This window comes from Amblyomma maculatum, unplaced genomic scaffold, assembly GCF_055883805.1.
Source record: "Amblyomma maculatum isolate TAMU_Amacu unplaced genomic scaffold, ASM5588380v1 scaffold_13, whole genome shotgun sequence".
Classification (NCBI taxonomy): domain Eukaryota; kingdom Metazoa; phylum Arthropoda; class Arachnida; order Ixodida; family Ixodidae; genus Amblyomma; species Amblyomma maculatum.
This window is the reverse complement of record NW_028146738.1, coordinates 1,096,090-1,168,178: the sequence shown is the minus strand read 5'-3', so window position 1 is coordinate 1,168,178 and position 72,089 is coordinate 1,096,090. Positions and strand designations below refer to the sequence as shown.

The following is a 72,089-nucleotide window of genomic DNA, read 5'->3' as shown; positions in this document are numbered from 1 at the left end:
TACGTAAGTAGGCATTCTGTACAATGGGAACGAAGTATCGGTAGAAATAACGGAAGGTAAACGGCAACTGCTTTTGTTGGCGAGAAACATTTTTAGAGCATGCAGTTATATTCACAAGGATGCAAACCTGGGCGAGTCGGTAACGGTGCTCCATGGCAGTGTGTAGCACAAAGAGTGTACACAGGCGCTACAGACAGCACCTGTGTTGTGTACCTTTTCTGTGTCCCTCGATTGTCCTTTTGTGCTACACATATGTCATATGGATGCAGTTATATATTAGGCGCATGTTTCACCGTAAGTGCAGCATTACCAACGAGCTTCATCGCGATTAACCGGCCGCGTCTCGTGCATATTGTGTATCTGAGAAAAAAAAAACTTCGTCAGCTTCTTCATTCAAAAGATGGTGACTTCGGCAAAACCTTGTGCAATCGCAGGCCGCGATGTACCTTAATTAGCCGCTGTAAGTAAAGGTTCCTCGTTTGTGTTCTGCTGTTTTTTTATTTATTTTTTTTTTATTCAAATACTTCACGGGCTCCGATTGGAGTATTATGTGAGGGGTGTTACATAACTGGGGTGCGAAACAGAAGCATGTAGAAGATGGTTATTTTAACATCGTTATTTTCAAAACGTTAACATTATACCCTCCACACCTTGTGCCCAAGACGGCACCAAAAAGGAAGGAAAGAAACATATGCGAGCAGCAACCAGCTCGTAAACACCATAAGCGGGACGCAGGGACTGGACCCGGCGATTCGGGCTCGGAAATCAACGAGGGCTCCTGTTTTCTCGAAGCTGGCTTTCAAGACTGCAACGACTCCTCCGGCTCCAGTGAAGCGGGCATTGTGGGTGAACAGAGTGGCAGCCAGGCTACACTGCAGACACCTAACCACCACGGAGGCCGTCATCCGTTTGAGGACATTCTCATTCCGGTTAAATGGATGCGGATACCTTCCGTGGATGACAGCCTAGCTTATGCTTAAGGCCCAATAACTTTGAAAAGATGAAGGTTGACCTTGCATTCCAACTTTTTGGAGATGAGGTTATTAAAGGACTTTTTTTTTTGCACCGGCGGCATGTGGAGACTATATACACTCGGGTGCAACCAACAGAAGACTTCGTCAAGCTAATCAATCGTCTGATACGAGTAATGACCTCCAGGATAACCAAGCGTGCACTTAAGCCTGGTAGCCCAGACATGCGTTTCTTGGAAGGCTTTTTAGGATATCTGGACAAGTGGGAAGAACATGCCAGCATTGCCTTCCACTCGCATTGTCACCTTTGATGAAACATGCTGCCTTCGTTCTATTAAACCGAATCTGTGTTTCGTGACTTGTATTCTTTGAGTTTGAATTCCTCCAAACGCGAAAGCTCTCATGTGCGTTTACCGGGTTAGCGTGTGGCTCACGTACCGATTGAGCTTTCAAGTTCGAGCAATCTGCACAAAGCAATTCGATATCAACATTAGCATGTTAAAACGTTATATCAATCCTAAGCTCCTGAAAGAGCTCTAAAACAAAGTATTAAACGTGAGCCAAAGCAACGCGCAGCTCCCTTTCCAACTCTCAGCAGCGCGGCGCAATGTGCGCGAGAAACCGGCTCGCACCCTCTCGCACCACAGTGCCGGCCGCTATGCGGCCGCCGGCGGCTTTCATTGCTATCCGAGCCATCCCAGCCGGCGCGCTCGACACACTAGTCACTATATTCTAGGCACTATAGTTCAGACACAAATGCACGCCCTTGTTGGAGAGTACTTCAGTGTTGTTGAGGTCAAAAAACTAATAAAAAGTTAGCTAAGACTTCCGCGCACAGGACTCCCCGATTCACTTCGCTCTCTTGCTTCCCATTATTTGGTGTTTTAGTTTTTTGTGTGTGAATGTGACGATAAGGTGTGTATAAGTATGCGCGCCTTTGAGTTCAGTTGAAAGACTGCGCTTTGTGTCTCGTGTCGTGTAATTATTTCATCCCGTTTGTCTGTTTTGTTACTGCCGTTGCTGCTGCTGCTGCTGCCGTTTTGCATGACTCGCGTGTTACTAAAATCAGGAAGGTTGGCTAAGCGGGTGTCCTTCTTGAAGTGAAGGAGGACAGGGGGGTTCTTACCGTCCAGCCCAGAGTCGTCTACTCCCGTAAAACGATGACGCGCTTGAATGTCCAGAGTTTCGAAAGAAGTCACGATGTCCAGCGTATCCGCAATAGCCGAGTCGTGGAGCTCAATCACGTTGTTCATATCTGCGAGTGAAAACAAGCATACGATTAGCACAGTTATCAAGGGAAAAAGAAAAACCGCTCTCAGAACCGAGAGTACCATAATATAATTTGGACCTTAGTTAAAAAGCGTATTTAACGTGACTCCACAGTACGACTGACCGCCGCTCTAAATAATGACGATCAAGCGCTGCCTTTAAGCTGCTGGACTGATGAGACCAGCACTCACGCAATACAGTTTTTAGTGTGAAAGCACTGATACTAACTTCAGACACGGGCAACGATCTTAGTTGCGCCTGGCTGGCGCGAACATTCGTCACGGCGCAAAGCATGTGCCCTGGCATGATAAATTGGTATCATCGATGTAAGACGGTTAGACCGCGAATAGTTAATTTAATGCATTTGATGCAATTCAATATGGCAGTATACAGCAATAGATGTCGCAGTCCGCAATGTGAAAAAAAAGTCACCTCAGTTCGCGCTCTTCGCGATTCTCTGGTGCGGTCATCACCGCCTGTACAGGGTCGTATCGTCGCCCAATAGCACACAATACGGGCCGCCCCTGGGGCCCGAATGGGTAAGTTGGTCTGTAGCAACCGCAATAATACCTATGAGGGCCCGCTTTATGTGTCAAAGGGCAGAACCAATTTGGTGCTGCCCCTTTTCTCATTTGGGCATCATATAGGCTGGCTTTGCAAGGTCTGAGCACACATTCCCGCATCTTGCCCTAAGGGTCTCTCTTCGGGAAGTTTAGGGCCGATGCGTAGCAAATTTGGGGCTTTAGTTAGAAAAAGCCTGGGCTGCCCACTCAAAAAGCCCAAAAGCCCGTTGCGGGGCTAAAAACGGCCATGCCCTCACGTTGCCTAAGTGCGACCCTTGAGGGGAACTCGAGGGAAGATCAGAGGGATCTGTGGGCTTCATGCAGAAAACTCCTGGGCTCCCCAAATGGGGCGGCGCACTTTAGGGCATATGCGATGCATATGTGGCCCTAAGGCAAATAGGAGACGGGCTAGCCCAAATGGGCAGCCCGTTCGAAAATCGAATAAGTCCAACATGGGTTCCGGCCGGGCTGATAAGCGAGCATGCCTCCACGCTGCCCATACGTGCCTTTTTTGTGGTGCTTGAGGGCAAATGCAACATATATTCGTATTCTGGGCTGATAAGCGACCATGCCTCCACGCTGCCCATACGTGCCTTTTTTTGTGGTGCTTGAGGGCAAATGCAACATATATTCGTATTATGTGCGGTAAAAATAAGATCAGCCAAATTGGGGCTGCTCATGGAAGGCCAAATCGGGCTCCAAATAGGCCGTAGGCGAGCTTACCGCTCCTAATCTTCTCCATCCTATAACTTTGGGGGACATTTTATTATGTAATTCATATTTTATGCGCTGCTAATTGCCTCTTCTGGATGTTTCACACAACTGTTTTTAAAGCATATTCATGGTATTACCAAAGACTATACTTTTTACTCTAGAACTATGCTAATTGTCCACAATCAACAGACAGTACGCAGAAGTAACTGTTCCAATTTACCTTAAAATCTTTCCTGCGCCATTATTATTCGGCACACAGCACCGAACTAAGTGTTCAGGCGAACATTTAGGGGAAATGATGGCCAGCCCACATAATTGTAGTGTTGGGAATTGATTTCTTTTATGTTGCAGTGAAGAATCAAGGTAAATAAATAGCGCTCAATGTTTCACATTTAGTAGTGTATGGAACTTGGGCGGCGCCGAATATGCCAGATTCAACCCATGACGGCAACACTGCCCCACTTTGAGCGTGGGGCATCTTCTCGGCTTCTCGTCCGTCGTAGCAGTCCCGAATTTCGCCTGCCCCTTATCGCCACAGCTCGAGTGGAAGGAAAAACCGGGAATGGAAATACGATGTGGTCACTTCAACCTCTGGTATCAAATCAGTTATAAGGTAAGCAGCGCAAAACGACAACACTAGGAGAGCGGGTCGCGGAAGATACAACTGAACTGTAAGCAAAAAACACAAGCCAATATCCTCATGCTCACTCTAAAACAATCTCCTAGATAAATGTCTGTCATTGCTACAGACGCTTACTGCCCTGTCCACGCGTAAGTAAAACATTTGCCTCAAAACAGCTGTCTGAAACATTTGCTCCACGATAGCGTTTACGTAAAGCGCATTTTTCACCATCCTTAAATAGGAACTCGTTAAAAAAAGGAACAACAGAGGCGCATATATCCCACTGGAGTCTTGCTTCAACGCCATGATACCCGTCTCAATCTGAGTCCCTAATTGTATTAAACACCGTTATCATCCATAAACGTTTGACGCCACCATCCTAGTTCTTTAACCTCTATATTGAGACTTCTTGTGAGGTATAGTCGCCCACTGCTATTAGTGCCTTTTACAACGACACCATGCATCTGCGGCACTTGAAGGCAATATTAGTGTTTTCTCTGAAGCACTGCTGAGTAGAGGTTTATTCGGCCTCGAGAAGCGCAGCTCTTAAAATACCTTCCCACCATACATGCATAGCTAGGGGACTACCCCATACCCAACACCACCTTCGCTCTTTTTCCCACTTCAACCCCTCCCATTGATACCTTTCTAATGCTCCGCCCACCACGAACTAAACGACCTTCACTATTCACAATGGCTTCGTCCACTAGATGCCCACAGTGCAGCGCAAGCAGGAAGTGACTGGAAAAGGTTCAAATAGGAAGTGTGAAAACCAGCCACCGAAAAGCGCGAGCCATCCGAGCCACACCCCCAACGAGGGTGACGTGTTCATCCCTTGAAGACCCCTACCATTTACGTCCGGATCACGTTTCCATCCTCGAATAATGTCGTTTAAGTGACGCTTCGGCTAAGAGTAAATGCATTATGCCCATCACCAGGGTTAAATCTAACTACGTAGGCACTTTTCTCACATGAGACTTAATACTGCTATCAAATTATTTTTACTGTGAGTGTAGGCCTACTCTGCTTTGACTCTGTGTCTGCAGGGTGATATAAAGTATTTATAAAAAAAAAATTCCAGGTATTGGCAACTAACAAGGGTAATTAAAATCAGCACGTGCTAGCAGCTCTCGAGGTGCAATACGTTATTATTATTTTGGTAACCATAGACCGCGAGATCATGTACTCATGCATGCTTTGCCCTTTTGTGAATGAGATTTCTATCGACTGCTGCGTCTATGTTCGAAGGGTACTTTCATGCGTTGAAATTGTGCAGTGCGAATGACACTTAGGATAACGAATGGCAAGGTATGAAACCGCTACGCTTTTAAGGAAGTTTATTTTATTAAGCCCGAGTGGACGCGTCCGCCAATTCGGTCGATGTCATGATTGCACCTTTCCTGCTGCCTGCTCCCTATTTTGACGCAGTTTACACGGGTGCAACAAATCGTGTTCCCTTCGTTGCGTACTGAAAGCAAGACTTCAACTGAACATAAGTCAAGTTCTTTCAATGATGGGATTAATGACGTGAGCACTAAACGGCCCTAGCCTTCGTCCTTATCCAACTTTCTTCCAACTCCTCTCTTTTCTGGTTCTCCTTGATGACCCTTGCCAACGTTTCACACAATGACGTGTATAACCAAATCAGGTTAACCGGTTTCAACTTGTTAATTTAAAATAAACAAGGAATTACTTGGTGATATACACAAAAAGAAAAGAGTACGACGATTCAGGGGTCTGAATCACCGTCCTGCCTCTTCTTTCGTATGTAGTGCAGTTGCAGCGCTTGGTTTCTCTAAATTCAAGATGCTGCGTCTACTAACCTGGTAGCATACGTTCCCAAAAGATGGCTACATGCGCATCAAAACCCCCGTGCTTTCCCTAAGAACAGAATTTAATTGCCAGAACCCGAGGCCAGGGCTCAGCGATTTCGTTTTTCACAAACGTGCAACTCTTCAGCTCGATTAAGAAGGAAAAATTAGAAAAAATGGGAGTTTCCAAAAGCTGTCTAGATGGAGGCCAAAGAATAGAAGTCTGTCATTTTTAGGACGTTTCCCAAGTAAAGGCTACCACAGCCATCCCTTTACCCTTTACCATCTTGAACACCACGGCTTCCCGTCCGGGTAACCTACTGATTCAAATATATGCAGCACACCCAGCTAAGCAATTTTGAGAGCAGACTACAACTATTACGATCGCGAGCCTGAGTAAAGATTTCGCTCAACACGAGAGCCACCATTGTCACCATAGCGAACAAAATTGAAAACTGAAAATTTGAAATTGAAATTGAAAATTGAAAAGTAGTATCTATGAGGAGACAGCCTTGGAGCTCACAACCCAGCGTTTAATGCGTGTGATGTAGAATGCGTGAGACGTAGCGTGCGCATACGGTCTACAGTAGCCCCTGAATTCAACAACGTGTTCCTCGCCAAGATAAACAATCCTGTTCCTGATAGCGCTACAGGCGGTACTGTTATAAACCTGCTCGTTCTGTTTTAGCCATTTTTCCTGGCTGAATAATTCCTTCACCTAGCGATTGGTAAAATATTGTACTAGCGATGCCTTAGCATACTCAATGTGGTTCAGGCGATCAAAGCACTACGGAGGAGGGGGGGGGGGAGGGGGGTGGAGGAGGAAGGGGCGGCTCGTTACAAACTTTCTAGACAAAACAAAATGACTGGATCTAGTTACTAAACTTAAAGTGAGGTTTTCCGTGTTTTCTTCTGCTGGCTTTGAGTTCTTAGATCAGTTAATTGTTTAGCAGTTAGTTGCTGAATAAAAGGGGCAATTTACTGATCTAAGAATTAACAGTTAGTTGCTGAACTAGAAGAAGCAATTAACTGATATAAATATTCAAAACCAGTGAACAAAGACTTCAGCAGCCTAATTTGAAATTGAGTAACTGGATCCTGTCATTTTTTTAATGTCTCGAAAGTTAGAAATGAGCGCCCTCTACCTGTAGGGCTTTGATTGCCTTGACCACATTGCGTATGCTAATGCCTCACTACTACAATTTTTTTCTCAATAACGAGGTGAACGCATCAATCAGAACCAGCACGTTTAAGGCCGTATAGCAAGTAGTGTTAACAACAACAGCATCGTTTATCTTAGCGAGGGATCGTTGCTGAATGCAGGAGCTCTTGTAGACTTTATGCGTACGCTAAAGCATCGCACGCCAGCTGTCAATGAATTCTCCGAATGTAGGTTGTAAACAAAAAGTTTCAAGCTTCAAGAAGCTCTCCTCAGAGATACTACTTTGAGTTTTCAATTTTGGTTGCTATGGCGGCAAAGGTTAGAAAGCGGCATTGCTACGTCTTCTATTCGTTCTACGCTAAATAAATTCGGTCAGAGCGCTCGAGAGCCGTGAAAGCGCAATCACTCCACTAGAGACGAGGAAAAATTCTGGAGGATATTGGGTTAGTTTTTATCGTTTAAGAAAAATTTAGTGCCCGTCTGTATCCTTCCGAGAAATAAGGGACATTATGGTGTCCAAACATTGCGCCTCGGCCTTGAATCCTCTGTGCGTCCTTACTTATGGGATGTGTAGCTGTCACGACAAATGTAACAGGAGCTCGGTTGCGCATTAGAACTGTGCTGGCGTCCGGGGTAATTATAGACCTATCGAAAGCAGGAACACTGTGCCGGTGAGTAACAGGACTCAGCACTATTCTTCAGTCTTACAACAACACACTACAGGGCCCTTTTATCTCAGTTCTAATCACTTCAAAAGCAGGGGGGTTCCGGCAGCGGACGAACCGTTCAAGGGGAAGTCACCAAGTGCCATAATTTATCTCCTAAACGACCAGGTACCAATAAGCACAGACTACGTTTGCTCGTCTGATACGCACGCATGTACAAGCGCACGAGAAAATGGCTCGTATTCGCGCACACAACAGACCGGCATGGAAGTCTCACCTCTCTCGTGGCAATGGGTCGTTAGTCCATGGTCAGCCATTCCGGGGACATTCTGCTGGGTCTGGTCTAATGTTACAGGAGGTGATTCAGCGTATGAAGACACAGCAAGGTCTTGAGTCTCTTCATAGCCCTTGTCGCCTGCATATGCAAGGGCCAGTCAATAACTGCAGAGCTATCGTTTGTGGAGAAGCGCGTTTTACAAATGCGTAGTTAGGGAAATGATATTGCGCTATTGTAAACGCGCTGAAAGAATAAAGGCCTGTAGCGTATGGGGCCCTTGTTTCAGCATAGTTAATATTTTCATCGAGCTACTTCATCAATAGACTGATTCAACATCGAATGTCGAGTGACAGAGAATCGCTATCATGGAGAACACGAACAAGTTTGCCGAATCCCCTTATCGGATTCGCAAGATAGTTTTCCTAGAAGAGCTTGTGAACCCCATTTTTTTTTTCGAGGAAGAGAAGGAATGCAGGGAGGAAATAAGACGGCCACCTCCAAGTGTGGCCAAATAACTCTGCCTCCGACGTGTGCTGAACAAATTGAAAGCAGGCTTTTGGAAGCGAAAGGACAGTTCGTGAGGTACTCTCAAGAGAGGTGAGAGTGCTTTACAAAATCACTTTACATCACATAGGCGGCATTATGAGGTCGGTGCAAGGGTTTGGTTTGGTGGGCTTTAATGTCCCAAAGCGACTCAGGCTATGAGAGATGCCGTAGTGGAGGACTCCGGAAATTTCGACCACCTGGGTTCTTTAACGTGCACTCATACCGCACAGCACAGGTCGGTGAACCTGTTATCTTATCACCTTATCTTGTATGCACGAAAGAAAACTACCGGATCGGGTAAAGAAGATGGGTCAGCCTCCTTACGTTTCAGTTAAGATAAATAATTCCTGAAGTAAAGCAACAGCATTCTCTTATGGTGCCTGGACTGAGGGAAGTGATGGCTCCAGAGAAAGTCATCACAAAGAAAACTTTGTATCGGCATCTTTGCTTTTTGTTTTTAATAAATGCGAAACTTTCGCTTGCATTTGTTAGTCTCAGTTCCCTCGTTCACCCTTACAATTAAGTTGCATTACACGGTTCCTCATTAAAAGGAACCATGAGACAAATTGTGAATGATAATTCCTCCGTCTCATTTTTCTATAGCATATGGTATAGATGGTACGCTATTGCGTACGTCATGACATGATATAGTATGGTGTGGTAGGCTGTTCAATGGCCTATCTTATATGGTTTTTACGTGGGATTTAACATTCCAAAGCTGCACATATGCTTTACAGCACTAGGGCTCCGCAATTCTGAACATTTGAAGAGTTTTAACATGCAGTGTCATATCATAGCATACAGACGTTTTTGCAGCTGACTTCCAACGAAATGTGGCTGCCCCCAAAGTGTCTCGACCTCTTCAACGCCACTGAGCTCAGCAGCAGCACCCAAGATAGGCAACAGCCGCGGGATTCATTTTAGTACATTATGAATAATACAAGCGCTACTTGAATTTATCTTTAAAGGGACACAGCAGAGTAAAAAGTGGCATGGGCTACGAACAAGGCTTGCTAGCGCCAGTGTTCGTAGGCTTTTGTCTCAGAGGGGTCGACTCTATGTCAGTGCCTAATTTGTAATGTACCCGCGCAGTTTTCATGGCTGCAGGAGGAAGAATAGTACGTGGACAGCATGCAAATATCGCCTTTTAGATCTCGAAAACTACTCTCAGCTCAGTTTTTAGTCTTGATAACATATGTTATACAAGCCGTTAGCACATTATACTTGGTGCTCTTAAATTTAGCCGCACAAGCGTGCCCCTGTTTCATTATTATACAGGTAATGCTTACCCGACAACTCTCTCAATTGGTGGGGCGCAAGGATCAATGCTGTACGGCAGAAAAAAGGTAATGAAAATGGGGCTCACTTTTTTCCACAGGTTCATCCGGTTGGGTGTTGATTACAGCCGCTTGGCCTTCCTGCACTTGACGTGGCATATCCGCTGGTTCTGTGGGAAGCACCTGGAAAAAATTTCAGAACTTGACACAGTTTCACCGGAAACATGCTCTCATCAGGCAACCCACTTCACCTATTCCAAACAACCAGTGCCTCCTTGGAAGCAGCGCTGCATCTTCAGTGCGCGCAATGTTCAAAAGCAGCTGCCGAGTTTGCGAAATCGATGGACGGCCTTACGGACAAAAGTGTCTTTTCAGATAGCTGCTACGCGCTGTAAGCACGGCTAGTTTAGGCGCGTAATTTAATAAAGAATTCAAAAATTTGGAGCTCCTGTCTAAAAGCATTCATCTTTCATTTGCCGTATTTCTTTAACTTGTCAGTACTGTGGCCTAATGTTCTTTTTTTGAAGGCTCTTGATCTGTGGCTCTCCTGCGCGCACACATATACTGCGGGAACTTGAATATTCGGCTGTAGAACTGTTCGTTGCTCAATGTTTTGTGAGCCTCGTGCGAAATAAATAAAACTGTCGACACCAATGCGCGCACTATACCAGACGTAATCAGCGGAAACAGAAGTCGGCTCCTACAGTACGCATAAGAGGATTAGTTAAGGATAAATTTTGCACAGAGGGGCAGGATTCTAATTTACTTTTTTTTTCTACTACCACCCTGCCAGGAGATAATCGCATCCAAGAAACATTGAATAAATAACTTAGCAAAAGCTCAACTCTTGCCGATAGCACGAACTCAACCGGTGTATTGGGCGTATTCCTCTCAAGCAACCGTCCGATGCATGTTCCCTGTGTTTTACGCGTTCCTAATCGACAAAATCGGTGGAAGATTTTCATGCGTTCGTACATTTTTCGTCCTTGTTACAGGCTCCAAGATTTCTTATCACAATTACAATTGGTTGGCTGCTATGTAGGCGCTAAAACGACTGTTTCAAATTTGACTAAGCGAGTTCCGCATTTTGCCTGAAGCGCCCTGCGGCTTACTCGTCCTGAACGTGCTTTGCAAACATAAGGACGAGTTTCTCCGCGGCCCCTCTCTGAAGCGGCCAGTTCATGGCTCTGAAGCGTAACAACAGAGCCACGAAATAAGTCTAATACTACTCCCAACTAGACGCTTTTATCGCGAAAGCAATACTGCTAACACTTCGATTCTTTGGCGTGTCGTGGCGCCTCCATACATGTCCTTTCACGTGACCGTGTGACGTCATGCCAGACCGAGAGACGGCCCCAGCTCGCGCATCGGATGGTGGCGGCGAGTCAATACACGACGCTGTGTCGCAGCCGAAAGAGGGCGCTTGGTGTTTGTGACGTCACGCTAGGAGGATAAATGGGGCTGTAACTCGGCTCCTCGCAGTAGTCGGGGCGCAGCCTTACGGTATGTCGGATGATGTGTATAAGGCGAGGCTGCCACCGAAGCAGATTGCTTTCGCAATCTCCTAGGCTTAACTACAGCTAAGGCACTGTGACTTTTTGCTGTACGCATTTCCCATGCATGTACACGCAGGCAAGGGCAGTTGAGCAAAAAACGAAAAAAAAAACAATCCTCATAAATATAATCGCTACGGCGTTACCTTAGAGCATGCAGGTCAACCCGTAATGTCCAAAGCTGATTTTTCTACACATGCAAACATCGCGAGCAAAGAATAAATGCCGTCGAAATGGATTCCGTAATCTCAGCTTCTGTGGCCAGCTAGTTTAATAGAGTGCAAAGTTCATACATTTCCGCAACCCTCCACTGGGACGTCTCTAATAGCCTGAGTCGCTTCTGGACGTAAAAACCACAATCCAAACCATACCATCATTCTAAGTTATATTTTGTTTTTTCACCATTAGCGTATCAGCGCGAAGTGCACAGATCATCGTAGCTAAACTACTTGAAAGGCACTAACATTTCCAGGCGTCATGAAAAATATCATACGCACTATATATCACCATGAGCTCAAATGACACTGTTCTTAAGCTACCAGCCCCGTTAAATAAATATTGAAATAAGGTGGACAAATAAGTAAGTAGCTAAGTAGACGTTGAAAATGGGACAGATAGCAGGCGGAAGAATTCATATCAAATTTAATCCGCAGGTGGGGTGCCGTGATCTGCCTCATGACGCGTCTCCGTGCGTTCCTACCTGAAAGGCAAACTAAATAAACAGCTACTGATGGCGTAATAAATGGAAGCGGAAACAATTTCTGTGCAAAAAACACCGGCACATTTGGCGAAGATTGTTATATGCACCCAAAACCACAACGTGCTTTCGTGCAGACATCAGAGGGCGCCTTACGTCAGGACATAAGTCTCGGGTGAGGCGGTGCTGGGGTCTAAATGTATTCTGGCGGCAACCCACAACTGTATTGCATGGACAACCTATGAACCAGTAGGACCACGTCTGCAGTCTTAGCCAACCGATTGGCTCACCAACAGTAACCACGCGCTCAAAACTGGTGCGTTAACACTGGTCAATGTATCACAGCCTGCTGGCATAAATTCGGCAGCTAAAATCAGGGCTAGAATGCTGCCAGCCGTTCGCGCGTGAGAGCAGTTCGTCAATGAGGAAAAATTGTGCTAACTTATGTTATCCTGGTATGAACGGCTTACTGATCGACCGAAAGCAGTCAGGATTACCTGTGCTGCGTACAAAGTACTATGAGCATCAGGCGCCTGATTTGTTAACAAGCGGTTGCAGATCCTGGCCCGGTACCGGCCTAACCGAGTCAAGAGATGCATTTTGCACTGATAGGACTGCGCACATGTCCTAAAACAAGCCCAGTTAGCAGTTGAAGCCGTACAAAAGTAACCTGCGCCCATTTTGCACAGCTGAGTGGACGGTGTGGCCAGCCAGGGATCTCGTGCCCCGAGCTAGTGCACTGCGCCGCAACCATTACAGTGGCTGAGCCAACACGGCGTCTAGACCTAAATGCGAGAAAGCAGGCAGCTGCGAGGAGCAAGGCTCCTATCTGTGCAGTGAATCCCGCTTATTCGACGGGCGGTATACCGCATCCCCTCACGCGTTCCCTCGATCGCGAGCCTTGCCGAGCTGCGAACGGCTGAATGCTAGCTCGCATACCGATGCAGCGAAAACATATCGGGCCATAGGTGCGCTTACAGGTGTCATGGTTGAGGCGTCCTTAATCTCGGCGCCGACGTCAACTTCAACGAGTAGGAATGAGCCACGCCCGCTGTCGCCATCCATGACTGGCGACGATAGGTGCCCAGCCTGTTAGGCGCAGCGAATCTGGAGCGCTCGTGCTGAGAGACTGAGGCGCACCTGCTATCTCGTGAAAAGGCGGTCCTTCTTCTTCTTCAATCTGACACCGACAAAGTTATCGTTTACGACTCAACACACATTGCATCGTAAAGAGCAAACTTTTCAGACAATATTTTGAGGCCAAGTCATTATTCTTTCTCAAAATAACGAGTAAGCAATTGCATATAGAGGAGCATCTAAAATATGTCAACATTCTGCTTCTGGCTGTGCGATTCAAATAGAAATCCACACCAGCATCATCAGTGATGATGTTTTTTTTTTCGAAGAGTTTGCCACAAGGCATAAGTTGAGAAAGGGGGAATGGGATGCAGGAGATAGAAGGTAAAAGGAGTGAAGTCCAGTTGTGCTTATGTATTCGAGAAGGTTGGCAGTATAGCGATTGTGATAGTGACAGTGATGAGAAATGGACAATCAGGGATGATATGATGCAGGGCCACTGCCACCATCAGTAGCTCATTGATAGACAGCCACGCGCAACTTCTATGCTATGCGCTTTCAGGTAATCGCGGCAAACTATATTTGGCGCGACCGACGTATGTGTGAGTTCTTGATCGCCATTTTATGGCTCTATCTCAACGCTGAGGAGCTTTCTCTTAATTGTTATTCCCAAATCTTAGAGGTTCAACCATTTTATGTACAACAAAACGAGAGGCACCTATTTCGACAAGAATCCAGGGCCCGCTTGCACGATAAAGTCCGAGCGAAGTCGAGACTTGAACAGCGTCTTTAGTAAGACCAGACTTCTTCATGACCGGAGTTATTCAGGGCTGTCTTAACATACCCATAGAGACAGTGGATACCTAGTTTGAGGATAGCGGGTACCTATACATGGGAAATCTTGGCCACTGCTTAGGGAACGCGCCGTGGCACCTGACGGCGCTTTCAGTCTGTCGCGGCGTGGTGAGGGTGAAAAACTTTATTGAAGAAAAAAAAAGAAAGAGTGCAGGTCAAGGCCCTTTGCATTAGTGGAATTCCTAGTATGGGAGGCCACTGGACAAAGCTATCACCATTGCACGTTGGCCAGGGCCAGATGGGACTCTAGCGATGAGCAGCTAAGCAAGGCCGCCTCCAAAGTCGAATTTTCATGCATGTCGAATTTCTTAGGGGACATGATGCGAGCGCACGTTAAAGCGTGCTGCAGTCGTTGCGGCCTAAAACAGAGCCCGATTGCGCATGTATATGACGCGACGTTCACGTCTTAAGCAGGAGAAACCGTAGCCGTCGTGCGTGCTTCATTGGCAATCAATGTTCATTCTAGCAATGACAATGAAAATGTTGAGCCGCGTAGTTTTTCTCAAACATTCGCCTCATTTTGTTGAATTACCACGTGTTTGCTGGGGTAAATTTTTTCATCTCATAAAATGCCTACAAGAACGCGCCACGCCCTTCCACCCCGTTTTCGGGATGACTTCAAAAAGCCTCATAGGACTGCGGTTATATGCATTTGGGTAAGCAGCATAAGTACGTGCGCGCGTACTGGTGCTGGTGTGTGAGGTGGGGAGGGGGGGGGGGGGAAGCAGACAGGCCGCGGATATCAGACTTGTACGTAGCAGTGCTGTTAGGGAGCTTTAATTAACTGCAGTCCTCAAAAGCAAGTATTGTGCTGACGCCAGTGCCGGTTGAATCGCTACTGAACCATATTTTAGGAATCGACCAGTTGCATATTTAGACGCTGTCCTAACAGCTATCAAAAGCTGAGAGTTGTCCCCCACAATTTTAGAGCACTCTACGAACTGCAGCTACAATTGAGGTTATGTGCACCGCAAATGTGACCTAAAATCAGGTTGTGACAAAAGATGCCGTATTGGAAGGCTCACAAAATTTCGACCTCTTCTCTAAAGGTCGCTCATTCACGGATCGTGCGTTTAATTTCGACGCAAGATTCACCAATCATGCGTTTTATCATGACGCGAGACTCTCGGGTCGCTCATTCACCAATGTCATCCTAATAGTCAATATTATTACATTTTCAAAAAACGCCTTACTAGCTGCCACGCTGACACATTCCCATTTTTGCAGCCGTCAACACATCCTTTTTTCGACACGGTTTCCTTACCCACTGGCACAGGCCCGTCGCTCGGAATGTTGCCTGTAAACCTATTTACCTGCGGTATACAAATCGTACCACAATAGCACTAAAAGAAAAACTTGCACTTAGCAGCGGCACAGGTTAGAACACATGCCTGCAACACCCCTGAATAGAAAACGGGGACGTATTGACGTACTGCAAGATATGCGGTTTTCGTTTTAGAGGGGCTTCGCGAAAAAATCTATAGGATTGAAATATGCTTGTTAATCTATCCGTCTTCCGAAAAGCTGATTTGAATTTGTGACTGGTGTAAAAATACCAAATATACCGTTAATTTGTCAATCACCTTACTTTGATTGCTCCCACGCTTCACCGTGATCGCGTGCACCATGCAGTGAAGTATTCTCAAAACGCGACGGGGCCGTTTTGTAAGGAGGGCCTTTGCGACGGTGTGCCCAGTAAAGCGCTTTACGAAACCCGATAATAACGTCGTTCTCAATACGCTTTCATTTAAAAACCAGACGAAATCGCGCAAGTGCACGTCAGGTAAAATAGTTTCTGTCAATTTATTCAGGCCCCTTAAACAATGCTTTCTTATATACCGCAGATCTTTTCTGGATCCCTACAGGCTGATATGGGTATATGGAAGTTTACTGCATTCTGCCACGATATGACAGCCCCACTGGTTTCATGCTGGGCCTTATTGGAAAAAAAATTGTATGTCCAAAGCTGTGTAACATTTGTAATGTACTTTTAGTTCTGGTGTATGCTTATGCACAATATCAGTCACGTGCAAATGTTAGGCAGAAATGACATACAAAATTTTATTTTAATTCATTTTTATTATTTTTGCACCAGTTTGTAGAATATTTATTCTGTTAAGCGGGGATCCAGGCACTGGTAGCGGGCACTGGTAGCGAGCAGGACCGGAGCAGGGGTGGCCTAACTTGCAGTCAGCTGGTCCGCAAAATCACTTTCTCTTCCTCCTTCTCTGTGATCCGCCCACTTAATGGGAACCTCTTCTTTACAATCTGGCCCCCGCAGAAAAGAGGAGCCATCCTGGCGACTCAAGGAGACGAAAGGAATGCGGGATCGTAGTAAGGCTTCAAACGGTCGACGTGAACAATCTCACGCTCACGGCGGCGAAGGTCGGTGGATGCGGCGAGCGGTTCAACTAGGTAATTCACGGGAGAAGTCTGTTGGAGCACTAGGTAGGGTCCGTGGTACTTGGAAATAAACTTGCTGGTCAGACCGGGTGGTGTCGATGGAACCCAGAGCCACACGGAAGAACCGGGATAAAATTGGTGGACAGAGTGGATGCTGTCGCTGTGCGCTTGTTTCTGGGCTTGCTCGTCCGAAGTGAGTGAGCGAGCCAGTTTGCGACATTCTTCAGCGTGCCTGGCAGCTGCTGAAAGCGATGTATACTCTGAGATATCAGGACGGTAGGGAAGGATGGTGTCGAGTGGAGACGAAGGTTCACGCCCGTACAGCAGAAAAAATGGCGAGAATCCGGTAGTTGCTTGAACGGCGGTGTTGTAGGCGTAGGTTATAAATGGGAGAATCTTGTCCCAATCGGAGTGATCGGAGGCGATGTACTTGGACATCATGTCACCTAGTGTGCGATTGAAGCGCTCTGTCAGTCTTTGAGAGTGGTACGCGCTGGCTGTCCGGTGGATGGTTTGACATTCGCGTAGGAGCGCTTCGACAACCTCGGATAGGAAAGATTTGCCTCGATCACTTAGAAGTTCTCGGGGGGCACCGTGCCGCAGGATGAAATGATGAAGAAGAAAGGACGCGATAGTGGGTCCCGTGGCATCCTGAAGTGCTGCTGTCTCCGCATAGCGAGTAAGGTGATCGACGGCCACGATTATCCAACGATTTCTGCAGGTGTGTACGGCAGAGGTCGATACAAATCGATGCCAACACGATCGAATGGTCGGTATGGGCACGGAAGGTGCTGTAGTGGAGCCGGCTGATGGAGAGGAGGCGGCTTGCGACGTTGGCAATTGATGCACGAACGCACATACTTACTGACGAAGGTATACATACCGCGGCAGTAGAAGCGCTGTCGCAGCCGTTCATATGTCTTAAATTCACCCACATGGCCACACTGCGGATCGTTATGGTAAGATGCGCAGATATCACTTCGAAGGTGGCGAGATACGACGAGCAGCCACTTACGGCCATCTGGCAAATAGTTGCGTCGATAGAGAAGATAGTCACGAAGGGCGAAATGCTGCGCTTGACGACGAAGGGCGCGAGGAGCCGGTGAAAGTGACCAGTTCGTAAGAAGATCGATTAGTGATGTAAACCACGGATCCTTGCGCTGTTCTGATGGCATGTCGTCGATGGACAAGGAAGACAAGGCGGAGCTGGAGGCAGGGGACAACGGAGCGTCAGGCGACACTGGCGAGCGAGATAAAGCGTCTGCGTCGGAGTGCTTTCGCCCTGTACGACAGATGACTCGGATATCATACTCTTGTAGTCTAAGCGACCAGCGGGCGAGACGGCCGGTGGGGTCTTTTAGTGAAGCAATCAACATAAAGCGTGGTGGTCCGTAACAACATCAAATGGGCGCCCATACAAGTATGGCCGATAGAATAGATGGATTTATTGAAAGGAAAGGGCAGAGAGGTTGGCCCGAATAATTCAAATCTGGCCTGCTACTCTGCACTGGGGAAGGGGAAGGAGAGAAGAAAGAAGGTCATGATGGGTGACGATGTGGGAGAACGCATATGAAATATATATATACAGACACAGCAGCTTGCTTTACAAGCGCGAATCAAGTCCGCTGGCGCTCAAATAACGGCAAAGAGCACGCACTACCTGGACGCCCTTTCCCTTGTCCTGCCAAGCGCCCAGCAGCAGTTCCTCCGAAAGATGCCTCTTGTCCAAACGCTTCAAGGAAGCAGCTAGCACATTTCTTTCGTTCGCATACTCTGGGCACACCAATAATACATGGTCCACAGTCTCTGGGATGCCACAAGTTGAGCATTCTGGTGAGTCCATCTGTCCAATTAAATGTAAGTACTTGCGCGTGAAAGCCGCGTGTAAACGAAGTCTATGTATCAAGCATGCCTGATGACGCGGAATATCACGCGGAACATTAAATTTAAATGTTTGATCGTTCCTTCTTAGACGGATGTGTCGGGCGTCTGGTTGAGCCCAGTAAGCTGCTGTAGCAATATTCATACAACTCTTTAGAAGACACGTCGTATCCGCTCTTGAAAAAGGCACAGCTGTTTGGAAGCCATTGATGAGTGCGCTTTTCGCTTCAACATTGGCCTGCTCATTCCCATGGAGGCCGCAGTGGGCAGGGATCCATTCAAACATTATCATGTGGCCTTGCAGCTGGGCAGATGTGATGAGCTCCATAATGTTTAGTGCCAGGGACTGATAGGCAGTGTGGCGTAAGAAGTTTTCCAAAATTTGAAATGCAGTCTTCGAGTCCGTGAATATACACCCTTTTTGAGGTGGTTCCCCACATATGTAGCGAATAGATTCCCGAATGGCTACAAGTTCGGCAGCGGTTGGTGTAGAGGTATGTCCAAAAAGGGAATGTAGAGTCGTTTTCTGAGCTGCTATGACCCCAGCTGCAGCGGATGCCTGTGCTGACACAGATCCATCGGTGTATACGTGAATATAATTGGGATATTCTGACCAGATGTGTGCCAGAGTAAGTTGTTTGAGTCCACTAATTGGTACCATTGATTTCTTTAGTATTCCGGGAACACGAAGGTGCACCAAAGGTTTATCCATCGTCCATGGTGATTGGGTGGGACGATATGGGAGGGCATGTCCTGTCGGTACTTGCGACTGATGGCAGCGGAGTGCACTTGTAAAACTGCAGTCCGGCCTCTCATCCAGAATCTTGCTGAGTGGGTGAAAATGGTGTCTTGTAAGTGCTCGTAAATATGCACGAAGTGGTTCGTGTGACAAGTATATGGACATTGGGCGAGCATGTGCCTCTTCAATTGCGCCTTTGTTAGAGGTGCATCTGGGCAGTCCAAGGCATATTTTCAGTGCCTGCGCTTGCACGCTCTCTAAAGTCCGCAAGCAGGAAATGCTCATACTAGAGAGTACTGGGAGACTGTACCGGATGTAGCCAACAAACAGAGCCTCGTAAAGCCGTATTAAGGAGCGCTCAGTTGGACCCTATTTGATGCCAGCTATGTAACGAAGTACATGGCAAAACTTAATTAGCCTTTTCTTCACCATAGTAATATGTTTCGACCAAGATAGACGGTGGTCAATAATTGCTCCCAAGAATCTGTGCCTGGAGACGTATGGTATTACGACTCCATGAAGGGTAATCGGGTAGCGGCTGTCACATTTTCCCGTAAACGCGATCACTGCACACTTTTCTGCCGCTAAAAATAAACCTTGACGCTGTAAGTACATCGATGTTGATGACACAGCTCGTTGCAGTCTCGCACGTAGTTGTGGGCGCGTCGAACCAGAGGCCCAGATGCAGATGTCGTCAGCATATGCACTTATGTGGATGTTAGTTGACAGTTCACTCACCAGGCCAATTAGCGCAACGTTAAATAAAGTTGGGCTGAGAACTCCTCCCTGTGGAACTCCACGACCGACCTTAAAGCGGGTATTATCTCCTTCAGGCGCAGTCATGTAAACAGAGCGGCCGCTGAGATAGCTTACAATCCACAAGTACAGCCGGCCACCAACTCCCACGTCGTCAAGTCCATCAAGAATAGCTTCATGGAGGACGTTGTCGTAAGCTCCCTTTATATCTAAAAATGCAGCAGCTACTAGTCGACAGTGAGGCTTTTCGTGTTCTACTGTCGCCACAAGGTCGATGACGCTGTCAATGGAAGAGCGTCCGCGGCAAAATCCAGTCATCATAATCGGATAAAGTTCATTACTCTCTAGATATCACTCAAGTCTTGCCAGCACCATGCGCTCCATAACTTTTCCAACACAGCTTGCTAGGGCAACTGGCCGGTATGAGGTAAGTTCGAGAGGAGGCTTTCCAGGCTTCAAAACAGCAACTAGGCGGCTAATTTTCCAGTGTTCAGGAACAGTACTAGAAGCCCATATATCATTGAAATAATTAAGTAGTGCAGTTCTACCATCCTTGCCTAGGGTTGATAAGGTTGAATAAGTAATCCCGTCAGGACCAGGTGCAGATGAATGCCGACAAGAAGCAAGAGCGGCGTCTAATTCAGCTATTGTAAAGGGCACGTCGTATTGATCATTCGGCGAAGGTGGTGCAAAAACCTCTGAAATTGGTAACTGTGCCTAGTTTGTGCCCACAACCATGTTACAAAAATCTTCAGCTACGTCAACTTCATTGCGGTGTTGGTAAAGGGCCAGGGCACGAAAAGGGTGCCTTTCGCGCGGAGGTGTGCGCAAGCTTCTCGCAACATGCCAGATACGCGACAGGGACTTACGGGGATCCAGTGATGAGCAGAACTGTCTCCAACGTTGTCGTCCTAACCTCTCCAGGTGGCGCAAAACTTGTCGTTTAGCTCGGCGAGAAAGTGCGAGATCTTGCGCGGATTTCGTTCTTCTGTACTTCCTTTCACCCCGCCGACGGATTGCGCGAGGCCGCTCGAATTCCACGTCGATGCTGGACACTGACACCGGCACACTAACATAGCGAGTGTTCTCACTGAGAGAGGAAGTAATGAGTCTCTCTATTTGAGATGGTGACTGGAGGTCCACGCTGGAAGTCTCCACCGCTGCATTAAAGGCCTGTGTAGTATGGCCGAAATTTCTGAAGCGCCCAAACAATTGCCAAGCATTCCTTTTCTGTCACCGAGTAGTTGGTCTCGGCCTTGGTCAGCGTTCGACTTGCGGACGCCACAACGTATTCATCAACACCGGGTTTTCGTTGGGCAAGAACAGCGCCGAGGCCGGCGTCGCTGGCATCGGTGTGCACTTCGGTAGGAGCAGCCGGATCGAAATGGCGCAATACAGGGGGTGAGCTAAGTATCGTGCGCAATTTCGTAAAAGCAGTATCGCAAGCCGGCGACCAGGCAGAAAGATCTTTGTCGGCGCTGAGAAGTCGAGTCAGAGGAGCAATGATGGTCGCAAAGTTCCGGACGAAACGCCTAAAATAGGAGCATAAGCCTATGAAGCTGCGTAGTTGCTTGATAGATGTTGGCTTCGGGAACTCAGCGGCAGCGCGAAGTTTAGATGGATCAGGAAGGATGCCATCCTTGGACACTGAATGCCCTAAAATACTAAGTTGGCGAGCGGCGAAATGGCACTTTTTCAGATTGAGCTGCAAACCAGCGTCGCTAAGACATTGCAAGACAGTTTCAAGGCGAGTTAGGTGGGTCGCGAAGTCGGATGAAAATACGACGATGTCATCCAAGTAGCAGAGGCATGTGTGCCTCTTCAAATCCCGGAGAATATTGTCCATCATGCGTTCAAAGGTGGCGGGAGCGTTACACAGGCCAAACGGCATGACGTTGAACTCATAGAGCCCGTCGGGGGTGACAAAAGCTGTCTTGGGCCAACGTCTTCAGCCATTGGAACTTGTCAGTAGCCAGATCGTAAATCGATTGAAGAGAAAAATACTGCTCCATGCAAAGTATCCAGCGCGTCGTCTATGCGTGGTAGCGGATAGACGTCCTTTAATGTCATCGCATTAAGGCGGTGGTCCACACAGAATAGAATAGACCCGTCTTTCTTCTTGACTAAAACGACCGGGGACGCCCAAGGGCTACTGGAGGGCTGAATAACACCTCTACTGAGCATCTCATCGACTTGCTCATCAATAATGCGGCACTCTGAGGCTGATACACGATACGGACGTTGGCGTAACGGGGCAGGCGTACCAGTATAGATGTGGTGGACAACAGTTGATGTCCGACCCAAGGATGGCTGCTGGATGTCAAAGGAAGTTCGGAATCGGTTCAGCAAGTCGAAGAGCTTGGCGCGTTGATCTGGAGCGAGAGCACTGTCGATGGCTTTGTCAAAGGCAGCAAGAGGCGATGAAGGAGACGAGGAACGAGGTGGACTAAGGGCACTTATGCTATCGGAGAATGTGTCGGCACAGGCGGAGAGAAGCGGCGGGATGGTAACAAAATTTTCTGATCGAACAGGGTCGGCATGTCCAACGCATTCGCCACATTGCAACGTGAGTGGATAGAACGAATCGTTAGTAATGGCTAGTTCGGTGCGGCCGCTTCGTACACTAAGGGCGGCGCAAGGTAGGGGAAGACAGCGTCGCGAGACGAAAACGGAAGATGGTGTGAAGAGCACTATGCAGTCATGAAGAGATGCATCATTTATAGGCACAATAGCGGCAGATAAAGGCGGGATATCAGTAGCATCCGCAACGTGGCATTTGGCTTCCCCAAGAACGTTAACGGCGGTCGGTGCGGGGCTCAGCGGAGAAAGCTCTACCTCGGCACGAGCGCAATGAATTACGGTGCGATTGCGACACAAGAAGTCTCACCCTAAAATAATGTCATGGGAGCAGTCACGGAGAACGATAAAACTGATGACATAGAGAACGTCCTGAATGGTGACTCGATCGCCGTGCAGGTACCGAGCGGTGCGATGTGCTGAGCAGTGGCGGTACGCAAAGAAATCCCAGAATACGGCAAAACAACTTTTCGTAACAAGCAGCATAGTCTAACGTTAATAACCGACACAGCAGCACCAGTATCTACAAGCGCAAGAGTACAAACATTTTCAATGGTAAGTTCGATTAAATTATTAGGTGACGAAGCAGGACTTTCACTTGTCGACGAAAGCGCAGTTCTTGCCTGCGGAACTGCGTCTAGTGGTTTTCCGGCATTGGCGAGGTAGAGCGACGACGCATCGGTGACGGCGAGCGATGACGCGGAGAGGCTGAGCGGTGGTCGTGCAAGAAGTGGTCAAAGTGAGACGAGGGCTGAGGTGGCGCACGGGGTGGGGACGGCGGCTGTGCGTAGGCAGCCGGGCTCTGATCGAAAGCGTACGGTGTCGGGCGACGGCGGCACAGTCGTGCAACATGGCCAGGGAGACCACATTCAAAGCAAATTGGCCGGTTGTCAGATGTGCGCCAAGGGCGTAGAATAGGCTGCGCACGACGCTGAGTGAAAAATGCGCGCTGAGGTGGACCATACGACGGCAAAGGCGTAGGAGGGGGTGGTCTTGCGGCAACCTCAGCATAAGACAGTGGAGTGGGTCCGGACGTCGGAACAGCGTCGGCATGAATGAGCGGAGCTGCCAGTGGTGCGGAATGAAGAGTAGGTTGTCGAGGGGGCGGAAGTGCGTCGGCAACTTGTTCCTGAATAACCTGGCGTATGGTCGGAGCCAGGTGTGAGCTGGTATGCGGAACGTTTGAAAATAGCGATAATTGCCGTGCAACTTCTTCCCGTACGAAGTCTTTAATTTCTTGAATTAGTGTGGAGCTGACAGGGGCGTCAGACATAGCCACGATCGTGGCTTCAGGTTGTCGAGGGACGATGCGTTGCCGACGAAAGTCTTCGTAGCTTTGACACATCGTGACAACCTCACTTACAGTACGGGGCTCTTTTGCCATCAGAATGTTGAATACGCCTTTGTGGATGCCCATCATGATGTGGCGAATCTTCTCGGCTTCAGTCATTGATGGGTTTACACGATGACACAAATCTAAAACGTCTTCGATGCAGCTGGTAAAGGTTTCTCCTGTCTGCTGCATCCGCTCGAACAAACGGTGTTCGGCGCGAAGCTTGCGGACCGCAGGTCGACCGTCATCAACAAATAGGGATTTGAACGAGGCCCAAGTTGGAATGTCAGCCTCGTGATTTGTGAACCATAACTTTGCTACTTGGGTCAGGTAGAAGATCACGTTGTTAAGTTTTAGGATGTCATCCCACTTATTGTGGGTGCTTACGCGTTCATACGAAGAAAGCCAGTCCTCGACGTCCTAATCGTCGGTACCGCTGAAGACCGGCGGGTTCCGCTGGCGAAGCACCCCGGAGCATGGAATAGAAGGGGCGGAGGTAGCGGGGCCGGTGGTGTAAGTGCTGGAGTCTGTCATTGAGGTAGGAATTCGGCGGCTGCGGAGCTCCAGGACGAGGAAATGGAAGAGAAATCCCGCGACCTCCACTAAGTGTTAAGTGGGGATCTAGGCACTGGTAGCGGGCACTGGTAGCGAGCAGGACCGGAGCAGGGGTGGCCTATTGTTGCTGTTGTTGTTGTCCAAATAACTTATGGCACATACCCACAGAGGGTAATCGGCCAAGAATTGGGCAGCAAAGAATTTTTTTTAGTATACTTGCATAAAAAAAATGATTTCAGTGGTAGAGGAAAGGAAACAAAACGGGAAATAAGTGAAATATAAAATGAAAAGTGGTAACACTCACGGGAGATTGACACTGCAATTGTAGAACAAGTGATGTTTAAATATTTAGCAAGGCAAACGATTTGAGTCCAGTAAAAAATTTTGCATGGCGCTAAAAACAGACCTGTGACTGTGCCCAAGGATGGTGGCGCCAAATGATAACAATGTCGAGCTGCTTAAACTAAGGCCAAGCTGTTGCAATGGCTTTTCCATCAACTGTTTTCTCAACGTAGTAAAGCGGCGGCAAAACAATAAAAAGTGATCTAATGTTTCTTGTTCACCGCAAAATGCGCAGACGGGAGACAGTGCCAAACCAGACCTGTAAGGTAGAAATTTAAAGGTGGAATACGGCATCGCAGCCTTGTCAGAGAAATCTCAAGTTGCCGTGAATGACATAATTTTCTATTCCAAGAATAATTTAGATGCAGGTAGTCATCAGATTTTAAAAGATGTCCATTTTTCATATTTAATAGAACGTTTCTTCGAAACCTCGCTGCGGTGATGTACGCCGTCGCCGGAAGGATAGATAATACGGGGCCATTAAGGGACTCTTTTGCCAAATTGTCAGCATATTCATTTAAAGTGACATTGCTGTGACCTGGTACCCATACCATATGTATACAATTTTCAAATGTCTAGGGATCAAGGAGACAAAGGTTTTTAAGGCTTTTAAGACAAAGGGTGGCCTAACTTGCAGTCAGCTGGTTCACAAAATCACTTTCTCTTCCTCCTTCTCTGTGATCTGCCCACTTACATGCATTCTTCCTCACAAATGTACTCGATTTGTATATAAAAATGTCAGTACTCCACATCCCAATTCCTGAAACACAAATGACACAAATATGTTACAGTATTGTTGACAAATACAGCTGTTCATATGACTGCAGCAGTTGCCACCATGACAGTAATGTGGTATACTTGTGCAGCCACAGCATTTGCTCTCACTGTTTTTTCCTGCAGATAAACAAAAACGACCAGTTACTTTTCTTCCAGTCACATAATTCTGGCCTGTTCTTGGTGTTGTATGTGCACAGGTTCCGAGTAGTATTGCAACCAGATACAGATATGCAAGGTCAATAGCCCTTGAGGTGATTTAATGCAAGCATGTGACCAGCACCAGCACGACATTGAGCAAAATCATTTGCACATACTGTTCTCGCAGCATACAATTGAGGAAATGGTGGCCCACATTGGCAAGAAATATTATCATACAAGCAAAACAACATATACTTGAGAAAAGTACAAAATGACAGTTGTAGATGCCTTACACACACACCAGACATGCTGATATTTGTTGTGCAGGTCAAACTACATAGTGAGCAGCAGAGAATAAATAACAAACAGTTTGTAAGGGTTGTAGGTATTAGTCTCAAAGGGTGGAATTAATAATTTTGAAGCACTTGCAAAAGTATAATGCAGAAAAACTTAGTTCACATAAAAACTGGACACAACAAAACATGCACATGATTTGAATCACGGTGGGTGAGGAGTGCTACAAAAGGCTATAAACATTCCAATACAAGGTTAACCAAAATGTGTTGAATATTGTACCTGCAAATAATGAGACAGTTTTTTGTGGCCCTATGTATATTCTTCGGTTGTCGCAACTGTAATTGCAATGTAAGCACTGTCAATAATACAGGTGTGATCATTGAACGGTGATGGCAAAATTACGCATTACACTTTGAGCAGGTAGCTCGCGTTTTATTTTTATGCCATATGGCTCGTCCGAGCATATCTGCCATGGATGCCATACAACGACAATTTATACAAAACCTGGGGCTGTGAACACCTACCACAACATGGTAGCCCGGACTTCTACTTTTGCACACATTCACCAAGTCTCCCAGAGTTTACCATTGCACTGGGATACCATGCAAGTATTTGACAAAATGGCAATCTTTGAGTGATGGAAAAACATATTTCATGTTTAAGAATTTACTGCACAGGCTCTAACAAAATATATATTGTAGGTATTAAAATAACAAATTCACAGCTTAAAAACATGTCTGTATTCTGTTAAGTACCCTACTTTACCACATTGAGCCAACTCTTGGTGTAACCGATATTAAGGTTACGCTTGGTTTCATTGATTGGGCTTAACATCCCACAGTGACTCAAGCTACGAGAGATGCAGTAGTGGAGAGGTAGGGAAATTTCGACCACCTCGGATCTTTTAACATTCACTGACATTGCACAGCAGACAGGCACCTATGTTTTTGCCTCCATCGAAATGTGCCCACCATGGCCAGGATTCAATCCTTGATCTTCAGGTGCAGTAGTCGAGCACCCTAACCACTGTAACTCCACTGCAGGTAGACAATAAGCTTCATGCTCAAATATAATCTCCTATTTACATGTCTCGAATCGGATGTTACAACCAAAATGAAGTAAAAAGGAGATGTTTCTGCTCCATCTGTTATTATGCTCTATATGTACTGCAATGTTAAACAGCTCAACAGCAAATACTTCAATGCACAATCTTGTGTAGGCTTCAGGATGTCAGTACAAGACTGACGTAGCACATAATAAAATAAGCATATTTGCATAGTTATCCGTTCATGAGAAGACACGCAGTGAAAACACTAAACTCAGTGACCAGCACAGACATAATTTATTGCATGTAACTGTACTTAAAGCAGGAGACATCATGCTGCACCATGCCTTTGCGCAGCATAAATCTATAACCCCAGTGAGGATAAACATGTGCAGACACTTCATCTTGCACTTCCGTGTGCTTGCCTATGCTGCACGCATATTCCTGGGACACATTGTGGAATTAGCATCTCGTCATGATGCTGGTACACACATGGTCCAGTGACATGTGCTGCTGATCATGGAGGGAATGCAAGCAGCGTTTCAGCTGCCCTATTGTCCTACAAAAAAAGCATGGTGAGTGGGCTATGCACTGCTACTATAAAGCTGGTGACGCGCGTAATGCAAGTTGCTGCAGTCAAAGTGAATGCATATGTAGAATAATAAAAATTTCTCTTCATCAGGATGAATTTCAAAAAAAGCCACATCTGCTCCGAGTAACCTGTGGTTTATGGAACTGACAGCTTCGTAATATGCTGTACATGGAATGTATGCTTTGAGCATTTGTTCTTCCAGGCTATCACACAACCTGTAAACGTGTCCGGTGCAATGTAATGCAGTAAATACCCTTGCGCCATTAATGAATGCAAATATTTTGATACCTTCATTTAAGGAAATATATATCATGCTCCAATGACAAAATAATGCTATGATTTTTGGACAAATCGAATTGCTAAGTAAATATTGATATGTGTCATTCAACAAATATAACTTGACTGACACCTAACCATAATTTGTTTGTTTGCTCAAAAGCTCCCCTTCACCTCCCCCCATACAGGCTTGGCCAAAGTTATTTGACTGCAGTCTTACTTAACTAGTAAACAAATGCGACATCAGTCAATTTCTTTCAGCATACATTGTTCGCTCAGCAACGCTTGCAACTGTACCAAGCTGTTCGAACAACACGGATATCCACAACCGGTCAGTGTCCGGGATACCATGCAATCCAATATTTAGAATGTGCTGTGCACCTACCTTTCAATCACTGCTCTGGAGGTGCCGTGAGCTGCGCTGTATCGCTTTTTGCCGCACATGTTCGCATTCTGGAGCCAAAGTCTGCATGGATAGCCACTGCAGCAGGATGCCGGTGTATGTGCCCGATTTCCCGATTTGAAGAGCTGAGCGAGGGCGCTGTGTGTGAGCACTGGTGCGTCGTATGTGCCACCGGGCCACTTTGCGACCACATGGAGGATCTGACACTTCCTGTCCACCACAAGCTGCATGAAGATGGAGTGGTAGAAATGCCTATTTATATGTACGCTTCGTCATACAGCTCATGGGCCTAGATCTTGACATGAGTGGCATCGATGCCAGGGAAACCTCCAGCAGCACAGAAAGTCGCTCATGCAGCCCGGCAGCTCATCCTGGGATGGCTGCAGCTGTAAAGCAGGAAGCCTATATCACTTCTGGTGCGCATATTCATCGCTTACAGTTGCAGGCAATCATGTAGCGGCATAAAACCGAGATAAAGTTCCACGCTGATGCTATAGCGCAGCAAGATTTGTCGTCCCTTACTCCATCGGTGACGTGCCGACGGGGCTCTGAAGAGGATGCAGTTCAGAGCACATGCCCTAAGTGTCCAAGGACAGCTGCCGAGGTGGATCTTCACTACATTTTATGGACATGCCCAGGAATGCAGCCGTCAAGAATAAGACGACTACAAGAAGTTGGATCGACTGTCGGCTACAAAGGAGGAACTTGTGGCTAAAGGACAAATTAAGAGCCGGAGCTTGCTCCGATTCCTTGAAGAAAATAGACTGCATGATTACCTTTAAGTTTAAAGACAGCCTCATTCTATGCCACATGGCAAGCCTTCAAAAAAAAAAGAAAACTTGTTGTAGACCCTTCATGATGCAAACCTCGTCAAGGTGCGCAATCGGTACTATAAACCTAACTTAGTAAACCGTTGTGCTCGATCAAGGCAATAAACGCTTATGACCGTAATAAGTGAAAAAATAAACGTTCCTGAAAATATTGCTTCGCTGTCACTAACGTCCACTATGGGCCCTGTATATCACAACAACCTCTAAATAAAGGTATACGATTTAAAACACTTCTATTTCTTCCTGCCTTGACTCTACTGGTCAAGAAACATCACAATTAGGTAAAATGGATGAAATGACAACGGCGGCTCTTACCGTGTCCAGGCTGCGGCGTTCCGTTTCAATGCGACAACGACTCTTCTTACTGCCCGGCTTGCTGTCGACTCGTCCACGCCGACCGCTTCACCAGCATTTGTGAGAAAGCCGCCGGTAGCAAAGACAACGCCAGAAGCACCCCGGTAAACCACAAACATCCTTGGGACATCTTAAAAATGTAGACCACTGGATCTTTGACAGGTCTAGTGGATATCCAGATTTGTCCACCCGACATTATACTAACATGCAATGTGCCATCGGAAGCTCATCCGGAACTGTAATCTGGTACGTACCGTGGACTTTCCTCATGGACATTTGAGACATGTTATAGACATTTAGTTTAAGCCAAAGGACGCTAGACCTGACCTTCCTGTAGCTGTTATTGTCACCAAAGACCTGTATTTTGATTAGACAATAGAGGCCATATATCTGCAGGCAATAACGACTACTCACATTGAGACGCATGGTTTCTGCTACGCGCGTTTTCGTCTTGGCAGGTAGCTCGATCTTGCTTCGAAGCGACACACAAACCAGGGATATCCCAACGTGCACGCTTTTTGGCTACACATAATTAGCCAGCAGTGCTATTTTATAAATGAACCTAAGTTAAAATATGAGCTTAGCTGCCTTTAAATTTTTAATCGGATCGTGCAGACTTAAAAAAAATGTCACTTTGCAAGCAGATGTGTTAGGAGGGCAGTTTAACAGCTGTGGCAAAATTAGTGACTATCTAATCTTGCATTGAAACATTGCTTAAAATGGCATCCAGCAGCAAAATGAAGTCAATAAGGTTGGGTAGAACTGTTTATTGAAACTTTGCAACAAAACAAGCTAAAATCAAACTAATATACATATATATTCGGAAAGTATCTAATCCACTTTGACAATGTTGACCTTTAGAACAAATGGCTACAAAAATAATGGAATAAACATGTCTTAGAGAAATGACTAGAAGAGTGACCAGATAAACACATCAAGGAAAAGGTGTATGTTACACAAAACGGTCTGCACCCGAAGACAAATCTAAAGCCGCGAGAACAAAATATGGGAACACTAAAAAAAAACATACAATAAAAGGCAAAAATGCATTCAAGGAAACGAGCTGCTATCAAAAATAGTCTGCACCTGTAAGACAAAACTAAAGCCCACAAAAGAACATTTGGAAAAAACAAACAAAATAAACTAGAAAGAAAAGAAATCCAAGAAAAGAGCTGTTACAAAAATAGTCGGCACCTCAAATAAAATTAAAGCTCTAAGAAAAAAATTTAAAACATTAAAAGAACTCAAATAAAATATTAAAGAAAGGCAAAAAAGTGACATTCCAGAGAAATAGCTACTACATAACATAGGCTGCACCTGTAAGACAAAACTAATTAAAAGCCTGAGTAAAATAGTGAAAAAAAAAATTAAACGAGGCAAAAATGACATCCAAGGAAAAAAGCTGTTAAAAAATGGTCTGTACCTCTAAACCAAAACTAAAGTCCTAAGAACAAAATTTAAAACATTAAAAGAACTCAAATAAGATATAAAGAAAGGCAAAAAAGAGACATCCAAGGAAAAGAGCTGTTACACAAAATGGTCTACACCTTAAGACAAAATGAAGGCCCGAGTAAAAATTTGAAAACATAAAACTCATATATTAAAGGCAAAATAAAATACCCTGCAGTCCTTAAGAGTCCACAAAAATAAAGACATCATTTTCACGCTGAAATAAATATTAAATCATAGTTCTGAAGTATATGCTTTTTTCATACACAATAAAAGAAATTAAAAACATGAAATTAATATGCAACAAAAGCGTCCCAGCATTGCTCAGATGTCCAGAGTGCTTATGATGTGAGCTCACACACGGCATGCTTGCGCGCACAGAACAGTGGTTGGGCTGAAGAACTCCTCGCACTTGGGGCCAACTGGTTGGGTGCTAGCCTGCGCCTGAAGAACTCTCACTTGGGACCAACTTGTTGGGTGCCGGTGTGAGCAAGCTAAATAAACAAAATGTATTTTAGTATTTTAATTGTGGGTCCAAGCAAGCTAATTGAGTGCTTTTTTGAGGGTGCAATAAAAGCTTACAGGGGTACCTTTAAGCTTCTTTCAGTGTTTTAATTAAGGCTATTGAAGGATCATTCATTGTGTCCTCTCAGTACAACCGAATTTTTACAGTAATAAACACGCACCTTTAAATAAGTAGGTTGTCATATGAGTTGTGAGTACTTTTGCACTCATAAAGACAAGCAAGAAGTGCAAAAAATGCCCATGTATCAAGGTAGAAGATAAAATTAAGGAAGATGATTGGGTTTGTGGGTGTATAACGTCCCAAAACGGCTCAAGATATGAGATGCCATAGTTGAAGGCTCAAGAGTGATTTCCACCACCTGGGGTTCTTTAACGTATACTGACATTGCACAGCACACGGGTGCCGTGCTTTTCGCCTCCATCGAAAAGCGACCGCTGAGGTCGGGATTCAATCCCGCATCCTTGGGCACAGTAGTTGAGCGCTGCAACCACTGCGCCATCCCAGCGGGCTTGCATCCTGTATGTTAGTGCAGTGCAACGATGACACTTTTTCCCTTGTCTGTTAATTTGTACTTGTCCAATTCCTTGAAGTTAGAGTTTAAACCATAAGAATCTATTTTGTAGCTCATTGTAAAGCAGCACACAGCTAAGTTCCAGTTATTTATGTGCCCATAAGGAACTGATGAATACCCAAAAGCTCACTGAACCCACCTTTCCTGAGCTGTCCCAGTGACTTGCAGGAGCATGGCTCAACCAGTCTTTGATGGCAGTTTCTGCCATGAAGTCGCTGCAGTTAAACACTGCTTTAACAGCATCTGAAAAAAAAAGAGAAAATGTGCCTACGGGTTTTGTCTTTTTCAACAAAATATTAAAGTTAGCAACGTGTGGGAGCTGGCATTAATTCCAACATAGGTTTCCATGTTACAAGTGGTGAACCATCAAAGAACATGCGTCATTTTCATGTGAGTTACCATCTTCTCGCAGACTCTTATGGTAGTCATGCAGGCTTAGTACCAAGACGTGTTGAGTTTATGTTGTGGCATGTGCAAGCAGCCTATGACCTACACATTTAACAGTGAAATTCGCTTTTTTGATGAACGCTAGTTACAGCTAACAAACAGCTTATTACAAAAAGGCTTTCTTTAAAATATTAAACAGGTATGCATCGTCATACCAAGATGCCTCATTTGCTTTCAGGCTGTTTTATTCGTGCAGCAACTAAGAATGAAATCAAGCAATATCAGCATGTTCTTAAATATTTTTGCAAGGTATGCTGGCCTAATTTCGTAACGAGTTGAAAAAGAAAGTAATGCAATGAACAGGTATATAAAGAGGAATATGTTCATTCTGTTCATGTCATGTTCCACTAATTCTTTTTTTTTCCATGAAATAATGGACTGGGATTTAATCATGGGGAGAGCACCAGTTACCCATCATTCATCTCATTTGCCACATTAAAAAAAAACAGTAGTAATTGGTCAGCTTTGAACTCACAGATTAAATGTTTCTTTCAAGTTTGCCTCAAAAGGCTTTCTTTTAAATAAAAAAATTGTTTCTGGCACCGTGCTGAATATAGGGATCATTTGAAATCAGAGCACGGCACTACATTATTAGGGACAGCGCTACAGTAAGCAGACAAACAGAAATCATGCAACGCCCACAGGAAACAAAAACGAGGACAAATGTGTAAATTATGATTAACAGCAGATTAATGAGCTCTAAACTTTTCAGCTGCAATTGAGTTTGGTTAATAGAGTTTAACTTCCCAATTACAGTTAGGTTATGTAAGAGGGGTTTCAGAATGTAGGACTCCAGAAATTTCAAAAACCTAGAGCTCTTCCACATGCACTGACATAGCACAGTCCACAGGTGCCTTGCTATTCACCTGTATTGAAAAGCAGATGTAGTGGCAGGGATAAAACCCATGTCCTTTGGACCAGCAGCCGATTGCCTTAACTACAGAGCTCCACAGCCGGGTGCAAAATTCTGTTTCTGCTTGGTCATTAAAAAATTGTCACACAACCTTCATAATCTATGATACGTAGCAGCCTTGCTAGCATTTGTCATAGCTTCGATTATGGTACATATACAAACAACAAAGACATTGCATAAACTAAATTCTCACTGTAACTGGGAGACAGGCTGTTTTATCAATAAGTTTGCGCCAACATGCCCAAGTAGTATCACAAGATCTCTGGCAGTAACAGTAACCGAAACCATGTGTTTACAAACACCTCAGCCAAAGATGCCAAACGTCGCAATAGCTAAAAATACCTTACCAGATCATGAATGTATACAAAGGCACCCTAGTTTGCAGCCCTACTATTAAAAAAGAAAATGCACACATCTTAGCCCATAGCAACATTGCACAGGCTCACACAGTCGGCCAAATGCATAGACCTCGCATGTTTACAAACAAAGTGATCGAGGTGGTGCTGCAGTCTAAATCCCACGGTAGGCAAAAAGCACGGGAGGGGCAGTGTGGCCAAGCTTGTCAAGAGCGTGTTATTGTTATTGTTATTGTTCTCCTGCACGGCAGGAGAAATGAGCAACGTTGTTAACTTTTAGTGTTTTTGCCGAGCAAATTAACCATCAGAACACGTCGAGAACTGCAAAGCTTCAAATGCTTACAACTACTTTCAGTCGAGTAAGTAGACGGTGATTGTTCTCGCTCGTAAACAGCGCGCGCAAACCAGTTGCAGAGTTATCCGCTGGAAGCCACTCTCGGGTTATTGTTCACAGTGAGCGGTAAATGAGCATCGTTGGTAAACACGCAGCCCCTCACTAGCGTCGAGCGGCTTTTAGGTAAGCATAGCAAACAATAGCAATGACACTGCGCCTTGACACCGCACAAATTTGACTATCCTTGCGTTATTCATTGAAATCACGCTGCGTCTTTGTTGTATCTGCTCTGTTCGTGGGTGGCTGTTGGCATTAACGTTCACTTTCGCATTACGGGTATGCTCGCTTTTAGTTGTGTTACAATTACAAGCTGCAGCAGTTGCAGTGGCTCCGTACTTAGGGCGACCCAGTTCAATCCCGGCCAGCGGCTACGAGTCTATATATCGATCGGCGGTGCTGAAGCCCATGACTCACGTTCAGAATTAGCCACTGTGAAGGCAACCCGCTGTTTACGATTACCTTTGTTGGCAAGAAACTTATGCAAGCTTACTAAACTTCCCTTTCTGTACCTTGCGACGCATGCCACGGCAAGGCAACTAGTCAGCATGGTGTTTTTTTTTTTGGCAGCGGCAAACCAGCAAACCGCCCCGTAATCACGGTAGGCAAAAGCGACTGAAATGTTGTTTTGCCAACCACACGAAAGTTACTTACAATGACAGCGCCACTGTACCTTCATGACAAATCCAGAGTGAAGGAGATCTATAAAATTTTTGCTTGACATTGAGATTCTTGGCTTGACTTACCAACGATGCACTTGGACACAGTGAGGCAGCTGGAGGGTTGCTTTCCTTTCTTTCCATGCCAGGAAAATGATGCCGCTAGCTTGTCAGTCATAATGGTCCGCAGGATCCTCCTCGTGCATGATTCCGCATTTGTTCCATCCTATGCCGGAGAACTGGTGAACCTATGAAGTTTGAATAAAAATTGTTTTGAACAAAAAACAAAATTTTGTTAGGAGCAAAAGTGCACGCAACATAAAAAAAGCAAGAACATCTTAACATTTGGATGAAAGTCAGTTGGAACATTACCTGGAAAAAAGTACAAAGCAGTAGATAGCCGCAACGTAAATTACTAGTTATAGCATGCTGGAACCGTTGTCATTCATAGTTAAGGACAAGAAATTTTGTGCAAAAAATTGAGTCATCAAAGCCGGGTTTTGCCCAGTGACTTTGGGATCGGCAGCTAAGCATCATAACTACAGCACCACAGCAGTTGAGAATTTTAGCAACAACATCAGGACTTCCGGTACTGTACCACTGGCAGATACAATTCACAAAAAAAGAAACATCAGAATATATATATCCACCCTAAACTTAGTAAAATGGTATGAAGTATATCATCTTCGACAAGAACTAAAACTGAAAATGAAAACACAGTTATGCTACAAGAAAGATCAAGTGAAGTATCAGTGCCTTACCAGAAACTGTGGCCAAGCCAAATTGGTCAATGGCTTTGAAAAGAGCTAATACACATTAAAAAAAATTCCCAACAGGCTCTTTGGAGGCCTGGTGCAATAATCTGAAAGCTGTATAAGCTTTAGTGCTTGTGTGAATCTTTTATAAAGAGTAAATGCACATGGCAGAGCAAACATACATGATTACAAAAAAATAAAAAATAAAGGCCAACTTACAAGGGCTCCTCTGCTGGCTTCCGTTAGGCTGCTGTCAAAGCACTGCAGGTTTTTTAAATCATCAAACTGCTCTGAGATAACATTTTCATGGGTTCCAGTGTTCTTCTGCTTTCTGACTCTGCAGGCTAATGCAGTTAATATTTCCCCTTCTGCTGTTGTATGATCCTCAGTACGCTTAGACGTGTAAGCACTTCTCGCTGACATTCTGTAAAACAAAAAGGGCTTTTTACTGAAATGCAACTGTGAGCCAGATAAAGACTTCTGCTAAACTAAGAACGAAAAGTCTTGGCTTAAATGAAACTAGTATGCACGAACTGAGAGACATTAGCCCTTTAACCAGACTGTAAAGATAAAAACGCTGTCAGTTCAATTAGATGGTCACTTTTTGTAGCCTGCAAATCTTAGCACAAGGAAGCAAAAATAGGCAAAGTGAAAGAAATGAACACACAGAATTTGCATACTAAACAAATATGTTTGGTTTATGGCATGTGGCCCTTTAAAGCAAACCTGGAAGTAAGGGATACGCCATAAAGGAGGGTTCAAGATAATTTTGACCGGAACAAAGGCTGACATCAAAGTACACGGGCACCTTGCACTTATGTTTAGTATAATAATCAGCCACACCAAGAAGGCTACCAAAAAAGAAAGAAGTCACGCTAAGAAAAATTTGCACCTAAGCCTGATAAAGCTCCATATTATATTCATCTCCTTCCTCCCTTTACAAAAAAAAAAGAAACAGGAAAAGCTAGCAACTTGGTAATAGAATGTAAGAAATGGCACAGAAGATAGCCATAGTGTTGATAGGCAACGTCCTGTCTTTCATACCAGCGAGTGACTTTATCATGCCGCTTGGCATTTTGAGGGCAAAGATAACAGACATTTCAGGTTCCAACCAATGATCTAAACTTTTCCCAAGGCTGCTACATGCAACATATGATGAAAAACATGCACTGCAATTACTGAGCACTTCATAATTTTTGTGACAGAAGCAATTCTTATACCTTTTGTTATGCACTAGAAAGCGTGACAATATACATAATGGATGCTGGACATTTTAGGAACACTTCCAAAGGCTACTACCTTCTTCAGAAAGCCTCTCTCGGCGTCGGCTCTGCTGCTTGGCTGTTGGAGTAGGCCTGCCTGGGGCTTCATGATTGGTGCTGACGCTTCCTGTGATACACATACAAAAAGTGCCACCAACTTAAGTTAACGTTGCAAATCAGTTTTTTCATGCTGCTACAGCAACTCTGGCCAAAAAGCTCCATTGCATGTGCTTTTGTGCAAACAAGACTGTGTCAAAAACTATTTCTCTATTTCACCCCAAGTAAGGTGCATAAAATTGTGCAAGAGCTTGCTCAGGCATAAAGTACCTTGCTGCTCAATACAGGGTCCTGAATTTGAATTAATTTTGTAGCAGCCAAATTTCGATAATGGCAAAATTTCCACACACATTTCAAATTACTAAAAGCGTATACCCATCTCATATCAGCAGTCCTACTAATAAGAAAAGAAGCTTCGAATACTATGGATATGTTGCCCAGAAGACATTTTTAAGAGAAATGGCGTAGCTTCATCTAAAACTGATTGTAATAGTCCGTCATTAGGCAAACTATTATAGGTCGTGTAACGTAAGTACTGTAACAAATTTGCTCTATACTATATTGCATGGAGTGCCTTTTCTTGCTTTGAATTACAATTCTACATTTCTGCATGCATTACCAATATAAAATTCAAAATTTCGCAATAGGTTTCCTGAACTGAGCCACCATCGTTAACCTACATGACGTAATGTTCGATAATTTCAGGCTGTAGTATCATCCACTACTTCTTAACAGAGAATAAGTGTTGTAACGCTGGGGCTACGTCGACCCGGCCTTCACTTGGTAGCGTGCAGAGACTCGGGGTTGAAGTAGGATTGAATCTTCGAAGTTGGTGAAATATGTACAAGCAGGTTTAATGGCACTTTGAGAAACTTATTTACATGATTATTTACAGGAAAAAGAAGGGTACATCAGCAAAATGGCAAGCGTTAAGAGTTCATAGCGAGAAGCGACTGGATGAGCCGTTTACCCAGGGCCCAGAGCGACATTTCGTGCTCTGCAGCGTCCTTAAAACCCCCTATGTCCAGCCCCTCTCTGAAGATGCTGACCAACCAAATCCAGGGCACGCCCCTCAGGTATCGGCATCCAATCGAACACATCACTGCACTGATGGTCTGAAGCACTGACTGGTCCGGCATTTATTCGTTGGGCGTGATCACTTGTTGGCGGGAAAAGCTTGGGAACGGCGAGGAGAGGAGGTACATTTCTATTCTTCAGCAAAGAAACCACAGGCTGGTTCTGACAAGTGGTTTTACTTCTCAGAAACCCGAGTGCACGTGGCGCCGCATCCGCTCCCAGCATTGTCCGTTTTCGACAATTGCAAATCTTTCCTGCATTCCTGGGAAATCACTTAATGACTGTATGCGTCATGCTCCTTTCTTGTCCTACACGTCAGCGGACGTGTCACTCTGTCGTCTCCTTTGGAAAGTAGGCATTCCTCACTGGACGATAGGGCTTCTCGACTGGAAGGGTGAACAAAAGAAAGAAAGCACTTCCTGCATTTCCCGCAGGGGGACGTTTCTTTGTGTTTTTCCAGACGTTCTCTTGACAGGGTCAATTTGGCATTTGCAGAGTGTCCACAAAGCAAAACAGGCTTACAAAACAGGATTCCTGGAAACAGGCTCACTTAGAGCCATTGGACCATCACCACATATTCACAATACTTTTCCATGCCCACAGGCGAACAATAGAGCGCGCAAATGCGGATGCTTGGTCGTAACAGCCTCCTCCCCCGCCAGAAGAGTCTCGGAGGGCAGCAGTCGCAGCTGCTGCATGAAGAGACGACTTAATGGCCTGCACGTGAACGCTTGAAGCTCGCTGTTGCTTGTCGCGTTGTCTTGATTGTTGTAGGCCAAATTGCTCGAGCTGTCTGAAACTCAACCACATGTCGAAGCAAGCACTCGGCTCCCGTCTGAAGAGACCAGGTTAAAAGAAAACTGCCATTGTTGTTCGAGAAAAGCCCACTCTCAAGACGTTCAGGACCCACGTATTCCTAGAAAACCAAACGTGCTGCTTTACATAGCCACACATATACAAGCGCACGAAAAAAAAAAAAAACCTGATTATCAATTTCGATACATGGTGAGGAACATCTCGGACCGCTTAGAAAGAGCGGCTAAGCGCGTCCGCATTCCCATTTAACTTCCCCTTTTTGTATCTTATTTCAAAATTGTACTGCTGTAAAATCAAGCTCCACCTAAGAAGGCGACTGTTCTTCGATGTCGCAGTTTGCAGCCAAGCCAGGGGACAATGGTCCGTCTCTACGGTGAATTTGGCCCCTCCAAGATAGCACTGCAATTTTTGAATGGCCCATACAATGCAAGAGCACTCTTTCTCTGACGCGCAATAAGCCCTCTCTCTAGAACTCAGTTTTCTGCTCAGGTAGAGCATGGGGTGCTCATTACCGTCGTCATCTCTCTGGCAGAGAACAGCACCTAGCCCTCGATCACTGGCATCACACTGGACCGTGAATTCTCGGGCATAGTCTGGAGCTCGCAATACCGGACGGCTAATCAGCACAGCCTTCAGGTTTACGAAGGAGGCTTCCTTTTGTTCGTCCCAGACTACATTTGTCGGTTCTGTCTTGCGGAGAGCGTCGGTCAGAGGGCTAGCCAAAGCTGAATAGTTAGGGATGTAGTGATTGTAGTATCCCGTCAGACCCAAGAATGCCCGAATTTCCGTCTTCGTGCTCGGCCGCGGGTAGTCTGCTACCGCAGAAATCTTAATCTCGCTGGGTTTCCTGAAACCTTGACCTACATTGTGACCCAAGTAGTCCACGGTCGCCCTTGCCAGACAACATTTCTCGGCCTTTACGGTTAGTCCAGCTTGACGCAAAAGGCTCAGTACAGCTCTTAGATGTACCATATGGTCCGCCCATGAGTCGGAAAAAACCGCAATGTCATCTAAATAAGGCACCGCGAATGTTTCACACCCCTTTAAAACCCTATCCATGAGTCGGGAAAAACAAAATGGAGCATTTTTGAGCCCGAAACTCATCATTGTTGGCTGGTAGCTGCCCGTCGGAGTGACGAAAGCCGCGTATCTGCTGGCGCGTTCAGTGAGCGGTACTTGCCAGTATCCTCGAGTAAGGTCCAGCGTAGTCACATATGCCGCTCTACTGACCTGTTCTACTCTCTCCTCAATATTCGGAATAGGATACACTTGATCCCTGGTGAGAGAATTTAGCTTTCGGTAGTCTACCACAGGCCTAGGGTCTTTACCTGGAGCTTCTACTAAGATCATAGGCGAAGCATAATCGCTTTCCGAGGGTTTTATTACTCCCAATTCCAGCATGCGAGTTACTTCCCTATCCAGAATTTCTCTTTGCCTTGGAGAAAATCGGTAGCACCTTGATCGCACTGGCACGTCTGAAGTCAGCTCAATATCGTGCTCAGTCAAATCAGTTCTGCCTGGCCTGTCCACGAAGCAGGCCTCAAACTCTGTTATTATCTCGCCCAGATCGGACAGCTGGGATTTCTTTAGTTCTCCTCTCTGCTCCGTCTTTTTGAGAAGCTCCTGAGCGTTGCTTCCTTTTCCGCTGAGGCAAATCAAGTTGTCCCCCATCTCCTCGGGAAGGTTTAACGTTAGATTTACCACGGCTTCCCTCTGCACATAAGGCTTCATAAGATTGCAATGATAAATGCGCACTGCTTTACGCCTACCGGGGAATTTCACTTCGTAGTGAGTGTTAGAAAGCTTTGCAACGACTTCATCAGGTCCTTCCCACTGTACTTCGAGCTTATTCCTGAGATCATTGGCTTGCTCCATAGCTAAGTCCTCTCGGGTTCCACTTAGAAGTCTCGTGAGATTGCTAGACACCGGCGGCAAGAGGTTACTCTCAAGAACGTCCTCATTCCGCGTCTCATCAAGCTCACTTTCAAGTTGACATATCTGAGATGCCTCGTTCTCAAAGTTTTCTGACCTGCTATCTTCCGCATTTACCACTGTTTTAACTGCCGTTTCCTCCGCTGTGGAATTTTCTGGTATGAGCAGTGTAGCTAGTTCTCGCGCCTTTGAACGTGTTAAGGCTTGCACAACTCTGTCTCCGAAAAGGATGCCCCTCTTTCGCAGTAGCATGTCCGATTTGTTGGAGAACAAATACGGATAGCACTTAGGAAGCTTTCCTGAAACGGCAGCCTCGGTTATTAATTCGCCGAAAGGGCCCTCGATGACCACGTTCGCGATCGGCAAGCACACACTCTGTTCCTCAACTACCTGTCGGATCCATGCACACTGTCCTGTATAGTCGGAAGGCGATACATACGCCGGATGGACAACATCCATCGTTGCGGCCGAATCGCGCAGTACCTTGCAAGGCTTCCCGTTGACTACTAGGTCATGCATGTAGGGTTCTAAAAGCTGCATATTTTCATCGCAGTCACTGACATACGAGAAAGCAATTTTTTCTTTCCGGCAGTTGACGGCAATGTGACCCGGCTCATTACACCTAAAGCATGTGAGCGGCTTCCTAGCCTCAAGCTTATTCTTAGTGTTCTGCGCGTTGGTCACTTCCCCACTTTTCTCACTGCCGTCCTTTCTAGGGCGTTTGCCTGAAGAAGCCTTCCGTTCTTCGTTTGCAAATCTAGCAAAGTGCCTTTTCTGACGGTTATTCACCCTCAACTTGGGATTGCGGGGCCTATCCACTGCTGGGTTGCTGAATTGTCGGCGCGAAGCATACTCCTCAATAAGTTCGGCAGCTTCAGTTGCCGACTTAATTTCGCCTCGGTCCTGTAACCAATTTTTTTCTTTTTCTGGGAGGCAGTTATAAAACTGCTCCAAAAGAATTCGCTCGACTACAGCGTCCCTATCACTGTAGGAATCAGTGCTCTTTAGCCACTCGCCCAAATTGACTCTTAAATTGTATAGGAATTCAGGGTAACTCTCGTCCCTGGACTTAGTAGCGTTCCGAAAACGTTGTCTGAACGCCTCGGCGCTAAGCCTATACTTTCTCAGAAGGCAAGCTTTGACCTTCTCGTAGTTGTCCGCGTCCTCCTTGCTTAGCCGCGCGACAACCTCCGCTGCCTCGCAGGGCAGAACCGTCAATAATCTCTGAGACCAAGTGTCTCGCTGGAAGGACAGTTTTTCGCAAGTTCGCTCAAAGTTAGCCAGATACAGACCGATATCCCCTGATATCACATATGGCTGCATGTACTTTGACATCTTGAAATCTGCCTCCTTGTTGAGACGAGGTACCGCTAGCTGGGGACAATTGCCCGACCTCTTGCTCAACTCTAGTTCTACTTTCCGGAGCTCAAGTTCTTGCTCCAGCCTTTTTGCTTCTCTCTCAATGTCACGCTCACGCCTCTTTTCCTCTTTTTCCCGCTCTTTCTGCTGTCTGAGCTGCTCCTCCTTTTTTTGTCCGATGAGGTTCCATGCTTCACTGAGCTCCTCATCATCGGCTCCCAAATCATTGATTGCCTTTAAAATCAAGGGTTTTCGTGCCAAACCACTTGTATCAATTCCCAATTCCTCACACAATAGCAACAGGTCCGGTTTCTGCAGCTTTTGTAGGTCCATGATCGCTCCGAGTGTCGGCTACTTCCAAAACAACAGTGCAAACTACCAAACCTAAAGGCGTTTCAACAATTTTTACCAGTTCTAAATTCTAACCCTGTTCTAGAACCTGGTCCACATCAGAAGAAAGCCAAGCACTCACCCACACATGCGATCGATGTTCCGAGCTGCTCTCTTGTTGGCCGATTGTTGCGCCTGCTTGTTGCTTGAGATGCCACCTCCGATCACAAGATGTGGCTTGTAGATTCTGATCCACCTCGAATCACCAGATGTTGTAGCTTGTAGATCCAGATCCCACCTCCAGTCATCAGATGTTGTGGCTTGTAGATTCAGATCCCAACGCTGGTCACCAGTTGTTGTAACGCTGGGGCTACGTCGACCCGGCCTTCACTTGGTAGCGTGCAGAGACTCGGGGTTGAAGTAGGATTGAATCTTCGAAGTTGGTGAAATATGTACAAGCAGGTTTAATGGCACTTTGAGAAACTTATTTACATGATTATTTACAGGAAAAAGAAGGGTACATCAGCAAAATGGCAAGCGTTAAGAGTTCATAGCGAGAAGCGACTGGATGAGCCGTTTACCCAGGGCCCAGAGCGACATTTCGTGCTCTGCAGCGTCCTTAAAACCCCCTATGTCCAGCCCCTCTCTGAAGATGCTGACCAACCAAATCCAGGGCACGCCCCTCAGGTATCGGCATCCAATCGAACACATCACTGCACTGATGGTCTGAAGCACTGACTGGTCCGGCATTTATTCGTTGGGCGTGATCACTTGTTGGCGGGAAAAGCTTGGGAACGGCGAGGAGAGGAGGTACATTTCTATTCTTCAGCAAAGAAACCACAGGCTGGTTCTGACAAGTGGTTTTACTTCTCAGAAACCCGAGTGCACGTGGCGCCGCATCCGCTCCCAGCATTGTCCGTTTTCGACAATTGCAAATCTTTCCTGCATTCCTGGGAAATCACTTAATGACTGTATGCGTCATGCTCCTTTCTTGTCCTGCACGTCAGCGGACATGTCACTCTGTCGTCTCCTTTGGAAAGTAGGCATTCCTCACTGGACGATAGGGCTTCTCGACTGGAAGGGTGAACAAAAGAAAGAAAGCACTTCCTGCATTTCCCGCAGGGGGACGTTTCTTTGTGTTTTTCCAGACGCTCTCTTGACAGGGTCAATTTGGCATTTGCAGAGTGTCCACAAAGCAAAACAGGCTTACAAAACAGGATTCCTGGAAACAGGCTCACTTAGAGCCATTGGACCATCACCACATATTCACAATACTTTTCCATGCCCACAGGCGAACAATAGAGCGCGCAAATGCGGATGCTTGGTCGTAACAATAAGTGGTACCGTTTTTATTTTCTGTTTCTTATTCTCAAAGCATTTGCTTCATTTTTTGGACATTCTAAATAAAAGCTCCACAGCTCTTGAAAAACACTTGATTTTCTCCGCCCGAGACAAATAAGGTGCTAGTGCAGTCATAGAATCTAAAGAATATCAAAATATAGTTACCAAAACTGGAGTCGTGCATTGTTATGTTGCATTCTTCATCTACAAAAGAAAGCAGTGACACAAGTGATAAGCATCACTAATAAGCAATTTATAGCCGATGTAACATTGCCACTGAGTATTACCTTCTTCTGAAAGGTCCATGGTGGCAGCTAAAACATGAAAAAGGAAACATTCATCAGTCACCTGGCTTTTTCATCCAAAAAGTAGCTTACATTGACTTGCTGAAGTTCCAGGGAAACTTTGAGGCGGTAGGGGTGGTTGAGAAATACTCACGCCACCAGCTGTAATAAAAAGTTATAAGTACTGCAGCTCTTTGCTCAAAAGTGCTTGCATTTACTTGATGTCCCAGGAAAGCTTTGTGGCGGTGTTGGTGGCTGAGAGATGTCAGCATAGCGAACTGGAATTCTCCGCTTCCTTCTTTCATCATTAGAGTCCAGGTCAGATGTCATCATCATCATCATCAGCCTGATTATACCCACTGCAGGGCAAAGACCTCTCCCATATTTCTCCACTTAACCCGGTTTTGTGCTAGCTGCATCCACTTGACCCCTGCCAACTTCTTAATTTCATCCGCCCACCTAACTTTCTGCCGCCCTCTGCTACGCTTTCATTCACTTGGAATCCAGTTTGTTACCCTCAGCGACCATCGGTTATCCTCTCTTCGCACTACATGTCCTGCCCATGTCCATTTCTTCTTAATTTCTACTGGAATGTCGGTAACTTGAGTTACTTCTCTGACCCACTCTGCACGCTTTCTATCTCTTAATGTTACCCCTACCATTTTTCGTTCCATAGCCCTCTGGGTTATCCTCAACTTAAGTAGAACTCTCTTGGCTTGCCTCCATGTTTCAGCCCCATAGGTGAGTACAGGCAAGATGCAACTGTTGTATACTTTCCTCTTGAGCGATACCGGTAAGCTGCTAGTCATAATCTGCGAGTGCTTGCCAAATGCGCTCCATCCCAATCGTATTCTTCTTGTTATTTCCTTTTCGTGGTCCGGATCTGCGGTTACTACCTGTCCTAAGTAGACATATTCGCCTACTACTTCCAGTATTTCGCTACCTAATGTAAACTGCTGTTCCTTCCCGAGGCTGTTGAACATTACCTTAGTCTTCTGTATAATGATTTTCAAGCCTACCTTTCTACTTTTCCTGTCTAGGTCATCAATCATTATTTGCAGTTCATCCCCCGATTTGCTTAGCAAGGCAATGTCATGTGTATTCCGCTAAACTGAGCTTTCTCCGACCGTCTTCATATTTGTAAGTAAAATACAAAAAGAGGTACTATTGCTTTGGCAAATTGTCTGTTGGTATCCAGAGGCTGGATTTCTCGGTTTGTATTTTTCGAAGATTTGACACTGATTAAGTGTTTATGTACTCATTTTCAGTCTTTTTTCCTTCAGGAAATATTTGATGTGCATGGATTGGCTTTTTTTTCTGTAATGTAACATAGTATTGCTGTCAAAATGTGAGTTGATATATCTCCACTGATGGGACCTACACAGAGATTCATGGCAGTTAGAACGTGCCACCTTTTAGTAACCACTATGAACGATTGTGAGAGCCATTGGACTGAATGGAGGAACATGCATAACAGTACAGGTCTCTAGCAGGTGTCGACATTGAAGAGCACTGAGTTAGTAAACAATGTTTGGCTACAAGTTCGAGCCTCCAAACATGCAAAGGTGTTTAAGTGAGAAAAGTGATACCTCAAGATTTATAACCTTTCACTTTATCAAACTGTACGCAGTCTCACTATGCTGCTTACTTCGATGAATTATTCCTATCCTTTGACATATTGCAAACTATTGCTTGATAACCAGTTAGCTTCTGTGTGCACATGAATACTAACCTTTTTATTGCAATCACAGAAAAACTAAAATCAAGCAGAATTTAATGCTTTTTCAATTTAAACTCAGGAGCCCAACCCTCACCTTGTAGTGCTTGAGATATTATGAAAAGGTCTTACCGTATGTCCCCTTTACTGCAATCCGGAATGTCTCCCAGTCTGAGCCTGGTGCCTGCGCCTTCTTTATAAGTTCCATTTTGTTCCCCGGGCCGGGTGGCCAAAAGCACCTCCCACCTACGACCCATGTTTCTGGGACAAGCTCAATGGTTTCTTCGTCAACAAATTCAATGATGCAGTACCTCATCTGAAATATGACTTCATATGGTGATCTGATGTGCACAAAAATACAAATGGAAGGACCAAAGGCTGAACAGAATGTCACACATCACAAAAAGCAGATGGACATGGCCTTCAACACCACAGCATAAATAGTGAGAAGCGAAAATTCTGCTGCAATGCACCAAACATGCGAGCTGGCCGAAGCACATAGCTATGTAATTGCACAGCCGAGTAAAATATAAACAATTAAAATATTATGTGAACACTAAGGTGAAGTTTGCAATAGCTGCTATGTTCTATGCTCTGTACCCTGTGAAATAGCTAGCTTTGTCATAACAAAAAAAAAATTTAAGCAGCAAGCAACTGGAAACAGAGTAGGGATGGAAAAAGCATATAAACAGCATGTAAAAGGGGCAAAACAACAAATTTATTCTTGTATGTCAGCCTCACAAGTTTCTTTGCATTATCAACAGGCCCGCACTTCGTAGCAGACAGTTTGCTGACAACAGCAATTCCAAGTTTAGTTGACTCAAGTGGATACTGATATAACGGCTCAACGCAACAAAATTTCTTTCCAATTATACATGGCTTTCCATCCAGCTTGCTGTGAGCAAAGTTCTCAATATGAATAAAGTCATCTTTGATTTTACAACAGCTGTCACCTCGAGATAAGCTTAGAGTGAATGACAAACTTGACAATGGCGTGCATGGGGAACTGGCACTGAGGGGGAAGGTCTCCTTGATCATGACTTCCCAAAAGAACAAACTCACCTTTCTTTCCACCCTGAACTGATGATGATCTCACAAGTGCATTTCTTTCCTGCAGCCTGTTATAGAGCTGGCTAAGCATACAGCCAGGCTTGCACAGAAGCTTTCTGATAAACTGAAGGTTGTTCTCAAACGGAAAGGAAGAAAATGAATCTAGAGTGCCATGTAGACGCGCATCTGCTGCAAGGTGCAACAAGCAATGAATGTTATATGACACCTCTTTGGCACCATACAGCTTTGCAAATCCTTCTACCAAATGCCTGAGAAGGCTGTCAGCATACTCCGTAAAGTCACGGCAAAGAGAGTGTGTGCTTAGAATAGTGGTAGCCACATGAAATGTCAAGAAATTTGAAAAAGCAGGTGTGGACAGCACTTCCTTCAGAATTTCTGGTCCAGTGTAATGAAGCAACATTCTAAATTCTGTGGCTTTCCAGCGATCTTTTTCATCTAGTGTTCTTGGCTTTCTGACAAACTCTTTAGGAACACATTTTTCTAATGCTGCACTCTTTGCCGCCAGGTCTTTCCGGTCTGTGGGACCAATTTGAACAGATATTGGCCCTGAAAACCACAGATTAACTAGTTCCTCATTGCACCAAGGTACACCAAGTGCATCGGGTACAAAGGCACCATGTTAATGCAATCAAGTGGAAGCTCAGTCAAAACTGATGTACCTAGATGGTGTTCTGCATCAGCTTGACTGCGGAAAGAATTGTCTGTCCTAAGTGCTGCAGGTTCAGGGGGGTAAAACATTTTTCCACCGAAGTCACCCTCAACAACACATTTTGGACAACCAGAGTAGCCACTGTGTCCCTTAGTTTTGAAGATGAATGCGCGTGCTGGAGCATCACAGATGAAATGTTTGATTTCAACTTCAACTCTCTGTCTGCAGACAGTAATCCCTCTCTCAATCAATGTTCCCAACTCGCAGACAAAAGGGGATAGGAACACATTAGCATCATTTGGTTTTGAGCCACCAGCGTAGGCACCAACTACAAATGGACCAAGCTTGTCACAGTTACTGAAGTGCACTAAGCACTGGATTGGCCATAGCTGCTGTCGCGAACTTTTTGAGAGGGGCAAGCCATCAATATTAAATGATAGTCTGGCTACTTCATGCAAGTGTGGAGCACTGAGAAGCACATCCATCAATCCTCTCTCTAGGCCAAAGTGACAGTAATGTCCAGGGGGCACCCCTTTAACATTAGCTACATGCTGAGTCCTCGGTGTCTTAAGTAGCGTGCGAGCATCCTTCGGTAGGTCTGAAAAGCAACCGTGCATTTTTAACAAAGCCAGAAGTGAGTTCAAAGATTGATGCGATATGTTTTCCTCCACCGCCCACCTTGCTAAACCTGCCACAAGGTCAGAGCCACTGTTGATGCATTCTACAATTCGCTCACAAACTTTCCCGGCCGCTCTACTCAACCCGCTAGACATCAATCCGCCGTCGTTTTCACTAGCTAGCAAGTAACTCAGGTCCAGATAAGTTGCTGTCACTACTGGAACTGTCATCGCTCTCGTATGACACTCCTGAAATCTGAAGTCCGACAGACTGAGAGGAAAGTACGCCGCTACCACAGTTCCTGACGCTCAAGCTTTCACCAGAAGTACCTGCTTCAGATGAGTAGATGGTTTCACTAGAAACACCTAATGAGTGCGACATTTTACCAGGAGAAACTTTCGCCGCAACTTCCACAGAGTCCTGTTCAATTGGGTTAGTTGGTCCCGAAAGTGAACACACATTTTTTGGGTGAGCTGAAACTTCGAAACACGAGTTTACTTCCATCCAAGCCCTTTTCCGAACATTCGGCTTGCATGTCGGCATGGCGGGAACAAGAAATGAAAACAATAACAAACGAACTATACCTGTATACAAAAAATGAAAAGGTTCTACTATTTCGAACTCACATCTACAAAGACAGCATGCTCAATGTATACATATTTACTGGCAGACGAATGACATTCGACCACTAGTGAAAAACGCGATGAGCGCTGGAACCAGAACGACTGCACCTAGCCACCATAACTGCACAGCGCATGCATCAAGCATGCGAATCCGCCAATTGACATGCAAAATGGCACTCCAATGCAGATTCTCAGAAAATACGTACTCTCCTTTGAGTGCGAAGAGCCATTGGACCTTGGAGAAATGGACGAAGCCACGGCAGAGGCCAGAAGAGAGGACAAGGCACAAGAAATGCGCTAAGGTAGCTGAGCCTTGGACTTGGATGCGCGGGAAATTGGCAGCAAGCATGAACAATGCCGTGAATTGATCGAGTCTCTTGCGCAGCGAATTCGCTTTCTCTGAACAACGGCCGAGATGGGTGACAGGAGCGTAGTGCTCCAAGTATTCTGAAGAGCGCCCTATTCTGCCTTTAGATTTCTTACACAATGAACACTCAACCACTCCGACTGGGTCTTCGCCCTCCCACCAGGCTGTTAAGCCTGAGGGAACGGTCATCAATGGCAGGCACCCAAGTTCCACAGCCGGCTTCGCGCTCAGGCGAAGACCCTCGACTCCTCATCGTGGATGAGCGTGTTCCGAAATCGTGACTTGCGAATCGGCGATCATCCTATAGAAATGATCCTATGAAGAATGATCTTGTTCAGGTACTCCTCACGATCTCAAGCCATTCCCTTTGGCCACGTACTTGGTGCACATTAAAGGTGGAAAAACTGTTCCGAAATTGACATTTTTATGTTCTTCAAATACTTTGCCCTCCAAAAATTAAATTCGTACGGCTAATTAGTCTTGAAGTGCTATTTTAAACAACTAATAATCGTTCCCATAGTCAAAATAAATCGTTAAAAGTGCACTGAATGCAAATAAAGTATGCTCTCTAACCGATTGGGTAAATTGCTAAGCCTAGCGATAAATAAGCCATTTTAAGCATGTTAGTTCGTCCCGCCTCCGTGACGCAATCGGCTAGAGCGTTCGGCTGTTCACCGAAAGGTTGGAGGTTCGAGCCCTCCCGGGGGCGTCAATTGTTTTTTATTTCTTTATTTACTTATATTTATTTCTTTCATCTTCATTTTACCTTTCAAACATCTGCATGGTCGATCTGCCGTATACTTGTCTATCAACTTTCAGACGCGATGCCGAAAATGCTCTCTGAGCCGTGAGATAACTATGTTGCGCACACGCGCGCGCGCACACACGCGTATTCTGCATTCATCGGTATAACGCAGTGGCGGTAGCAACACTTTGAGTCTTCTTGAAGGAATGAACGTGTGGGCAAACCTAAGTTCGCTACACGACGTTGAGACGTTGCTCTGTGGTTTGAGAAATTTGATTTCCGTGCTCCTCTTTATGGCGGATGTCTTCTTTTTCCAGTGGTGCCGCGCAGTCTGGCGTCTGTTTCCCTTTTCTTGCGCAGCTCGAGGAGAGGGAGGCATGTCTGCTTTGCTTCAGCTGCGCTTCGAGCAAACGCGCCACGTACGTCGGTGGAGTACATGTCTACATGCATACACGCCATGTCCACATGTGTTTCTTGTTTAATCGGTCTCAAACCTGACCACGTGGCCCAGGGAAAGAAGTTGGTGGACTGGCTTGGGTGTGTCAGCTGGTGCAGAGAGCCCGAGGGCACTGCAGCTAGGTAACCCCTCAAACTAGATACCTGAAACTTGTGCCAATGCCCTCCGTGGAGATCGCGGCCAGAGGAAGACGTGCGTGTGCGCGGCGCGCAGCCGTGCTGTGCAGCATTTTCGTTTGTTTTGCATGAGCGCGATGCATGTTTCTCTCCCTTTCCTTCCCAGTCCTCTACGCAGACGCATTAAAAGATAAGAACGAAACGACCATGGTCAAATATAACGGCGCGCTTCTTTTCTTTTCTTTTATTTAATATATCGAACTTTGTAGGATCCTCGTTTGCCGCCGTCCCAACCAGCGTCCTGAGTAAACTGGTCGCATATATGTGCGAAGACTATACCCTGGATTCTTTCTCGTGAACACAATTGACGACGCTATCTCATTTTTATTGACCATGGCAGCACAGATGCCGCTCGAATTACCCAAACCGCCAGCCCAAAAGGTTTCTAACTTTTTTTTTTTCACGGAACGACTCGTCATCCGTGTAATCCTTCACTCAAGACCCACAAAGCAGTTGTCGACAGAAATGTCCCGCTTTCCAATTCATTTTCGAACTGGGCCAATCGTACTTTGGCTAGTAACCATGCAATCAATTAAAGAGATTGTATAGTGATGCTACAAGTGGGGACAGTTTAGATGTTTAACAAATTAGCCTAATTAACACAGGTAAATAATTATTAATTAGTTTCCTATATGTGGACGTAGTCACGCGAGGGTGTACTTACAATTGAACTAAGTGATAGTCAGTTACACATATCAGCTAATTATCATAGTAGTGCTGATTATGCAATCAGCTAAAGTTTGCGCATGCTGAACAGGAACTAAGGTTTGCTGATAAGTATACCTTGCACTGGTAATTGACTGAAGCACAAACACTAATTAGTTCATTAGTATGCTTGTGCTAATTAAGCAATTGGTTATAGGCAATTAGTGAAAGTTTACGCTTACAGAACTGGGACTTTGGGTTGCCTGTAAATATGTGCGCTTATACAGCCAAATAAGTCACTAGTCAATCACAATCTCGCAGTATATGCCTAACAGTGCGCCAGGGAAGGCTCCGAAGCCTTTAGTGAGCCAAAGTGCCACCTGAATTTATTCTTGAATCGATATCTTCTCATATCACCCACGCCTCTACTCTTTTAAATGCGTTCCTAATCTTTACTGACTTGTCAAATTCTTTGCCTACATTCTGGTAAAATCGAATTGTTCACTTTCAGAGATGGAGTGCATAACTCAGTTAGGGAAGTTATCGGTCTGTAAAACTGAAATCTCAGCTTATCCTGAGCATAGCATAAAGGAGGCTATGTCCTGAGTGATGGTAGTTAGAAATGCTCCGAGCGCTCCTCGTGGTCTTGATAACGTGCGGACGAGGAGGAGAGAGGACGCTTCGTGAGAGGACGCTTCTACTCAAGCCGCCCTAGGGTGCCTACGCAAACACGTTGTCACGAAATCGGCGCCCATTTTGATCAAGCCGGTACGGCGCGAGGCCCGCACGGCGTCGCGTGGAAGGCATGGAGAGAAAAGCCCCCTTCCCCGCGCGGGAGAGCGCGTAGCTTTGTACGCGTTGCCGTGACCCTCTTTCCCATTGCCCGGGGAGGACGGTTCAACGGGAGAAGAAGAGCGCGCTATAACCAGCGAAGCTAAGTGTGTGTGCGCGCTAGCTTTGGCGCATGTTAACAAACAGACGCGGCGCGCCCTATTTAAAGCGACCGCGCCGCTTGATGAGTCAGTCAGTCAGTCAGTTCGTCAAGTGTTTTGCGACGTGCTCGCCTGTGTTTCGACTGGACTCCCGGGGATCACCCGCTGCTGGCAAGCCCACGGACTTTCAAGGGAGCGGCGCTCGTCTCGTATGGCGGCCACATCGTGACTCTTGAGGCGTCGGACTGCAACAGTGCCCGGTGAACAATTTGGTGTTTGTTTATGTAACTCTCTCGTGTTTCATCTGTTGTAAAGCCTCTATGTTATTGAATATCTGTGTAATCGCATGCTTAGCGTTTGTTATTCTGTGAACCTCTCGTCTGTGCATTTCAAGTGATCTTGTGCGTTCCGTTGTATCGTCTCTTGCTGTGCATAAATTGTGTTTTGTTTGTTACTTCTGACTCCGATCCTTACTCTGGTTTGAACCGGCGACCGCTGGGCACCAAACGACCACCCCCTTCTGTCACTACAAAGTAGTTGAATCCGCCTTTTGCGCGAGGATGTGGCGCCGTCATGCGGGAGCGGGCGGGAAACACATTGAGCGGCAGTGTAGCAGACGACGCGAGAGCGCACCATACGAAATGGCCACGCCAACGCTGGTAGAAAGCGAAAGCTGCCCTCCTTTTTTGGCCTCGGAGCGGAAAGTAGTGACAGTGGTTGCAGCATATCATGTTCACGCAGTATGGGGGAAGGTAGAGCGTTTTCACAATCCACTCATAACGCACGTACGCATATACTATCTTCGTATTGTAAGAGCGTGTAGCGCGGGCCGTGTTCGACGTGACAGAATGAGACGCTCTCAGCGTGCAGGTTTTCGGCAGACAGGAGAGCGTGGGGGCAGAGAGAGAGAGGGATCTCAAAGGGCAAAGCAGCCAGGGGTTTGTTGATGCTGCAGAGCTAGGTGGAATCGTCTCCTGTGACTTTGAGCGGCGCATATGCGCGGGGTGTCTTGAGTTACCGAGCACAATGCGGTCACCGCGGCGCCGGCATGGTGCAATGGGCGTCGCTTCCTCCTCGCGTCATCTACAACCGTGCAGCTATAGGATTTCATCCACGAAGATCGGCAGAGAGTCACATATACACACCCCGTGAAAAGGGCATTGTCCCGGCCGGAATGTACACCTGCAGGAAACGCGCTGCATTTTTCTGGCAATGGATGATTCAGAGCTGTAGCCGGTTTCTGGCCTCAGGAGTCAGAACGGATGTGGTCGCAGTGGTGAAAAGGTTCTCGGTGCGCAGAGAATGGTCATTCTGTTGTGAAAGGATCTCCAACGTTCATTTCTGCCTCCGCCGCGATTTCTGCGGAATCAACAACTTGGTGACACATGTGAATCTCCTACATATCGGATGCGCATCTCGGTCAGGAACCAACCCTGTTCTACGTCCAGAGCGATCCACTCTGCAAGTGAACGAGCATGAACCCTCCAGGAGACTCATTTATTGTGCCGGGCGGTTTCCTTGCCGTTGCAAACGGTTGGACGAAGACGACGATTATCAAGCTCCCTAACGAAGTGCATCTGATTGCGTACATTAAAGGAACAAAGTCCGGATGCTTTGGCGTGCACGAAGGCGAGCCTTTAATTTAAAAAAAAAATACTGTGCGTCGTGCAAGTGCGTCATATGCTCCGAGCGGCAAAAACACAGATACTACAGGTATGTATGCATCTAAGCGAAATAGGCATGATGAAAAGTACCTACTGGAGTTTTCACCCAGGCTGTAGCGCACCAGTGATAGCTGCAATGAGGATTTCTTCGGTGCGTGATTGCTTCAGTTGCACCAAGGCCTGAAGGCGATGTATTTTGTCCCTTCTTATCTTTATGTGCGAAAGGGCTAGGTACCTCAGATATCACAGGCGGCTGTGTGCGCTAGGCCGTAATATTTAGCATGTTTTATCGTGACTGCCACCTCACTAACAAGAAAAAAAAAATACGGCGTTTTTTTTCTTTTTAGTCAGGCGGCAGTCGCAATAAAACATGCTAAATATTACGGTCTAGCGCACACAGCCACCTGTGATATCTGCGCTACCCGGCCCCTTCGCACATAAATAAAACAAACGACAAAATACATCGCCATCAGACGCGCCGAACAAATGCTCATTGCGGCTATCACTGGTGGGTTACAGGCTTGGTGCAAACTCCGGTAGATAGTTTTCATCATGCACATTTCCTTTAGATGCATACATACCTGTAACGAAGTGTTTTTCGCACAGTCGAGAGCACGCAGTCGGCTGCCAAGGTCGCCCATTCACGTCTTGACGCTTGGTTGCCCTAATCCAAGCTTCACGCCGTTGCAGGTCGCGGCTCGCCGAAGGAAACCTAACAAAACGCGTCTTGCATCCCGGCACGCCTCGAGAGTGGCAGCTGTAAGCGGCACAGGTGGTTGGCATCGTTTTACCGAGGCTGTGAACGTACCGCGCCTCCAGCCCCCGTGCGTTGGCTATGAGTGCGGCGACGAGAAGCGCCGTCGACGCCTCTCAGTGTGTTTTCATCAGTCGCCGCTAGGGCTTCGCGCATGCGCAGAAAACTCGCGCAAAAGGCGGATTCCGGCTGAGCTTGCCACGCAAGTCGAGGGCATCTCCTTTGCGACCGGAACAGCTACCCCCACTCACTCTAAGGGTGTCTGGGAGTGTGCGCACCGTTAAGGGCGCATCGTTAATAATACCCCCATATTTATTAACGGGTGACACACGTGAGAGAACTTCACAGGACACGAAAGTTCTCTCTCGTGTTTGCGTCTTTTTTTGGCTGGTTTACACTTTCAATATTAATTACCAACAGGCCCACCATTCAGCCTTGCTTCAGTGCATTTTTAGAGTGTTCTGAATGATCTCCGAAAATTTGAAATTTACGCTATTGGCGTTATTTTCCTGTTTATCGCCTTCCATTAAAGAAATTCAGCCACCACCAACAGGCGTTGATGTAAGAGTGCAAGCTGTCATGTTCAAATGATTGAGGCATTTATGTTTAATAAATATGACACCGTGCATGTTTTGTCACATTCTTTATTCATTTTTTGCTTCATGTTAAACAAACTCATACATCTTCTTCGAACGTAACATTCTTCATCAATAAAGATTCGATAAAAACATTTTTTTTGCTCAAACATCACTCATCACTTTCTTCGACGATATCAACATCTTCATCAACAATTCACACCTTTTGACAATTGCAAACACTGTGTGGTGGTCGGTGAAATAGTTTGCGATTGTGCAAAATTTTGTCTACTTTAATATTCGAAAACATAAAGTTTAAAGTAGTTCTTCACTGGGTCGTAGGCACACGGAGGTCGGATTCTCCAAAGAAGTCTACCCGCGCCATCAACGATGGCTCAGTGGTTAATAGGCTCGACTAAATTGGAGTACCCGGGTGCGATCACGACCGCGGTGGCCGCGTTTTGATGGAGGCGAAAAGTAAAGGCGTCCGCTAGCTGTGCGATGTCCACAGCACACGCACACACGCGCGCGCATGCACACACGCACACACGCACACACACGCACACACACACACACACACACACACACACACACACACACACACACACACACACACACACACACACACAAAGATCCCCAGGTTGTTGAAATTCTGCAGCTCCCCCCCCCCATTCAATGCGCTAACTCTTTCTCTTATTTGACTCCCAGCTCCCTCCCTTCCATTACGGCGCGGTTCAGGTACCCACCGAGAAATGTGACAGATACACACATGCGCCTTTCCTTTCCTCTAAACCAATTTAACAATTTACCGCCACGGGCCCCCGGAAGTAACACCCTTAGTTACGGTTTCAATGACCAGAGGAGGTGGTCGGTATGGCTCCCTCACAAATTTTAAAACTCGACTAGACTATTAATTTTGTGTACATTAGCCTAACATCGGTCTGAACCTGGAGTGTCCAGCGAATATAGACTACAATTTTGAACCAAATGATTCCCCAAGTGGTCCAACGTTGACCTTTCTGGAGTCACCGACAGAAATCGCCAAACATGAGAATGGCGGCGAAACGAAGTGGTGTCCGTATCCTGTGCGATGTCAGCGCACGTTAAAGATCCCCAGGTGGTCGAAATTACTCCGTAGCCCTCCACTACGACTCCCCTTTCTCTCTTTCCACTTTCACTCCCACCTTCCTCCCTTCCCTTACGGCGCGGTTTAGGTGTCCACAGAGCAAGTGCGACGGATACTGCTCCTTTCCCTTCCTGTGAACTAATTAATAATAAGAAGAAGAAAAATGTTCAGGTGGCGAGTCAGATTAATAAAACGAAGCGCACGCGCGTGGAGGCTAGGGCATAGCCGAGCTAAGCCAATTTTTTTGAAGCGAAAGTTTCACTACGCCAGGTTGTTCGAGCCGTCGGGTATGCACAATTTTCACTTTCAAGTGACCTTGACAGATACTGCGCCTTTCTTTTCTTACAAACCAATTTACGATGGAAACAAAACCTTCACTACGCTATGTATAGCAGGTCTTCGTGTGACACTGAATTTGCCCTTCAAATGGCCTTGACCTAATTGAGTGTGGGTGTTCACGATTTTGTGGTGTTCTCTCTCGTTGTGGTGAATTAATTGTTTGGACGAAGATGCGATGTGAACGGAACCTTATAATGCATAATTAGTGCGGACACGTATGAGGCTGCCCGAATTATTATTGATAAGCATATATACAGGGTGTAAAAGCTAACTTTAGCCAAGGGTTAAAAAATGAAACATTTAAGGTAGGCCAGAGAAACCATTTGTGCACAGCTGCCAGCTATCTGGCGCACCACAGGCTTTTTATTTTGCAATTAATTAATTAGTAATTAAGATGAGGTTTCTAATTTTTAACTATTGCCTTTAGACAGTAAATGGATTTGCAAAATTGAAGAGCACCTTCCAAAACTCCTCTTCTACTTATTTCCTATAAGGAAAGTCTCCAGTACGTGAATCATTTTTCCAAGCTCTAAAGAAAGCCCACAAAGTACAAAATAAAAAAAATATCACGTGGCTGACGCATTCGTGCACTACGATTGTGCAGCTCTCATCCTAGATTTCAGTGAACGAAATCAGCTGCAGCTTTGGCTCCACTACCCCGTTGCAGCAAGCGGCAGGCCGATATGTCTGCGGTGGTTTCTTCGTCCGCTTCAAGCAGACGGCGCACGTGACGGTGCAAGTCCTCACCGCTCTGGCTGCAACCACCGCCAACATACCAGCCTACCCTGAGACTGGGCTGTCGTGTCAAGGCCGCAGCTAATCTCGGTCACTCAAACCACGATTGACAGCACCACAATCGTTGCGAATGCGTTAGTGTGAGTGAGTGAGAATGCATTATTTACACCGACATGGACCTCGGGGCAGGGGCTCAGTCAGAGGGAGGGTCTCCTTGCCGGCTTTCCTGCGCCGATATATACATACATATATATATATATATATATATATATATATATATATATATGAAGGAAAGAAGCCAACAGTCGGCGAGGTCAAGGAAAGCGTTGGGGATGGTACTTTATGTCTTTTTTTTAATGTTTACTTGGATAATTACAGAAATTAGTAATGTAATCTGTTTAGGGGAAAGATAATTAAATACAAAGTAGAAGAAAAAACAACGTGCCGATGGTGGGAACCGAACCCATGACCTCCGAATAACGCGTCCGGTGCTCTTCCAACTGAGCTACACACACACACACACACACACACACACACACACACACACACACACACACATATATATATATATATATATATATATATATATATATATATATATATATATATATATATATATATATATATATATATATATTTCGCGGGCTCTATTTTGAACTTGGAAAAACGATTCACAGGCTTTCTTTACCGGAAATAAAATGGGGGTTTTTCAGAAGGTGCTCTCCAACTTTGCAAATAAGTATATAAGAAAAATATCTTCATTACTAAATTGTTAATTACAAAATAAAAAAATTGTCTGTGGTGCGTCAGATATGGAATCTGGCCTATCTCTTTTTGCTGGCCTCTTAGCGCGAAGGCTCGAATGTAGTTTCGAGTAAAGGACGAATCTCACGCACGCTAACGGATCGATCGAGCTACTCGGTCGTCGAGTGGTAAGCTCCTGACGTACCACACAAGCATTGGTCTTCCATGCTATGTAACTTTGCAACAAATATGACTAGAAGGCAGTGTGACGGGCGACGTATCTGCGCCTTGCGAGAGGGAGGCGCGATCCGCGAGGAAATTTCCCGGCGCCGCAAGGGGCGCTGCAGCCCTCTGGTGTGCATGGGGAACCAGCTGCTGCCGCGCGATTGAGCGCAGCAGCGCAGGTGCGGGCGAGGTCAGGGACGCGTGGACTGCGCTTGTTTGCACGTGGACCGCGAACGATTCGAAGCTGATAGTCGCACATGTACCACAGTGATCCTTTTGAGGTGCGAAGTGGGTGATTTCGAGCTGATCCTGTGTTATGCAGTAGATAACGCTGTGCGCACTCGGGGCGCAAAAGCGCGAACATGTTTTGCACCCGGGCGCAGTAGCGGGTACAAAGCGCGCAAAGCCGAAACCCCCTTTTCAGACCACCTAAATATGTAGCTTAACGCGAACTGAGGTTGCGAAATATCAAACGTGCTGACAAGGAGCTGACGACTAATTGTGTCTCGTTTGTGAACGCATGGCATACTAAGTCAGGACGACATTTTCGGTATATAGAATACTCGAGACAAATCTTCACCCAAGACCTGCGAAGTTGCTCGTAACTATCATCTGCCCTAGTTTCTATAACCTTGCCCGTCTACAGAAACAGAAGAATATTCAAGCCAAACTTAATTGTTACGCTATGCCTTTGCTGATCAACAGCTGAAAATAATATTTTAATACGCTGGACTTGTTTATATTTCAGGACATATGCTGGGAGCATTGTGATGCTGGCTTTCTTATTGAGCTGTGCCTCAGTTCAGGCCACAATAATGAGGGTGAAACAAGGGATAGCCAGCTTATCTTTTACATGGCAGGATGTGTGACACAGAAGTTTAGCAGCACAATTTCTTGCCAGAATTGTGATTCTGGCCTCAAAGTCACCCGAGCAGCAGCTGAATGCAATTAAGATCGCTGTGCACGCAACAATTTGATAGGGAAGGCTTATTTTAGAGCCAGGGACAAAAGTTTGAGGGATGCTGGCTCGCGGAATTTTGTGTTTGTGTGTGTGTGTGTGTGTGTGTGTGTGTGTGTGTGGTCGGGCAATTATGAAGAAAGAAATTTGTAGAGTCACGAGGGGACATGCACGCTCCATTGAGAGGAAAAAAAAATATCAGAAGACAAACTAGCGAGGCAAAGAAGAAATAAATTTTTCCCACAAATCCCTCCCCCAAACGTTTGTTCCTGCCTGTAGCATACAGAACTATGCTGGCCGGCGTTAGTAGGGGACGCATTCACATTTTTTGTAAAAAAAACAAGAAAACGTTTTATGCTTTCAGTATGCATGATTTCGCGCAGTTTCTCAGCAGTCTAACAAACTCCACCAAGTTAGATACGCGATGTTCATAGTAAAGAGGTTACTGCAAAATGTTTCCAGTTAGTGGTGCTAACTATGGATTCATTTTTTTTTTACTCTTTGAATAATGGACCAGGCTCTTCAAAATGAGCGCCAGAAACATTTGAAGTTATAAACAGAGTGAATTCGAAGCAGAGCCATTAATTCGTTTTTCGGTCGCTCTAGCTGACATCTGCATTTGTATATTGTATTAATAAAATAAGCAACATTTATGCTCTTGTGGACATTTTGTGCAAATGATTTCTTTACCTTAATTGTAATGAAGTGTTTCCTTTGGTCTTGTGGATTTGTCCAGCAAAAGCAGTGAACGAAAATATTTAGTGCATGATATGAGATGCGCCAGAACATCCACAAGTGCACCTATTATTTATGAGCTACAGTTTCCAAGTAACGTAGCCATAAACGGCATGTTGCTGGCGCATGCAGCCCGACGAACAGACATCGCTCTGTTCGTCGTCCTGTCTGTTTTACGTTTGTCTACTTGTTAGCGCGTCGTAGCGCGATGAGAACCAATTTGTTAGTACGTCCTTTCTTTTTCTTTTTTTTTCTTCTGTGGCCACTCATTATATTTGCCGCGGCTGCAGCCGAACTCTAAAGCTCCCAGTCAGAGTTCCGAATTGTCCGTGTTCGTTGTCCATTTTCACTTGTGCTATCAAGCTTTTAGTGACAACTAAATGCGTACAGAGTTAATATTCTGATATGCGTTCTCTTACAGCCTGCTTTTCCTAACCTGCGTCGCTAAACTCACTTTGCGCGTACTGATGGAGAAAACAATGCATCTTTTCATCTCTTATGTGCAAACATTTCGTCATGTTGGCATCGCACTAGAATAAAAATTCAAACGCGACGCAAAATTCACGCGACACGCGTGCCTCGTGCCCTGTGCCGCCCTCCTCCAACCGCCGCGACGGCTGCACACCAGCTGCAAGTAGCGCCATCTATAGCTTTCATCGCTGCCCTGTGCGCCTCGCCGGGCTCCAGCCCGTCACACTGCCCCCTTCTAGACACTATCAATGCAATTTGAAGAACCAGTTTTTATTCTTTGGTGTCGGCTCTTTCTCACTATGTCTCGTTCCTCGCGAACAGCCGTGATCGTATAGTGGTTAGTACCTTGCGTTGTGGCCGCAATAACCCAGGTTCGAATCCTGGTCACGGCACAATTTTTTTTATTTCCTTATGTAGGAGGAAGAACACGTCTATTTGCGATCAGTATCTGTAATCACATGTGCAAGGGAGGAATTCCTAGATTCGTTTGATGACTCGGAGCAACGCGCTCGGAGATGGTCGTATGGTATATATGTTGCACATTTTTCTTCTGAATATGCCTAACCAGATTGGCTTCTAGCTCTGATCATACCAGTTGCCCGTCTCAGAAATTTGTTAAATTGTTGAGCAAAATTTTACAGGAACCAATATCGTACGCCACTTGTGATAACTACATGTGCTATGTGGCCGCTAGCCGGGAGAATATTTTTGTAGGCCCGTGTTTCGTGGTTTTTTACCTTGTTTTTTTCTTTGAGAGAGGCTCGTAGCTCAGTCAAAAGGCCAGCTGCGCGGGAATGTAGTGTGAGCGCCGATTCCGTACGTTCGCAATTTTCGTTGCTTTCGTTCTTTTCTTTCCGGGCTTACGCGCGCGCGCGCGCGCACGCACGCACGCACGCACGCACGCACGCACGCACACACACACACACACACACACACACACACACACACACACACACACACACACACACACACACACACACACACACACACACACACACACACACACACACACACACACACACACACACACACACACACACACACACAGTATATGGTATGCGAGGTACGTGATGTAGGGAGTCGCGAGTCTTCTCCGCAGCGCGTAGGGATCGTGCGTTTGCTTTCCTTATTATTTGTAATGATGATGATGATGAAAACATTGAAAGCCACATTGAAAGCCCATTAGATTAAGAGAAGGCTGATCGGGTCCCTTATCCGGGACACCGTTGGTAAAAGCCGCTGCCCGTGCTCTTTCGACGAGGGCTCGTTGTTCCTTGAGGTCCGAGCTGGACAGGGCCGCCTCCCAGCCTTCCCACGTTGGCTGATTTATTATGTCAATACTGGAATTTTGTTGACAAGCCCATATTCATGATATGGTATAAGTTTGCCTTCTGGCCACAAAATTTGCACTCAGGCAAAATTCTTGCAAATTTCTTCTTGCCCGAGTTCTCGGGCTCAATGGCGTGAAGTGTTGCTGGATTATTAAATGACAGTTTGCAAACTTCGAAGGTGACCCTCTTTTGATTTACTAAGACCCTTAGCGGGCTACGGGAATGTCTGCCTTTCAAGGCGCAAATGCTGTAATATCTCTGAATATGTTGTTAATGGAGAGGGGGAGCCTAAATCAGAGAGGGAGGACGTAGAAGGATTCCTCGGGGAAGAAAGGCTCGGGTCGAAGCGAGTGCGTCCTCGTTTTCTTCCACCTATGCATGGTGACCAAGCTGGTGCCCATATTAGCTCCTTCTGTGTAGCTGAAGTCCTACTATGACTCAGAATTTTGCAGGCTAGCGGCGTGATTCTTCCACGCATATGGTCTCTATAAGCTGCCTCTGTAACTACGTATTTCGATGTGGAGTGCGCTGCGACTAGGGCTATATCGCCACTTCCTCCATATCCGGAAATCGCAGAAGTACTGACCGTACGCGGGGCTACAAATATATTGACCACCGGCGCAGCTATCATGTACGCGCGTGCCCATACACATGCAGTTTTGTAGTGGCGTAAGAGAAATAAATGTCAAGTCTTAGAGCACCTTCTAAAGGGCGCGTAAACGTTGACGTTTGGAATTAAGCTGGAGAATTATACAAGATGTTGTTTAGCTCATGGAAGAAGAATTTTCCTTCACTATAGTTGTTTCACATAACGGGCGTAAACTTAAGGTACAAAATAGGGCGATTGAGTAGTGATTTAAGCGCTGTGCACTGAAGCAAACAAATTTTTGAGAGCTCCCTCCGCAGCCGATCAGGCTGCCGCAGCCCGTATACACTGCTAGGTATGGACAAAAGGAAACAATAAGCGTGCATACTGTAACAGCGGCCCTAGCTTTTGACTCTCTGCACCAGTTCGACACCAGGGCTTGACAAAATCTCCATTTCTATATGTTCCGCAACCTGGATGAAATTTTTATGTGCCGCAATCTGGATGATTTGGCGATCCCAAGTGATATGGTCAGAATAGTCAGTGGCAGTTTTCTACCAATCTAGCATTATTTTCTACTGCCAATATCTTCAATATTAGTGAAGTGTTTGCCTAACACGCTTTGTCTTGCGGAGAACTGATGGAATACAAATTGTTTGTGCAGGCTTGCTAGATGGTCCCTCTAATGTACAGTAGCATGGTATTGTTAGCATGTTTTTCTGAACAAGTCTTTTTGATGCAGCTAACTCTCATGGCACCATCTGATACAAAGCTGGGGCACACCTGCAGCAAGAGGCTAAAGTGTAGCCATGCAGATAGCAGAATTTATGCAGGCATGGAAAACGATAAAGTGTGATTCATGGTTTGAAATTCCTGCCTTCGTTTTTGCTTTGGATGTGTGGCCCGAGACAGTTCCTGCACCAAGATTCCCATAATCCAACAGGCCTTCATAGAACCAATTCCTGCAGACCAATATGCCTATTGGTGGCAATTGCCGAGAGGCTATTGGCTACTATATTACTTTTTACACATTTTTGCTAGGGTATGTGTCTTGGGTGACGCTATAAGCTTGTTGATGCTTCTGAACCAGCCATTTCATTTTAATGCAGTATAAAGTAAGAAAGAAGAAAGTGAAGCGGAACTCAAGAGACTTCTGATGCGCGTACAAGAAGAGAGTGAGAAGTTTGGGCTTAAACTGAACATTAAAAAGACAAAGATCATGGCGTCTTGCCCTATCAAGTCCTGGAGCATCAATGGACAAGAAGTGGAAGCTGTGACAGATTTTCTGTTGTTGGGCTCCAAGATTACCTCGGAAGGAGACTGCAGCCATGAAATTAGGAGATGCCTGCTTCTGGGAAAGAGAGCAATGGTTAGCCTTGACCGCCTAGTAAAGAGCAGAGACATTAGTGTGCCAACCAAGATACGTATAACTCGTGCTATGGTCTTTCCAGTTGTGATGTATGGATGCGAGAGTTGGACTGTGAAAAAGGCTGACCGCCGAAGAATTGACGCATTTGAATTGTGGTGCTGGCGAAGACTCTTGAGAGTTCCTTGGACTGCCAGAAGATCAAATCAGTCGATATTGTCGACCATAAATCCTGACTGCTCATTGAAGGGTCAAAATTCTAAAGTTGAAGCTCAGCTACTTTGACCATCTGATGAGAAGAGAGGAGTCGCTGGAGAAAGATTTGATGTTGGGAAAGGTTGAGGGTCGCCGGAGAAGGGGTAGGCAGCGAACGCGATGGTTAGATGGCATCCTCGAGGCACTGCAGATGAAGTTATGTGATGTTAGGAAGATAGTGAGAGACCGGAAAGCTTGGCGTGACATGGTCCATAGGGTCACGAAGAGTCGGACACGACTGAACGACTGAACTGAACTGAAAGTACAGCTTTGTTGCTCAGTGGATCTATATCCTTCCACAAGCACATAAATGTTTGTGTGCAGAAGGAAAAAGAAATTAGCAAGAAAGGATAATGATGCCCGCTCAAAGGCAAAAAGGCATGAACATGAATTAAAGTAGTTGTCCTCAATGCCGCTGAATGAAAATGCAGTAGTTGAAGCGGCAGCACCACAATGCGCAACATGTAGACTGCAAGGTTCAAATATAAATAGTGTGTACTATTCACTGAAGGAATGTGCTTCTATGCAGAAAATGGCTAGACGTTATCCATTTGGACTGACTGCCTCAAAAACACAGTGCACAGAGTTTTGATTTTCACAAGCGAACATGCAGGCATACAACACAGCATTAATATTGCTACGAAGACGATGAAGCGGGTAGTGGTGCGGGGTGGGGGGCTCTTGTTAAAGCATATCTCATCTTCACGTCATCAGGTCACTATATTTCTGTTGTGTCACTGTTTCATGCCAAGCCACTATGTAACAATATCAACTCCTTTGCTTTTTCACAAGTTACTGGCCCCACTATATCACATTAATATGCTCTCAAAAGCCTTTTCTTGCATTAATTTCTATTGACAGTTGGCTAGCATATTTAACAGTTTTGGCTGCAGTGAAGTAATTTGTAGCCATGGTCAGCTTGCTGCATTAAGAGCCATTACAATGGTAATTGTAAGGCCTACTATATGGGGGTTGCCTTTCTTAAGGTTGAAAGAAACAACAGGATCTCTCAGATCCCGCGTAATTAAGTCGAAATAACGGCAGCCTTTAACACAACATGTTGTGTATACAGATGACCATCGTTTCTCATCACCTCACTTAGAGCTTTCGAAGAAGCAAAAAAGCTGCAAGGTAAAAACGTAAGGGGATGTGCTGCTTTTCCGTAAAATTAATTGCTCGGATAATGTAGGAGGTTCTACTGATATAGCGGTTGGAATTTTTTGCTTAAGTTAATAAAGACTGAAAGAAGCAAGTGTGCTGAATTCATTCTTAAAACTTTGGTCTTGACCGAAAAACTTCGGTATTCTGGCATGCGATGCAAAGCTAGGTAGCTGTTGAGCATAACTTCCCACAAGTAAAAGCTGAAAAATTAATTAATTATGGGATCAAGTAGCGTGATGCAGGGCTGGTATAGTTAGATAAGCAGCACAGTTGTGCGATCCAAGGTACTGCTTCGCTGGCCCCTACACCTCTGCAGACTGGGAAGCGCCACTTCCTCACTGCCTGTTAAGTAGTTTGTTCACTATCATCACCAACTTAAAGCAGTTAGTTGGTTAAGTAGGTCTGTCAACAGCAGATAGAACAGCAACACTAAAGTGTGCGTGCACAAAGCAAATACATCATGTTCTGGAAACTGCAACCACCGAGTGGCAATTCCATCGCTGGTGTGAATATGCAGACTATGTGATGCCCCACCCTCTTGCCCAAACCAGTGCAATAACTCAAAGATGAGATGCCAGCTGTTTTTGATCTGGTACATCAGTCATAATTTTTTTCCGGTTTAGTAACTGGGACCAATGATACGTGATTAAGCTTGACCACCTGAGTTTATTTTGATTTGCATCGGCAGTGCACAGGGCAGGAATGCTTCTACATCTCCCTTCTGTCGAAATGAGGTCACCTCGGTCAGGGTTTCACCCCACAATTTTGGGGTCGGTAGCCATTCTAAAAGCCAAAAACACCAGGCCACTGCTGCAATTTTTTTTTTAATCGTTACAGTAGTCAAGTGTGAAATAAAAAGAGAAATCACAAGCAAGAAGCAGCAACTAGTCAGTGCAGCTGCCACCTTTATTATTATCATTATTTTTTTTGCAACTAAAAATTGTGCCAAAGGCTACAGGAAATGTTACATGGATAATGATGTTACCTACAAGATTCAGTATTAGTTCTAAATGGTAACATCTAAAACTGTGTATTTCAAGAACTTTAATAATTATTTACAATATAGTATCTGACTGCTAGCATGGCAACCAAGTGAAAACAATAAGCAGCGACATTTCAAAGTACATGATAATTAAGCTCACAGATATGTTTAGCGCTGGTGCCATATTACAGTGCCTTAAAAGCAAGCAAGTTATTGGTGCTGTATTTATAATTGCTTTGAAAGTGATAGTTTCACTCTACCCCACTTTGTTAATTTTGCTCAGGCATCACTGATACCAAGGTTGTGGCGGTCCCCAAAAATATTTCATTGAGCATCAGACCATCCTATCAAAACTTTTGATCAACTGCAACTAAAGCTGCAGTTTCTGCACTGGCTTGGCAACTTTTTTTTACCGCTGATGAACATCGACTTCCCTGGAACGCCTGCCAGCATGATGAGACTTCGAATCATCTGCGCCTGAGTCAACGGAGCGAACCTCACTACAGAAAACGGATGGCACCACACGGCTTCTACGGTATTTGGCGCACGGCAGCTGCAGCGGCAAACACACAAGTACTATACACAGCTTTCTTTTTGAGCTGCAAGTTGGCAGCATATTCTTGTATTTTTGATATAATCAGTTTTCTTTTGCCGCTGCTGCTGCCTCTGCTGCCATTGTGGCTGACAACCATTTTTGAATCTGCTGTGGGATTTTATGAAAATGAGTAAGTGCTTTGTATGCCATGAGAACATATCGGATGCTAGCTTATTTTTGACATGCAAAGAGTGCAAGAACTCGTACCACCTCGAAAAGTGCTCTGGTGTTTCTGCTACTACCTTTTGGAACAAAGGCAAAGCCTTTAGGGCGGCCTAGAATTGTTCACTTGTGAAGGAACGAAAGACGTTGCGGCCAAGGGTCACAGGAGCGTAGCATTGCTGATAGACCAAACAAACTGAATGACAAGGTTTCTCTACTGCTTCCACTTGCGGCAAAGGTTGACGCTCTCTCCCGACTGATAAGAAAAATCCCCGAGATTGAAAAATCAATCCAACATCTATCAGACCAATATGACACTGTGCTCTCTCAAGTCAAGAAAAAAGTTCCAACATGTTTGATCTGAAGAAAAGAGTAGATGATATTGAAAGCACTACTTCGCCCAGCCAAGAACAGAAGAAAATGCAGATTAATGGAATGTAGCAATACAGCTGTCGTCAAAACTTTGAGATGCACGGATTAAAACTAGAGCCCCAAGAAAAATCTTCTAGAGAGAATCAAAGACCTGTCCACAAAGATCTTCCTGAACCTACCCTTTCTAATATTGATGGACTGCATCGACTTCCTTCCAGGCGCAATAAGATGCCCATTGTAATTGCAACGTTCTCATCATACGTGCCGAAAAGAAAATGGATGGATGCTCGCTCTCACTTGCAGGACATGAAACAGGCCAGCATTGACCTGTTTAATAACCTAATAGCAATGAACAGACTGCTTTTTTGGCTAGCACCCACAAAAGCAGCCGAAATAAAACTGAGTTCGCATGGCAAAAAGGGAATGTGTACCTGAGAAAGGCACACTTCGCATCTATGACGAAGACGATCTGGAAAGAGTTCCGTAAATTTTTTCCACGTTCCCTGCCAACATGGAGGATTGCTTTGTCTAGATTATGACCAGTGCGCATCAAATGTCATACGTTCTGCCGCATGAGTTCGGAAAGCATATTGGAAAGTATTTTTTTAGGTCATACCAATCATTACACTTGAATGTGTGATCGATTAAACTAAGGAACCTAACCTCTGCGCAGTCCTACAACAAATAGGGCTGCTAATGAGGGAGTAATTACTTATTGATATCTACCCAAGCGTAGCCGTACAGCTACAAAGGACAGCTACACAGCTTTCTCAGAACTTCGTAGTTAAAGAAAAATTTGTCCTAGTCCAGGGATCGAACCCGGCACCACCGCCTTTCTGGTGCAGTCACTCTACCGACTGAGCTAACCAGGACGCTCAGTAGATCAGATGGTAGAGCAAGAGCGAATTGATCTGTAACTCGAAGTGCGAATGTTGTTGATCAAATATTTAGGTGAATCCCCTAAGGTGGAGTAGATTTCTAATAAGGGAGTAATTACTCATTGACATCCACCCACCTCATTCACATCCCTGGACCAGGACGAATTTTTCTTTAACTATGAAGTTCTGAGAAAGCTGCATAGCTTTTCTTTGTAGCCGTATGGCTGGGCTTGGATGGATGTTAATGAGTAATTGCTCCCTTATTAGAAATCTACTCCCCCTTGGAAATTACCCTAAATATTTGACCGAATAGGGCTGCTTTTTGAGGTAATAATGCTTATAAAAACATGGTCAACAGGTGACAGGGACATATTCTGACTTCAAGATTATAACATGTTCTACTTAAGTTGAAAAACTCGTGGTTGTGGAGTATGCATTTTGTTGCAGAATGAATTTACTTGCGAACTACTACCCGATCTCTCCTTTATTTCTGATGATTGTGAGCTTTTGACTATTCATTTACAACATGTAATTATTTCAATTTGCTATCAGTCTCCAAATGACTCGATAACTGCATTCTTGAGCCATTTAGAAACACCTTTTAGGTTTGTTGCTGACAATGAACTGAAATTTATTTCAGATGGCGATATGAACATTGATATGCCGGGAAATGATCCTGCAAAACTGAATTTAGGTGTTTGTTTCAAAGTACATGGCTTAGAAAATGTAATTACTTTACAAACTAGAGTGACAGAACAGTCATCATCGCTAATCTACTTTTTCATTGCCAACGTAAGTTCAGAAAAACCTAATACAAGCATTTTAACTGCTGCTGTCAGTGATTCTTCCTATTTTCATTTCTTCTAAGGGTCACATTCGCCATAAGTTATGTCCAGCTAGTTTTTCAGTGCAAAAAATCACAGAACAGAATTTATTCATCTTCCTCCAAAAAAGTTTCGCAGACTTCGAAGAATATCATGCTCAAAAGCAAGATGCAAATGATGCGTATCAAGAGTTCATGGCAAAACTGAAACTACTGTATGCATCTAGTTTTTCTTGTCAGTGCGTAAAGCACAATAGGAGAACTCGCAAGCCTTGGGTTAGTACTAAGCTTCCAAAAAGAATATACAAAAAGAATGAATTGCACCACAAGTTTATCACCACTGAAAGCCCAGATATATTCTGGGAATTCAAAGCTTACCGAAATCACCTAGATAAAGATCTAAATAAAGCAAGTCATGAATACTTCTATAACACTTTTAGTTCAGCAGCGTGTTCTCCTGATGTCCTATAGAAAAGGTTGACGTCGGTGCAGACTCATGCCTCAACCGGTAAAGCTGAAAAAACTCGAACTAAACAGTTGCAAAATATCAGGCAAGAAACTTGCGGACGCTGTTAACTTGCACTTAAGCAGCATTGCAGTAGAAGCAACTGTTGATCCAGACATAACAGATATTCGGTGCAATGAAAGCTCTTTTTCTCAACCCTACAAAATGAAGATGAGGTCCTCAATTTCCATAATTGAAAATTTCAAAAACAGTGATGCTAATGATATCGACCGAATCCAATTAAAGCCATTTAAGTATTTAACTATTTATACGAAGAGTCGAACACGACTGAACGACTGAACTGGACTGAAGTATGTGTCTAAGCTTCCTGTACCCTGCATTGTTCATATTTTTAAGCTTTCTGTTGTCCACGGTTGTTTCCTTTTTAAATGCAGGTTGCACGTGTCACGGTCCCATATATTAAGGATGATATAAGAATAATATGGGAAATTATAGGCCAGTCTCTATATTGCCTATCTTTTCAAAAGTATATGAAAAAATATTCCGTAACCAATTTATAGAATTTTAAAGTAAACATATATTATCTCCAAGGCGCAATTCAGCTTTCGCAAGGGGCTAGGTACTGCGTGCGCTTCGGTAACACAAAAGGAATCAATCCTGGAGGCCCTGGAGGGAGGGAAACTGGTTTTGGCGAATATTTGTTGACTTCCCTACATTCGACTACACAAATCACAAAACTCTCACTAAAAAACTGGAATGTTATGGTTTTCAAGGAAAAGCTGCTGATCTAGTTAAATCGTACTTGCACCACCTCATGCAAATAGTAAAAATTGAGCACTTGTTTTCCAATCCATTGCCGGCTTCTTGTGCAGTACTGCAAGGAAGCATTGTGGGACCATTTCTGAGTAACATGTAAATTAATGACCTTGTTAGCATAGCTCCAATGCAACGTTAATTATTTATCACGCTGACAACCCCAGCATATTTTTCACTGAAAACAAGGTGAACGATTTAATTAATAATGCACATGCTACAAAGACTGTTTTTTGGGGCACAACAGAATTGCCTACAAATAAACGAACATAAAACTAAAGCCATTATAATTCAAACTACAAATAGACACATCACACTCAAACAGCCAATTTTGCTTAATTCCGTTTGCATTGAGGTCGTGCCGAGTTTTAAAACACTAGGTGTTGTGTTCCAAGAAATCTTGTCGTGGAATTTGCATGTAGCTGACATTGCACTAAAACTATCAGAGATTATACGCACACTTTACAGAAATCATCACATACTGACAAAAAAATATGATACATATATATAACACTCTGTTTCTTTCTAGGCTAAGCTACTGTCATTTAATCCGGGCACCTACATGTCAAAGGAATATAGCAAGAATCCATACTTTGCAAAAAAGATTCCTTCGAATCATTTGAAAACGTACTGCCCTGTTTTTATTCACAACAGCTATTCCGAAGTATAATATTCTGCTAGTCAGTGCACTATGCCACTATCGACAATGCAAAGCACATAAGCAGGAGAACAAAAATGGTTCTAGTTTTCTCAAGGAGTTAAGCAATCTAGAAAAGAGTGCTCCGGTATACACAACACCTAGAAGAGAGCACTGGGATGTAAAAACATATAAAGCCAAATATGGACAACATATGATGTAAAATAAATTACCTAGAATGCTAAACTGGTTTGACAGCCTTAATATTGAGTTTGGCAGAATCACCCTCAAATATGTCACTATATACAGTTCAACTCCATACCACTTTATACTTTTAGGTATCTGCAAGGTAAGTTAAACAACTCCCCCATTTTTTTCTTTCTATTGATGTACACATGCTATTTCAGTAATTAAAGCGTATGAATATTTTTCTGCGTTTTGTAATGCCACATATATTTATGGCTTAAACTCGTCCATACTTCCTCTTATCAAAGTTTTATGCTTATTTTATGTGCTGTACAGAGTGTATAGCCGATATTTGTACTTGCATTTGCTAACATGCCAATTGGGTGGCATGAGGCTCTGTCAAGCTGTCTCTTGTGACAGCTTTTTCCTCGCGTTTCCTGAATAATGTATCTGGTACTTGATGCAAATAAACTTGAACTTCAACTTAATGACAAAGCTTTTAACCGATACCAGAATTGCGACATGTCGCTGTATGTACAGCGATGTCCCTTGGAGCAGTTGTTGGGTCAGACGACAGACAAGGTTTAGACACTGGTTCAGTGTGTTGGTGCTACATAGGACGTACAGCGCACGTGCTGCAGTGAAGTTCAAGAAACAATTAGAATAAACTGTACTTCGTCGTCGACTCTGCTGTTGTCACAAGCAGCAAGAGCATATGTGCACGTTGCGGGGATGACACAGATGCAACCACTCTTCTACAGCGCAAGTCTATCTCTGCCTCTTACCTTTACAGCCACAGAAATATTATTCAAAGAAAAACAGTAAGCCCCAGCTGCCAAATGCACAATTATAGAAGCCGTGACAAGGCAACAGCGTGAAGGGCAAACGCTGGGCAATGTGGCCAGATGACCATGGCGTGGTCTTCAGTGCTTGCTGCAAGAGGTATTTCAGTGGCAGCCCTACAGGCTGCACTCACGGTGCACAGATTTATAATTTCTCTCTGAAATAAAGCTTCTTTTTTTTGTTAATATGAGAAATCCTTCACTATATGCATAAGCCAGAGTTCTTCAGTGCCTTGTCAATGCAATTAACACTGTGATAGTGAAGGCAGCAATGAATCAATTATGAGCAAGGAATTTTGTTTTAATAAATATGCAATACACAGCCCTGACTAGTAATGAAAAGCTTGACAATTTCTTAACATAAGATGCAACCACAGTGTACAGGTACAAAATGAAGAAAATGACATTGAATTCAGGAGCAGTGGC

At 45.2% G+C, this 72,089-nt stretch overlaps 1 long non-coding RNA gene, 1 other non-coding gene and 1 pseudogene across 2 annotated transcripts; 1 reads left to right on the top strand and 2 right to left on the bottom strand.

The window, feature by feature from the left end:
* Window positions 1–31,173: 31,173 nt before the first annotated feature.
* On the bottom strand, window positions 31,174–34,876 carry LOC146172093 (uncharacterized). Its single transcript, XR_014702471.1, has 3 exons — window positions 34,757–34,876; window positions 32,043–32,146; window positions 31,174–31,300 (listed from the first exon to the last, which is right to left on the bottom strand). It is a non-coding gene; the product is annotated as an uncharacterized LOC146172093 (long non-coding RNA).
* A 14,181-nt stretch (window positions 34,877–49,057) lies between these two features.
* LOC146172092 (small nucleolar RNA U3) lies at window positions 49,058–49,259 on the bottom strand (annotated as a pseudogene).
* Window positions 49,260–60,528: 11,269 nt separating this feature from the next.
* On the top strand, window positions 60,529–60,600 carry TRNAH-GUG (transfer RNA histidin (anticodon GUG)). The gene has a single exon. It is a non-coding gene; the product is annotated as a tRNA-His (tRNA).
* The last annotated feature ends 11,489 nt before the right edge of the window (window positions 60,601–72,089 follow it).